The sequence below is a fragment of the Micrasema longulum genome, unplaced genomic scaffold, assembly GCF_059751315.1.
Source record: "Micrasema longulum isolate JH-2025_06_02 unplaced genomic scaffold, ASM5975131v1 h1tg000130l, whole genome shotgun sequence".
NCBI lineage: Eukaryota > Metazoa > Arthropoda > Insecta > Trichoptera > Brachycentridae > Micrasema > Micrasema longulum.
Genome location: NW_028277336.1, coordinates 323,559 through 393,530, shown reverse-complemented (window position 1 = coordinate 393,530; position 69,972 = coordinate 323,559). Strand labels below are relative to the sequence as shown.

The following is a 69,972-nucleotide window of genomic DNA, read 5'->3' as shown; positions in this document are numbered from 1 at the left end:
TGCTTTCGCCTAAGCAGACATCTTCAGGATTGTTCACAACATTTTCAACTTTCATACTTAGCGTGCTTAGGAGAAAGCGCTCGTTGGTCCAATTAAACAAAGTAAAACTTAACTAAAGAATTTTCTTGATAATTTTATCAAAGTCATTTTTATTTAAAAGGCAATCATTGCCATTGACATTGATAAATAATAATATGACACAAAATTGATACCAATTTGGGTAGAAAAAAAAATCAAATAATTGTTTAAAATATGTATATATATAATGTTCAACATAGAAAATTACAACATAGTATTTCAATTATATATTTATATTAAAGATAATGTTCACCCCCGCAGGGGTGTCCCGGACCGAAGGAAACATTTTACATTCCATGCATACATCATACATTCTAGAGACTATTTTTTGCAAACCCTCCTTGCTGCTTGCTAAAAGAACTGCATCATCAGCGTACAGCTTGCTTCAAAATTTTCCATTTTTGCTTCAATACCCATAAAATCTATTTCTTTCATACAGTTGTCCTTGTATAGATTAAACAACCATAGTGACGTTACAAATTGCTGTTTAACATTTTAGAGATCGAAAACCATGATATGAATGCCCCCATTAACTTTTATATCCGCTTAGCGATAAAGATGATACCCCGTGCACAAGTTTATTGTTTACTCCATACTTTAACAACATGCACAAAAATTTTTGATCCACAATATACTCATTCACAATAAAGCAATCATGTTTTTCAACAAATAAGCCCAAGCTTTTACTTGTATTATTTTGTACCAAAATGTAGCACTAAACTTACCATTCTTGCTATATATTTTTTTGAAATGTATTATTTTAGAATATTGATGTTTTTGTAGATTCCTAGGTTAAGTTCTAATTTATTTAATTTGACCAATGAGTGCTTTCGCCTAAGCAGACATCTTCAGGATTGTTCACAACATTTTCAACTTTCATACTTAGCGTATTTTGTAAATTTTTATGTACAAAAATGTAGCACTAAATAAGTTTAGCTTTAATGGTAAGCCATTCTTGCTATATAGTTTTTTTAAATGTATTATTTTAGAATATTGATGTTTTTGTAGATTCCTAGGTTAAGTTCAAATTTATTTAATTTGACCAATGAGCGCTTTCGCCTAAGCAGACATCTTCAGGATTGTTCACAACATTTTCAACTTTCATACTTAGCGTGCTTAGGAGAAAGCGCTCGTTGGTCCAATTAAACAAAGTAAAACTTAACTAAAGAATTTTCTTGATAATTTTATCAAAGTCATTTTTATTTAAAAGGCAATCATTGCCATTGACATTGATAAATAATAATATGACACAAAATTGATACCAATTTGGGTAGAAAAAAAATCAAATAATTGTTTAAAATATGTATATATATAATGTTCAACATAGAAAATTACAAACATAGTATTTCAATTATATATTTATATTAAAGATAATGTTCACCCCCGCAGGGGTGTCCCGGACCGAAGGAAACATTTTACATTCCATGCATACATCATACATTCTAGAGACTATTTTTTGCAAACCCTCCTTGCTGCTTGCTAAAAGAACTGCATCATCTGCGTACAGCTTGCTTCAAAATTTTCCATTTTTGCTTCAATACCCATAAAATCTATTTCTTTCATACAGTTGTCCTTGTATAGATTAAACAACCATAGTGACGTTACAAATTGCTGTTTAACATTTTTAGAGATCGAAAACTATGATATGAATGCCCCCATTAACTTTTATATCAGCTTAGCGATAAAGATGATACCCCGTGCACAAGTTTATTGTTTACTCCATACTTTAACAACATGCACAAAAATTTTTGATCCACAATATACTCATTCACAATAAAGCAATCATATTTTTCAACAAATAAGCCCAAGCTTTTACTTGTATTATTTTGTACTAAAATGTAGCACTAAACTTACCATTCTTGCTATATATTTTTTTGAAATGTATTATTTTAGAATATTGATGTTTTTGTAGATTCCTAGGTTGAGTTCTAATTTATTTAATTTGACCAATGAGCGCTTTCGCCTAAGCAGACATCTTCAGGACTAATAAATTGTTTACAACATTTTCAACTTTCATACTTAGCCTGATTAGGGGAAAGCGCTCGTTGATCAAATTAAACAAAGTAAAACTTAACTAAAGATTTTTTTGATAATTTTATCAAAATTATTTTTACTAAAAAGGCAATCATTGCCATTGAAAAATAATAAATGACACAAAATTAATATCCATTTGGGGAAAATAAAAAACAAAACAATGTTTAAAATATGCATTTATAATGTTTAACACGGAAAATTACAAACATAGTACTTAAATTTTCAATTTTAAATTAGTTTTGTCGCTGTACGCTGATGATACAGTTCTTTTAACAAGCAGCAAGGAGGGTTTGCAAGAAATAGTCTCTAGAAACTAGAATGTATGATGTATGCATGGAATGTAAAATGTTTCCTTCGGCCCAAGGACACCCCTGCGTAGATGAACATTATCTTTAATGTAAAAAATGAATATGAAAATTATAAAATAATAAATAAATAAGCTAAGTATATTGTCTTTTTTCAAAATAATGAATACTTACGGTAAATTATTTTGATTTAGTAGACGAATCTAATTTGAAATTGCATACATGATATTGCAGTATGAATGGAGTGTGAATTAGTGACAAACAGAAGGATATAAACAGTGATAGTATTTGAAAGGGGTAGTAAGGTATACATACCGAGTGCATAATAAATGTGAACGACATTACCTTTGAGCACATAGAAGAATTTGTGTATCCAGGGAGCATTTTTTTAAGAGATGGAAGAATAAAAAAAGATGTTGAATGCAGAATGGATACGGGAAACAATGTAAATGGCAAACTTAGCATAGTAACTTTATTGTTTTTATTTTGAAAGGAATAACCCGCTACCAAAGTCTCTATTTTAGAGATTTGACAGCAGATAGGAAAGATATGATGTGGAAGGAAGTTATACAGAGAGTAATGCATCACAGCACCCAAGCTAATTGAGAAAAATCTTTGTTGGATTTTTTCTTGCAATTGGTGGGAATCGAACCTGCGATGCCAGTTTCACAGTTGGCTGTCTAACCAACTGAGCTACAGCACGTACAAATACAAATATATTAATCTAAGCTTGACTGGCAGTGCATAACTGAGTTTTAGTTCCGACAATTATATATAGAGGTGAATTATGAAACTGACAGAGGAAAGAATTCAATGTATGAAAGCCAAGTAAATGCGGTCAAAATACGATATTTAGCTTAGGTAAATGCATGGGAAATCAATTATGAATAAATCTAGTCTTACGATACGGCGAATAGTAAAACGGAAATAAAAATATTTTTTAAGAATGAAGGGTAACGTAGGAGAAGACGACCAAGAATGTTACGCAGTACATAAAGTGGTCACTTAAACCAGCCGATGACATATCGTAAGCCATGTTAATGCCTGGAATTTCGTAGATCTCATCTTAAATGATTTTTATTTATATTGTAATATGTTAATTACAATAGAATTCCATAAAGAATTGACAATATTGCAATACATAACCTATTCAGTACGGAGCATCAATTTCGCTAATTATGCATATCAATTTGTCATTTTTGACAGTTGTTTATTGCACATTTTAAAACCAAGATGGCGGCGAAGATTGGTCTTTTGCCGCCATCTTGATTTTAGTACCCGGCCTTTGTAGAGGTGGTTTTGGTACTAGACACGTCAGTACAAACCGATGTACTTACATCAAAACTCGATGGTGGGGGGATCAGTCGCGTATCTTCGTAATCGGCCGGGAGACTTTATCTTCAACTATGACGTCATAATGAAGCATAACGACATTTTTTTTAAAAGACATGATCCAAGATCTTAGTGATTGTTTAAATCTAGAAAGATTTACAACAAAAAAGTCCAGATCTTGTCTCGAGTTTACAATGCGACACAATCGGGACATTGGTGCATGCAAGCCATAGTTTGTGCTGTGCAACCGGCGGCGGCGAATCGGAATATTGAATGCTACTTGTTCCAGTAACGATGTTACATCAATTAAGCCATTTAGTAAATTAAACATAAATATGAAGTCAAATGTTATTTCTAAGTTTCTGAGACTAGAGACTAGAGACAAATGAGTATATTTGCATTAACATTTAAAGTATATTCTTCGGTTACCTATAATTGAACATGTTTAGAAGAAAAAATTGTATGCATATTCTGCTTTTTATACAGAAAACTTAATTTTACTTTGTAGATGAAATTGAAGATAAATGTTAACTTTCCATTGTTATCAGGGCCCTGAGAGATTGCACTTCGACAGCATTCAACCTACTTAAATTCCTATTTTCCTGATTCTGTACATTCAGGTCGGTACCAGAACTGAATAAACCTTTATATATGTTATTAATTATTGGAACAGACAATATTAATGCCTCAAATTTACATTTTAATCGCCATTCAAATATTCATTTTCTTATTTCCCTGTACGCATAAATTAAAAAAATTATATTTAGGTTTTCTTCGCATTAAAGTTAACACAGATTCCAACACAAGCGAAACCCAAGCTTCGACTTTTTCCCAACAGGTGGGCGTTTGTAAAATTTATTATGGAAGGCCACGGTATTTATTGTCTGTCATAAATTTACACGTGGTACTCTGGTCTCGGTAAGCACTCTGGCGGAATGACGAAACACAACATTATTATTTTTTATCATCACGTGCGAACGCACCGTTAAGTTTAAAGGAAATTCCAACATGGCCGCCGATAGAGGCTGAAAGTGAAACGTATTTTATTGATCTAGAAAACGAGATCTCGTGAAGAGATTTTAGTTTTAAGTCATTCATTCGTCTTATCTTAACAAGTCCATTGTACCACTAAACTCTAAAAAGACTGCGCTAAAGTATACCTATGCAAAAGGTGCTGTGACGTCGTGTTACAAAGCAAAAGACGAAACATTTTGAAATACGGGTACTTATTTAAAAACAAAAATTTAACACATATACACTGAAACCTATTTTTAAATGGGGTATACGTTCTACGCAGTACAGTGAAAAAGAAAACCTTTAAAATAGTATGCTAAAATAATAACAAGGGTGGATAGTTTCCTTGGGTAAAAATCATTCAGGATTTAAAAAAGGGCTCGAACCCCGGATCTCAAGGATGCTAAGCTAACGCGCCAGCCCTAGACAAGAAGGCAGACTTATCTTTTTTTAGGAGAATTTAGACCTCAGAGTAGTCACCGAATCAAAAACACTCGTCGAGAATTCTGGTTTTATTTCACACACAGAACCGTATTCTTCATCCGCTTGGACACGGAGTATAAATATTATAATATACAATCACAATAAGTTAGATTAAAAGCTCGAATTGCAACGCATACCACAAGGAAATAAATATATAATTAAAAATAATCACTCAATTGTGAGTATACTTCTTTTTGGGAGATATTTGGTGTCTTTGACCAAATTGCCACAAAATGGTTTCGCATTACGCGGTCTCTAAAACTTCAATATTTAGTTACAGGAATGCAGGCTCAACTTTTAGCATTAAAAAAATATATATTCCGCAACATAACCAAACGGGTTGAGTAAAGGGCATAAGAACAAAACCAAGTACACGTACAGAAGTATAATATACTGTAAATTTAATATGATACGAAACCCTTACCGCATGATTTAAAATCGAGCACTTTAACCACTTCTCTGCAAGAGTTGATGATTACATTTGTTATTCAACAATAATATCAAAATACTACTAGGTGTTTCTTAACTACTACTACTACTACTACCATCACGCCATTTCTCCGTAGGGGTAGGCAGAGAGAATGGACCGCCACACACGTCTATCCTGGCATACAATCATAGCCTCTTCCACATTCATACATCTTGTCATACATGAATTCAAAAAACAGAATTTTGGAAAAAAACTGATCGGAACCAGCATGAACACGATCACAATACTAGAGAAAAGAACAAAATTAGACTTCCATTTAGGAAAAAGGCAAAGTCACAAAATTCAATTTTATTTAAAGCAATTAAAAAGTATTACGAAATGGAAAAAAATATTTATGAAGAAAAAAACATATCAAAATTTAAAATAATGGTCAAGACATATGTGATAAACAATTTATAAATTAAATATATTTGCAATGTTATTATTAGAACACACATAACAATATGTATGATATGTGTGCCCTACTTTAAGATTTAAATAAAAATAAAAAAATAAAAAAATCCATGCCCTTCGGTTCTGTCTGCTTTTGACATGACCAGACTTTGGTTTATCTGATCATGCCACGTCTTCCTCGGTCGTCCTCGTCTAACGTTGCCGTTCATTTTTGCCATTTATACTTGTTTTACCATTCTCTCGTCGTCCATTCGTTCTACGTGACCGAACCATCTCAGAGACCCTTTCTTAATCTTATCAATTATACTTGTCTCAGATTTACACTCTCGCCTGATTTCATCATTCGTAACCCTGTCATACATTGATTTCCCACACATTCGCCTAAGAGATCGCATTTCAACCGCGTTCACTCGGCTTTCATCCTTCCTCTGCCAGTTCCATGTTTCATTTCCATACATAATTGTTGGGACTAAAACTCCGTTGTGCACTGCCAGTTTAGCTTCGATTGACATATTTTTATTAGAAATTACTGTGCTTAGTGCTCCGTTCATTTTGTTGCCCGCATTTACTCTCCTTTCAACATCTTTTTGTTTCTTTAAATAAAATCACACTGAAGCGATAATAATGACACAAGTACAAAATTGACGTTTTTTAGCAAACGCGGTTTTCCCTTTCGTCATACAAACGTTTTCCCGTATTTTCTCCCAGTAGCTCAATCATAAATGACTATCGACGTGCTAATAAGTGACGTGATAACAATTCACCATGGTTGTTTATCGTATTCGCGATTACAATGGAACATCCGTGAACACCTTATATTAAATGTCAAAATATTTACGTTTCGCGACGTATAATCCTGCTGCGCAATCACATATTTGAATTTCACCGGTGTAAATATGGAAAATATTTCAAAACTGCTATTTTTATTTATTTATTTATTATTTATCATGCTATTTATTGCATTTAGCCGGCGATTGGTAAGCCAAATGTCAAGAAAAGCAGTCGCCATAGTAATTGTAATTTATTTGTTACTAAATGTTATTAAATATCTGTATATAACCACTTACCGACTTTGATGTCTACAGGTTTCGAGACGTACTCGTCTCTTCGTCAGGACACCATTTAAACCAACATGCAAATCAACATGCAAAACCCACTATACACCTTCACCATGGTTGTTGCACCAAAATATAAAACCAATACGACATGCATTTTAATAAGCACATGCACTGATTAGGACAAACATGCACTGATTAAATTATGAAAATATTCTCTTGTTTGAGAATTAATTTAAAAAGTAGAGGGGATGGAGGGAGGGGATAAGCTTAATAGGTTTTATAGGGTGACCATTACAGTGGAACATCGTATAAAGGACTATATTGTTCTTATTAAAATGCATGTCGTGTTGCTTTTATATTTTTGTGCAACAACTATGGTGAAGGTGTATAGTGGGTTTTGCATGTTGGTTTGCATGTTGGTTGATTTGGTGTCCCCACGAAGAGACGGGTACGTCTCGAAACCGGTAGACATAGAAAAGTCGATAAGTGGTTATATTCAAATATTTAATAACATTTACTAAAATGTTTGACCACAAAGTTAATGCTTTAAATATTAATAATATTTGTCACTTTTTTGTATTAGATACTCCTTACTTTTTTGCAAACGCAATATATTGTATTTTTTTTTATAGTAAACGCCGATTTTTCGCCAATGAACTGTATTTATTTACGAGGAAAACAAACCAACACAAGCATTGACTTAGATAATACATACGCGTTGACTTATGACTGCGATAACTTAAGTATGTTCATTATTGTTCATTGTGATCGCTCAAATGCTTAGCATGTTTTTAAGCACGTCGATAGTTATTTGTGATTAAGCTACTGGATTATGGTCTATTACTCTATAACAATAATTTTAACACACTATAGATATTTTCCATGTGCGTGCCTCTTTTGTTTTGCTTTTTAGATACATTGTTTGTTATGGAAGCTAGGACCATCCAAAAACCCAAAGAAGGTACCGGTTTTATCTGCCATCTTCGGACGCATGGTATACAAATTTGCTAAATAATTTTGGAAAACGGAAAACAGTTCTGATACTCTTTCTAAAAAAACTTTAAAAAGGTCCAGTTCGATGCGGAAACGGAACAGCAAAACGTCGATTTTTACCATTTTATTTATGAAAAATCAGTTCGTCATGCAGTTGTCTTTTTTGCACTGTATCGGGGAGGCATCTGTAAGAGAGTGACATAAATACCATGTTAAAATGCAAAATTCTTGCCAACCGCATATCCTCTTAAATATGCAGAAATACTCCTAAATATATTTTCTTATTACCAAAATAATTAACGATACAATTTTTTAAAAATATTTATGTGGCTTTAAAATAACAAAAAAATCAATGTTTTATTTTTCGTTTATTTATATGTTTGATCAATTTACATTTGTTTGCATATTCACCCTTTTTGAGCTGCGCCCGTGTTAAGACATAAAAACTTACAAGGAGAAAAATATATTAACTTAAAATAAAAAATAATTACAAAATATACCATTAAGATACTATAGCAATATTAAGAATATCAATCAATCCATATAATTGATAAAATAAAATAAAATATTTTTAAAATATATATGTATATATAAATTATACTTAGTTACAAACATAATCCAATGTACAAAATATAGTTTTTTTTTCTTCGAAGGTTTGTTGATGACTATTAAAAGGCCGGCTATTAATTAACTATTTATTTATTATTATAAAGAAACATATCCTTTCTCTTCCTTGGTATCTCCTCCTTTCATCGTTCCTCTTTTTTCCTTTTTCCTGTTGAGTAAAAGTTTTGATTTAAGGTAATTTATAAACAAATAAATTTATTTCTATTTTTACCTTTTTGTACTTTATTTTCTATTGAATATGTTCTGTAACTTGAAATTATAAAAATAAATTTGTACACTGGCGGGCAATAAGCCCGCCAATGGAGAAATAACATTATGTACAAAAAGTTAAATAAATACCCCTCCTGATCCCAGCACATAAAAATAATATAGAAGATTAATAAAAGGAGAAAAATCCACTTTTATGAAATATAAACCTTGTACATAATACGCAAGGTAAATAATAAATGCAACTCGCAAGGCAATTATGCCGAAATTCAGTGGTGAACTATAGCGAAAAATCCAAGCTAGAGAAAAATCACAGAAGATTTTTGTATTCTCACCGGGAACGAGCCCGGAGCCGCTCTTGCGTGAGCCAGACGCCTTAGCCATTGCGCCGCAGAGGCCTCCAATTGTCTGTAAAGCGAATTTCGTGTCACCGTGTAGTTAAGCAACATTCTCTAGCAGAACCCAGAACCTTCCGGTACATCTTGGAGGAATCTAGTGGCAAGTACTCGCTCGCATGAGTATGATTGTATGAAATAGTTATGCAGTACCTGCCCAACTAGTTATACGGCTCGTTACATAAGTTCACCTACCTGCCGTACTTTCACGTCGGCATACAACTTACAACATCAAATATAATTATTTTTCTGCAGATTCCTGCGTTACATACACATTACATATTATGACTTAATAGGCGTGCGCGTATTTTTTGCATTAATTCATTTCAAATACATTATAAAATCGACGACATTAAAATAAAGCAAAATTTTTAATTAAACAATTTAAAAAATCATAAAACCTGTATGTTTTAAATGAAAACCAGTGTATTGATAGTTTTGCGGTTAGGCCTTCCAGTTTCGTCGCAAATTTGAGTCTTGAGGCTAAGGACCTGGACTCATCACCACGGCGCGGCGTCGTACCGTGATACGGCACGACGTCGCACTATGGAAAATAAAGGTCGGTTTCGGATCAAAAGTCAACAACTCTTTTATTTTTAGAGATATATATAAAAAAATATAAAAAGAGGCTTCTAATGAAATAAAAATTTTTACGACATTTTTTTTTCGTAGAATAAAATATTAAAAATACTATTGAAAACATAAAAAAATGGTTTCATTTGATTATAATACGAGTATGTATAAAAACTAATTATTATTAAGTTAGGAAGAAAAGAAACCGAAACCTTAATTAACTACATTGCAAGGTAAATTATATTATTATCAATATATATTATCCACGACAATTTAAACACTAAACAATACAATGACAAGAAGGATAATATATATATATAAGTATGTATGTGTATGTAAGGGTGTTTATGTATATGTGTGTGTATATATGTATGAATATGTATGTGGGTATGTGTATATGTATGTGTACAAGTGTACATATATTTATGTATATATGCATGCATGTATATGTGTGTATGTGCGTGTATGTATGCGTGTATGTGTATGAATGTTTATAAGGGTGAATAACAAACTAATTCGAAAATATGTTTCATAAATAGTCTACATTTGAAACCGTCATAGATTGTGGTTTTTGGTTTTCTGACTTTTATCACATTTTTCACAATAACTTCATGATAGGCAAATTTTGGCAGCCATTTTTTATGAATACCTGTTTTAAGTATATTTCTTTACATATTTAGAAAATTATTCTTGAGATTTCGTGTTTTTTAAATTTTGCATTTAATTTTATTTTTTACAAGATTCAAGTCACACAATTCACAAAATCGAATAAAATTCTGAAAAAAGTATGACTAAATACCCGACTGTAATGCAACAATTGATTAGTATAAATGACAAATAAACCAAAAACTGCGCAAAAAAATAGCTTCTTAACTAAAGTTATTAATTCTGTAAATGATTGTGTGACTCTGCAACGTAATTTAGATAAAATGTTCCAGTGGTGCTCCACCAATAAACTACAATTAAATATCAAAAAATGCCACATAATAGATTTTTTAGAATAAAAAACCCAATTTTATTCGATTATTTGATGGGTTATATGCAATTAGGCTCAACTTCTGTGGTGCGCGCGTTTTAGATCAAAAATTATCCTTTATTAGGCACATAAATAATATTACTAGTAAATCTCTAAAAAGTTACGTGTGACTAAGGAATTAAAAAATATAGGCACTTTGAAGTTGATGTATACTTCATTAGTTAGAAGCCAGTTAGAGTATAACTCTACAATATGGACTCCTTACTACAACTATCACCAAAATTCTCTTGAAAGAGTCCAAAAAAATTCTTACGGTATAAAACTTTTAAACTTATAGAATCGGTCATGAATTTTTAAATTACGATTTTTTACTAAAAACATTAAATTTGTTAAAACTTAACGATAGAAGAAAAATTATAGACCTTTTAAATTTATTCAAAATTGTAAATTCAATATGGGATTGCCCTGAACTATTACATATTTCTCATAAACTTCAGGGTGCCTGGAAGAATGACTAGACAGGTGCCACCGTTTTGTAGCAACAATTCACGGACAGTGTATACTTGGAATGCCGTATTAAACAGACTTCATGAACTCGGCAATAGTTATTCCCACGTATCTGATATATTTAGTGTAGGGTATTGTTTCTGTAGAACAAACCTTTTGAACTTTTTTAAAGATGGTGAATGGTAATTATATTTATTTATTCATGCATTTCATAATATATATATATATATATATATATATATATATACAGTTTTTTGTTCACTTTGCCTAGCTGTGTGAAACAGTACTTATGATTTTCTTGTGGTTTTACTGTAGAATGTTTTGTTATTTTAACTTTCTACTGAATATGCTGTATAATTTTTAGGTTATTTTTTTAAATATAAATCTTGTATAATTTTTAGTTTATTTTTTTTATATAAATCTTGGGTATAAGGAAATTCCTATTTTTAAAAAATAAAAAATATATTAAGCCAAATATGTTAATATTATAAATGTTTGTAAAAGGCGGATTTGCCGTTTATGTTAATAAAATAAAATAAATAAAAAAAATAACATAATAAAGTCATTTTGACCAATTTATGACTTAAGCCCTTTTCCCGCGCACGGAAGAAATCACATCATTGCATAATGTTAATGAAATATTTTGTTAAAATTAATATAAAACGTACGAACCAACTATCCCTAAATCACCAATCACAGATCACAACAGCCTAACTAAAATAACATCAGAAAAGTCTTCTTAAATCAACAACTAGTTGAGGGTAAAGTCGGCTAACAACCAGCAGCCACCGTGCTCTAGGAAGAGCTAAGGGAAAATATGTGCAGCTTTAGCATACATTCGGGAAATGCCGTACCTATCCAGCTTCAGTCTAATTAAAAAATGGCAGATTCGACCTGACGAGTGAATTTTTTGCTTTGGATTCTTAGTGTTGCCTACGCTGGCACTGAGATGATGAACAAAATTGAGGCCTTCGAACTATGGTTGCGCATGCAAAAATGCTATGAATGTACGAATCTCATGGACTAATCGTGTCTCCGATGAAGCGGTTTTAAGCATTTGAATAAAGAGAGGGAGTTACTGACCACTGTCAAAAGAAGAAACGCTTTCAGAGAAACACATATTTCGCAATAAGAAGAATGTCCTTCTCCAATTCCAATTCTCTCATTTATTTATTAACGGACATTGTCCATGTATACAATTTATAGGGTTTAAATATTACAATAAAAGAATAGTTTAAAACATTAAAAAATAAAAGAAGCATTGACAAACATAAGGGACATCAAGACAAGATCTGGACTATTTGTTTAGTGCTCGTTTAAATCGTTGTAAACTTAAACCAAAAAAGTCTAGATCTTTTCTTGAGTTAACAATACGACAAAGACGGAAAATATTGAAGAAGAAGAGATAGAGTGCAGGCGGTGTGGGACGTAAAGAGGCATCATGGCTCAGAAATCTAAGACAGTGGTTCTGTGTGCCAGATGCAGCAGCACTGATTAGACTGGCCCAGGATTTAGACGAGTTCAGAATGATGGTCGCCAACCTGCGGTAGGAGTGGCAAAGGAAGAAGAATGAAACCTGGAAAATGTATATGTGCGTCTTATTATTATTTTTGAGGCTATTTTTAACGAGTTGCAAATAACTCGCCATTATAAAATGGGAATTTATTTTTTGGTTAAGTGTGACCACAACCCGGTTCTTATTTTATTTTCCAGGAATAAATTTGTTCAGGCCTTCGAGCTTAGACACTTGACTCACGCACGGAAAACAAACATCTAATGTGATTTTCTCAAGCCTGGGTGTTTTGTGCAATAATTAACCAGTGTAATTGGAACTCTTGGCTTGTGGTACAAAAAAAGAATTCTTCCTACAAATATTTTAGTGTTTTTTGTATATAATGGTCAATTTCACACCGGTTGCGAGGTTGTCCAAATCCACGCGACATCGAGACGGTAAAATTAGGTTAGAATGATTTTCACTATCACTACCATCATCATCATTCCCCTTTCTGCACCAAGTGGTGCATAGGGCACTGTGTTATTAAACCAAATGCAGCTCATTTTATGAACAGTTCTGGTTCTATTTCACAAACAGAACTGTATTCTTCATCCATTATTTTTACTTATTTTGACTACTTTAAGGTAAAAATCCTAGATTTTTAAATTACCATCAATTGATCATAGTTTTTTTTATCGTTCTGTGTAGATTTTACGATCGTCGGAATTTGCTGGATATATAATTCTCAAAATAACAAATTAATTTTCAAAATGCGCAGTTCACAAGAGTTTTCAATATCAGATTGATCCTACGAATTTTCGAGACGTTGCCGAATTTTGCGCAAAAGCCCAAAAACAATTATGAAAAACAGCGAAACAATGCGATTTCATGTTCTGTTTCGGCAACATTGCAACAACAAGCGATGTTTAATGAGACCACCATTGTATATTTGTATGGCTATGCTAAATACATTGCCAAGAATCCATTGAGATTTTTCGTTTGATCTGTTTTAAATTGCAGTCATTAAAAAAACATGTAATTGCTTTGTTTAAAGTAAGTAAATTTTAATTGGTATCTACCAGGTTCCCATAGAATATAGATGACTTTTTTGTAGTACCTAATACCCACATACTTGCTTAAAATATTTATGTTTTTTGTAAATTAATTGATAAAACTAATGATTTTGATCAATATCAATACAATTCCATGGTTAAGTTTGAACTTTTTATTTACGATAAACTTTCATTTTGACAAACGAGTGCTTTTGCCTAAGTTGGCATCTTCAGGACTAGCGAATTGTGCAGAATGCAATAAATAAAGATGGATACACTTTAGATCAACAGAACTGAATTATTGTACATTTTGGTAACTTCTTACATCGTTTCGAGGTTAGTTTTATTTGTTATTTTTCTAATAAAAATCTAATATTATGGGAAATCTTTTAAGCAGTATTTAATCTACAAAGAATGCTTTATTAAAACATATACATCAAATCAAAATAAGCAGAAAGCATGTTGCACTTACACGAATAATTTTTTTGGCGAAATTCAACAGCTAATACAGAAAACACACATTGAATGTTACATCTACAAAGGCCTTTAATAGGGAAATATCACATACTACGAATACCGATAAAAATATATGAAATGGATTTAAAATAATTAATTGTATTTTTAAAATCAATATGGATATTGTAGAAAAACGTTTTCATATATAAATGTAAAAAGGAAATTTAATAAAAATCCGAAGCTAGAAAACCGCGACTGTTTGGCCTTGGTTGTTGTGACATCAAGATTCGTGTAATGTTCTACACAATTTTTTGTTTTTTGAATGACCGTTTTTGCGGGAATTCTAAATTCTAAAATTCTAAAATTTAAAAATATTTTTTATGCTACTAATAATAAGCAAAAAAAAATTTTTTTTACTAGTAATTTTTATTCTTTTTTTAGTAAATAAGATTTTGGTATTACCAGTAAGAAAAATTAATTGCATTTAGGTGTGCATAAAGTTTTAATGACAAAAGGTTTTTTTTTCAGATTCATGATGCATTTTCATGGAAACACTCACCTTTTCACCTTTGTATTAATAAATAAATTATTTTGTTAAATATCAATAAAATTCCTTGGTTAAGTTTTGTTATAATTATTTTTGTCTGAAGGACCCGTTTACAAAGTGTTACGGGGTAAATTTATTTTTGTATTAAAATTACATGTTACTACTCTTTGGAAAAATGTACGGAATATGTAACGCATGTCATAATTTAATTAAATTAGACTGACTGCGCGACTAAGGCCATTGGAAGATTCAATATCATTTTACCCATTGATAACTGCTCCCAAACTGAAGATTTTTTACAAATCAAAGACAAATAGAATGAATGCTTAGATTTGTTTACATAATATCAAGGGCACACGGTAAAATTATTTATTCTTATATGAAAACAAAACACTTGTAATCAGCTCACTTTTGTCAAGTACATAATATATGATGCAATGAGCCCATTTTTGTGCGATGTTTCTAGCCGTGACCCTAAATTTTTTATACAATTTATGAGGCAAGGAGCCTGACTTCGTTAGTTTTAAAAGTATTATCCTATTGTGCTTATCTAGGGGAAAAAATGGCATTTGAACCGGGTTGTGTTCCCGTGGCTAGTGTTGCGGACTCACAGATCAGAGGTCCGAGGTTCGAACCCCGCTCTACCACAGCTTGATTCCCATTTTCTAAAAGTAAGTTATTTACAACTTGTTAAAAAGTGGCCACAAAAATTGATATTTAAATAAATCATTAGAACGTAAATATTTAATAAAATTATTTTTTTTAATCTCAAAAATTTTAAAAATGCAATACCCCGTTTTTCCGTGTGCAATGATATATTTTTAATTTTCGTTCTTTTCATTTAGATATTTATTTTATTACATAATTAAACATACTTAAAAACATACAATTTGTACTACCCATATTTATTTATTTCTTTTATTTTATTCACATAAACGCCTGGACGGCTTTTCCAAGTATGGTACATAGAGAAAAAGATACAAAGAAAAAAAATACAGCATTCGGTAAATTCGAATACGTATACATATACCTAGTAAAAAAAAATATATTTAAAAAAAAAAAAAAAAATATATAAATGTTAATAAATAATAAAATATACACGTTTTTGTTGTAGAAAAGAAAATTAAAAACATTTTTTTGAAAATGCTTAAATCTGTAAAAAATCTGTTAATCTGTAAAAAAGACCAAAGCAAAGCTTGTATTCAAAAAACTAAACTGAAGTAACTAGGTATGAAAAATAAATAATTATTTAAAAATGAATTTTTTGAAGATGATAAGATACCCAAAACGCATGTCGCAATACAAATTAAAAATTAAACTTAGGGTTACAAAAAAAAGAGAAAAATAAATCTTAACACATTAGTTCTAAAATAATTTTATATGAAAAGTAATTGGACACTCTAAATCTAATGTTTAAAGAAAAGTTAACGTGAGAATTTATCTCCACCAAAAAATAATTACATTTTTTCGCTTTTTCTTAAAATAAAGGCAATACATTTATTTATTTTTGACCATTACATATAGAATGTCCAATTACTGTAGCTTGTCCAATTACTGTGGCACCGACCCTGTTTTAATTTGCGGAGCACTTTAAACTGCTTGTAAATAAGTAGGTATAACTTAAATAACTGTGTTATTGCAATAAATAAATAATTTATAGAAGAATAAATCAATGAAATGACACTTATAATTCCGAAAGGTGTTTTTGTAAACCTAATTTAGGCGAATATGTTACAAAGTTACCTTGAAAATTGATATTATGCTAAGCTACCTACATAATTTAAATAATATGTAGGTATGTAAGAAATTAGCACAGTTGTTATTGTTTTGCAAAGCAGATTTTCCTAAAATAAAAATAACCAATAAATATATTGTTATAACAATTATTGGTACTCGTATAACACATTATTATCAAATGCAGGAAGTCGTCGGCGCATTTCCTCAAAACACACAAAACAATTTTAAAATTGTTTCAGCCCAAGACATAATATAAACATCCTGACATTAATGAATTTTATTCGAAAAATAATTTATTCGATGCCTCCTTCCGCATTGTTGCGATTTTGTGGCACTGCTGTTAGCTGAGTGTGAAGTTTTTACGGAAGAGACGATGTTTACTTCCGGAAGTAACGGTCCGCCATTTTGCCGGGCATTGAACGTGCAATACGGACGCATCGAATGATTTTATAATTCGCCCATTTAACGGTCATGACATATTTTTACTATGGCCACTGAGGATATTCAAATCGAAGCGATGCATCGTGTATGAATAGATAAACGATATGTTTAATATTTTTAATTTAAAAACATTTTCACTTTGTGGCATGTATTACATTTTACAGTTTTTGTTGTTTAAACCACTTTTATATTATAAAATTACTTAATGTACTTAAGCTCGAACAAAAAAATAAAAAACGACTAATAAATTAACACTTTTTTAAACATATAGTATTAGAAATCAAACACTTATTCGAGTCTACTAAACACTTTATTTAATTTTTACAAATATAAAAACAAAAATTTCGTGACAATTGTTTCGCCTTGCCATTACCTATTAAAAACTTAGCCTTGCCCTTAACTATTGGTTTTTCCCTTAAATATGATTAATGTACATGCTATAGCTCATAAGACTATTTTTATTTTCTACTTAAGTACCTTTAATTATATAACTATATAAGGACATTCAATCCATCTAATCTTCACATTTGTTTGAAAATGCCCTAACAAGGCGAAAGAATTGCCACGAAATTTTTGTTATTATATTTTTATATATTTGTAAAAATAAAATAAAGTGTTCAGTAGACTCAAATCAGTGTTTGATTTCTAATATTATAAGTTTAAATATGGAGTTCTACAAAATAAACACCAAATCAATCAATAAACACTTTTTGTTTATAAATTTGTATAAATACGAGTATATATGTATTTATATATATACATATAGGTATATAACTAATATAAATGTACCATAATTTAATATGTATGATTTTTATTTAGAAACTTCACTGGTCTGTCTTTAAACCATATCTTTATTATGTTTTTTAATCATTGTTGACTGTATGTTTCTGTAAAATTAAATAAATATATTGATGCGGCTCGACTCACTCGACTGCGGAATTATCTCCCATCCATTATCAGAGATATCTACAGTATCTCTGTTTAAATCACGTCTGAAGAAACATCTCCTTTCTCTTCCTTAATCTATCCTTCTTTCCTCTTACTTCTTTATTCCTATTTTCCCATTAAGTACAAGTATTAATTTAAGGTAATGTATATACAAATACTGTTATTTCCATTTTTGCACATCTATACTTTTTTCTATTGAATGCGTTTTAAAGCTTAAATTATATAAATACAACTTTTATTTTATTGATTGGGCCGAAGAAATTGGCATTTGGCAATAAGCTCGACAATGAACAGTTTATACTATTGATTGATTAAGATAAAATTATCATAAAAGCTTTTTGGTTAAGTTTCACTTTAAATTATAATTTATAACTGTTTATTTTGAAATTATTTAGACTAAGCGATAGGAGAGTTATTACTGATTTATTAAATTAATATAAAATAATCTATTCTATGTTTGACACCCCTGCAATTTTAGCAGTAATTTATTTTTAATGTACCGAAAAGGACAACTCGGCAAACCTACCAATACTGTGGCAACAATACTTAGACATCATATGGTAAAAATGCAGTCATCAATAGACTTCACTCTCTAGGCAATGAGTACCAAGACGTTGGTGACTCATTGCGCGTGAAGTTTGGTACATATAGAACGGCTCTTCTCCTTTATTTCATGAGTAGGAGAAGCTAGTAGGTACCTAATAGTTCTAGATAACTTTTTTTTAAACCATTTACTATTGTTGAAAATTGTTTTTAATTCTTTATTAGTGTTTTTTTCTTTTTTGTTTACAAAGTATTAACCTTAAAAGTAAGTACAAAATATTTCTCTTTACCATTTATTTTACATCATTTTGAATTTTTATACATAAATATATACTATTTACCTAGTATTAGTTTTAAATAATAATACATACATTTTTTTTATCGTATAGTGTTTTCAAAATTGTTTTCTTAGTTTTTTTTTTTAATAATACGAAATTATAATTTTTTATCAATAATTTTGTACGTAATAATTTTTTTATAAAGTTGATCTTTTTTAGACTTTCTTAATTAGTAAATTGATAATATTGTTTTAAATTAGGTTATTTTATAGGTTCATACAGTAGACACTCTTTATAAAATAAATTATATTATACAAATTTATAAAATAGAAAAAATAAAGTCACTCAGATACCAACATTATATTAAAATTCCTAAATTTCACACAGTTCAAGGTCAAAATAGCTTTGTCTTCAAAGGTGTAAAAAATTATAATAATCTTCCCAATTAACTAATAACTATAAAATATAATATATCAATAAATAAATTTAAAGTAAATCTATAGAAATTTTTTGAAAACATGTAAAAACTACATTAAATTTTGATTAGTATGAATGTATTATTGTTTTATGTTTTTTCTTTATATATCCTATGTTTTTATTTTTTCTCATGTACTCGTATTTAAAATTATATAAACTCTTATAATAAACAACTACAACAGTGTAAGTCACTTTCCAAGCACAAGAGTTAGTCTCTTTTTGGAGAGTTACAGTTACATTTACTAGATGTGTAAAAGTAGATATGTATAGAATTTTTAAAAAACATATACCTTTTATGAAATTTTTTAATTAAAAAAAATAATTTAAAAATTGCTTTGTTTTACTTATAATTATACTTACGCGTATGTATATTTAACTGTATTTGTAACTAATATGCAAAAGGCACTAAGTGCTGTTTATTTCAATGAAATAAAAAATAAAATTGTATCAAGTCGATACTTACATTAATATTAATAAAAATTATAATATGTTCCGCCCAGCTCTCTCTTTGTTCCTCTACCTGTTATGTTATGTAGAAACCAGTTTTATTTTAGCGAAATTTCTAGAACCCACGTATTAATTTGGCAATCGTACGAGATCAACTTTTCGCTACCAGAATGTAAAGAAGATGAGAAAATTGCCAAAGTTGAAACGAGTTTGGGATTTGCATATTACTTTTTCAGAGAGGAATCCTCCTTGGCGAGAATGGGTGCGTAAAATAATACATGAATACAACACAATAATTTATATTATTTTTTTAAGGAAATAAATGCTCGACGCAAGAGAGAAAATTACCTGTCCTGGGCCGCGATTATGAACGGCTATCTTCATCGGTATATACTTAAACGGTGTAAACTAATATCGATATTTATGTACGAAAGTGTGTATATTTGTATGAAAATTCAAAGTATCTTTGTCGGTAACCGGTAATTGAACATTTTTAGAAAAAAAATTGTACCCTGGGCCCGTATTCCAATGGGAAGTTAATATTTATCTTCAATTTTATCTACAAAGTAAAATTGAGTTTTCTGTATGAAAAATAGAATATGCCAATATTTTTTTTTCTTAACATGTTTAATTACAGGTTACCGACGAAGAAACTTTGAATTTTCATACAAATATGCACATTTTCGCATATAAATATCGATGTTAGTTTATACCGTCTGTATGTAGCAATGTAGATAGCGTTCATAATCGAGGCCCTGTGCCGTGATTACAATGGGAAGCAAAGGACGTCATACCTTCAGATTACGGCATAGATGAAGATATATTCTCCAGAGCGATTACGAAGATACAATACTGACCCCCACCTTCAAGTTTTGAGGTAAGTACATCGGTATGTACCGACGGGTCTAGGACCTCACGGTACACATATCTACTCATTAAAAGTGTCCAAAATTTTGTTCCGCCGAGAAGTGTTTGCTTTAATTACAATTTATTAATTTTTTAATCGTTCTGATGGGGCCAACTTTTTTGGCATTCTTTTACAGCATAACATTTCGAATGCTTCAATTATCTTTGTGGTAGCTTGTGTGAGTGTCCAGCTTTCGATGACACGTCGTAGATAAGTACTGAAAAGATACAGCATCACACGATTCGCATACGCAGAAAGAGGTTAAAGTCTCTATTATTAAAGAGGTCACGCATTAAAAAAAAACAGTTCCGTGCCATCTTCATTAAAACATTATTCCCCTGAGAGTGATGCCACTGAGCAGTGAGACAGAATCCCAAATATTTATATTAATGCACTCTTCTGTTTCCTTCGTTCTCATTTTTAAAGGCATATTTGTCACTTGTTCAGTTTTGTTGAAAACCAATCCTACTTAGTCTTAGACACATTTATTTTGAGTCCTCTCGTGTAACGTATGAAATTGTTTATAAAGTATGTTATTAAAAACAATTCGTTCGTGTTTTCATAATTCGTTACGCCAATATCAAGGATGCTTAACTTGTAATCAACGAAAAGGTATCTGGTTCGATGTGTCGACTGCTCTGCTATATCGATTAAGGTTTAAATCGACTCCAGCAAGGTCGACCACGGCACTGATTTAATATCGATTTAAGAAAATAATTAAAACTGATCAGCTGCGTTAATCGACATTTTTAATAGTACATCGTTAAAGACAAAATGTTTACCATTAAATAAATCACTTTGTACTAAAAAAAAAACTTTGATCAAAAAAACAGTTTGAAAAAAAAAAAATATCCTTGTAAAATGGCTGCATAGTGCAGAGCCAATTCTACCATACAAAATAAAATTATCTAATAAATTTTATATTTGAAGCACTTATGGTTGTCTCAGCATATCCCGCCATCGCTCGATTAAGGGTGAATGGATCCACCCTGCAGTGGCTTGGAGAAGCGCGCTGTTGGAGCTTTTCAGGTGTTCCCATAGGCTCCAGGCTCTTTGGCGAAATAGGAGCAAAGGTGTTCACCCGTCCAGCTGTAAACATTTCGGAGGCACTGCAGTACCTATGCAATCCAAATAATTGCTTGTATGCGTTATTATATGTGACCCTTCCATGCTGCTTGCGTATAATTGTTGCATAGTTCCGCTGTATTATTGGACGTCAAATACGATGTAAAGATGATTTTCTTCACTTCGTCACTACACTGAAAGAAGCGTCTTGCTAGCATAGAGGCCCTGACATTGATGGCTCTTCTCTGTCTCTCTATGTCTTGAATCATCAGTCAGTATGTGTATTGCTTACAGATATTTATATTTTATTCCAAAAACAAAGCCGTTTCATATTTAATATTAATACATTGATTTTTAAACATAAAAAGGACCAATTTAGTTTTTATCAAAGAAGTACCTATATAGGTAATGTAAATGTTAAATGTGACAAAAAATTTGAAAGTGAAAAAATAATCTAACGTTTTCTATGGATTAATAATAAACAAAATACTGAATACACATACCGTGTCATCTATACAAATACATACATGAACACATATTATGTACATATAAAAACATACGTACCCGCATTCACATGCATAAAATATATAAAACAAACATATACACTCTACACTCTTATATACGGTACATATACATATACGGTACATTTACATATATCCAAATATCACAATAAACACATCATCATCAATTCCCTATTTGCGCCCAGTAGAGCATAGGACACTAAATTGGCACATCAAACGCAGTGTATTTCAATAATCTGCAACACGAGTAAACGGTGATCAGTCTTACGCTCCACGTGCCAGTCCAGGAAAGTGAAATATTGCAGTGAACAACATTTTAAATAATTATTTCACATTGACCCTACCAGGAATCGAACCCAAGTATGGTTGGCGAAACCACTACACTACGAGGTAGAATTATTTCGATATCCGTTTTCAGAATCTTTACCTGAAAAAAGCCATCAAGTAAACGTCTGTCTAGGTTTCTGGTTTTATTTCACACCCAGAATTGTATTTTCCATTCGCCTGGATACAGACTATGATAAACATAAAACAAAACTATTTTTAAGCTTGACGATAAATGCGATACCATAAAAAAACTTTGATTCATGCTGAATCTATTACCTACCGGAAAAAATTATCCCGCATCAATACAATTAATTACAACCTTAATGAACTAAACGGTTTTATTCAACTGACCATGGTATCAAGTGATTAGTATAGTTTTATAGAACTGACCATGAACGAAAAGGGAATAGAGTTTTAGACTACAAATAGTTCTAACTAAAGATTTACTTCTAACACGACCTTCTGAGACTTTATGATGAGATCACGTTTTTAAATCACAGCACAGCTTCTAAAAAACACGTAAAATACAAGACTTTGATTTAAAATGCATTAAAAAATCCTTGGTAAAAATCTTCTCATAAAAATCCGGCTGAATAGGATTGATCAACGTCAAGAAGTAGTGGGTAGCTTGGGCAATAAATTCATCGTCTTCATCTTTTAATAAATCCTAAGATCTGAGTTAGAGAAAACTAGTTGTTCCTCCATCTCATTGTTGGTCTTCCAGACGGACATTGTTTAGATGGGATTTCATTGGCTGAAGTGAACGCAAGTCTGTCACTGCTCATCCTATCAACAATATCCCTCCAGTATCTTCGTCTGGATCTGCTGCATCGCACAATATCCTTAATTCCATATATATTCATTACAGTACTACGTATTCAGTCTCGGGGCGTTTTTCCACTAATAGACCTTTATATCTTCATTTCAGAAGATGTTTCTTCAGGCGTTATTCAAACAGAGATTTAGTAACATCTTTGATAGTATATGGGAGATGATTTCACAGCCGTGCCGCATGGACAATTACGAGTATATGAGTAAGAAAAGATAGAGGAATTGTGGCTGGGTATTAAGAGGGTGCTTTGAGAATTGGAATGAAGAGGTCAACCATGAACTGGTAAGCGTTGAAACTTTTCACGGAGTGTTATATAGGTGCGCTAGGACTATGAAGTACAGTGGACAGGAGTGAGAGAGAGTGATAGTCTCTCCACTATCTAATTTTAAGACATTTCAGTTGCCTACGATAATCAGAAATGTGGTCATATTTCCTTAGACCAAAAATATACTTAATGCATGTATTCTGAAGTCGTTCGAGTTTATCGAGTTGCATTTCAAATGAGCTCCTGCAAGAAGCAAAACTAACGACTCTAGCTATACAAGTTAAGAATCAATTTATAAAAGGAGCATATGCAGCGGTGTGTCATTCTCTAAATCAAGACTATAAATTTTTATTGGATTCGTTCGAAGATTGGTGTCAAAAAACATGCAACAGAAGAGGCAAAAACAAAATAACAGATAAGAAAAATGCGTATGGAGCATCAAAAAGAAAATTAGAATAATGAAACATCTACTTATATGTTAAGTAAATTATAGAGCAGGTCGTTCTGTGGTGGAAGTAATTGACAATAACATGCTTACAAAAATAACATTTAAGAAAACAAACAAATAATGGTATACACAACATTTGTGTGAACTTCAGAAACGGAGATATGACGCATAAAAAATTGCTTAAATAATCCAATCAGATGATGAATGGGAAATATGAAAGAATTAGGAAACATAATGCGTCTGAATTTAATAACTTGTAATATAGTAACTGAATTTTTTTTGGATATATGAATTATATTGTAAGTTATAACTAGTTGTTAAAGTTTCTTTTTACAACTATCTTATTAAAAATATTACATTGCAGCTTAAATAATTAATAGTCTAGTCTAGCGTCATCAGTGTAATCTAGAATGGATAGTAGTAACTATAAAAAAAACAGTACGTGAAAAAAACATGTTAGAGGATGAGATCTGAAAAAACTGCTTATAAAGACCAAAACACGGTTAAAGATCATAAAACATGGAATTTTAATTGGATACTTTGATTTTTATGCGAATAATAAATACGTAGCCTACGGTTGTAGGTAAGGCACGCAAGAGAACTGCACACATGACCAAGATGGCGGTTTGTATGCAAGTTGGCCGCTGTTATTAGGCAAATTGACAGTGGAAGTATTCGGTAAAAAACTTGCTAATACTAAACAATGCATATTATATTATTATGTGACCGTGGAGCTAAAACAGTCGAGAGTAATACAGAATACGCAGGCCCGAATGAGGAATTCACAAACGTACAAAATTGCATAAAAATAAAGAGTATTAATTTTTCTAGAGGGTGTTATGAATAATTTATACTGTTTTTATTTTGGAAAGCCAAAAGACATTTACAAAAAAAAGATACATTTTATAAATGTATATACATATACGTACTATAACCGACATACATAATAAGGGACAACAAATATTGACAAAAGACAAAAAGCAGTACTTCTGATACCAAAGACAAAAACAAATTACGGACAAAGACACTACAATTTTCAGGCACTTAGACTTTGCATTTTTTTAAGTATGGAGATTCAGGTAACCAAATTAATAAAAATGCTTTTCAAGCTACCCTTCCAGAACGATAGGAGGAGGTTTTTATCAATTATCGGAGGTTTTTATCAATCTAAAAGTTTATTATTATCCATTACTATCGTAAATTATATCAGTTTAGTTTATATAGGACGGCCCTTCACCTGTATTTCATGGATACGAGAAGCTAGTACCTAATAGTTCTAGGTAACATTTTTTTTATCGTTTAGTATTCTTCAAAACTGTTAAAATTTCTTTATTAATGTTTTTTTTTCTTTTCTTTTCTTTTCTTGAATTATTTAAAAGTACAAAATATTTCTCTTATCATTTTTTTTTATCAGTATGTATTTATATGTATATTTATATTAGTTACCTAAGTAGTAGTTTTAAATAATAATACATGTAATTTAAAAAAAAAATCTTCGTTTAGTGTTATTAAAAATTGTTTTAATTTTTTTAATATGTGTTGCTTTCTTACTTTTTTTTTCTTTTTTTACAGGTTCAAAATATTTCTATGACCAAATATTTCATTTTTAAAGTATTTTTATAACTAGTAATATAATTTTTAAACTGTGTAACTTTTTCTTTTTTGACTCACTAAGTGCCGTTTATTTCAATAAAATAGAATATAAAAAAATTGCAATTTCAATGCCAATGATGCCATTGTCCAATACTTCCCGATACGGTACTGTTTCGTGGAAGCAATTTCATTAATTTGTTTCAACGGAGCCTTGAGAGGTTTGATGAGGTGATGAACGAATGGCGCGGAAGAGGGAGGGGGTGTTAAGGTAAGGAGGTCGTTGAATGAAATATTTTATAATGTTTTGAGTATGTCTAAATGCTTGCAGACTGGCTGGATTTCCTCCCTAGGGAGTTACTTAGATCTAAATTTTTTGCAACAGAGGAAAAACATTTTTAAGAAGAGAATATGGAAGTCTAGGCATTTACAGGGCTTATAACCTGTCATTGGCTGGTTTAAGTGGCCACTTTACACCCTGTGTATCCACATTTCTTCAACTCTTCCACATGTTGACTTTTGTGAAGTAAAAGAGCTGAAACCTTTATCACGCGAGTGAGATTCGTCCGGCTGAACCAATTCACCTGCTAGGCAACGCCTGAAAACAATTTTCCAATTTTTAAACGTCTTCTTTTACCAGTTAGTTAATTCAACAATGTTTTGAGTATGTCCAAAGGCTTGCAGACTGGCTGGATTTATTCCATATTCTCAAAAATATTTTTCCCTCTCTGTTGCAATAAATTTAGAAATATTTTACGATCTAAATGGTAACAGGTTGGCTGATATTCACACCAGAATACGTGGACAATGCATTATTATTTATTTATTAATTTCAAATTACATTTATTAATTTCAACGGCTTACGCCTTTAACACACTATAAAATAATATTGAAAAACAATTATAATAAAACAAAACTCCTGAACACACTATAAAAAATATAGATACATGAAATAAAATGTTTTTGGTATGGTATTTTGCATGATTTTTTATATTTTTTTTATGGGTGCTTTTACATTGCAATATTTCATATATCCTGGGCCGCGATTATGAACGGCTCTTTTCATAGGTATATACTGAGACGGTATTTTTTTATTACTTTTGCGTACATTTATATAAACTATAATAAAATAATGAACACTAATAAGTAAAACGATAATAAAACAGTTACTAAAAATTTTTCTCTTATGACGTCTCTTCTTCTTCACGTGTCATTTCGGGTCCCCCCGACGCTGACGATCACTTGGGAGAAAGCTTCTCTATCCTGAGCAGTGCGAAACAGCTCCTCCACAGTTCTAATCCTGGTCCATGCTCGGATGTTTCGAAGCCAGGAAAGCTGTTTTCTTCCAACCCCTCTACGTCCCTCGATCTTCCCCTTCGTGACAAGCTGAAGTATGGCATATTTATCACCTCTCAACACATGGCCAAAATATGCAATCTTACGGAGCTTAACAGCGGTGAATAGTTCTCTATTAGTATTGGCTCTACGCAATACTTCATTGCTGGTTATCATATCGGTCCAAGATATTCTTAGCATTTTTCGGTGGATCCACATTTCAAATGCTTCAAGGCGGTTTATAATATTAACTTTTAGTCTCTAAATAATAATAAATAAAACTATAATAATAGGTATAAACTAATATCGATATTTATGTACGAATGAGCGTATATTTGTATAAAAATTCAAAGTATCGTCATCGGTCACCGGTAATTGAACATGTTTAGAAAAAAAAAATGCAAACATATTCTATTTCTCATCCAGAAAACTTAATTTTACTTTGTAGATAAAATTGAAGATAAATTTTTACTTCCCATCAGAATACGTATCCTGGACTGGAACGTCAAATGCCCTGTAAATTAACTATCGCCTTCCAAGCGTAGGTCTTAGAAAATACCCGGGGCAAAAGTTAGAGGGCAAGCGCTCTCACACCCTCAGGATGCAGCTTCCTTTGTAATGCAAAGCATCGTATTAACAATACATCATCTGCACGTCTGTACCTACATAAAAGAAAAAATGACACACTTAGTATATCGCTAAATCATGAAATCAGTAAGTACACCATGAGAGATACTCAATTTTGAGAGTAATGTAAATCGTATTCCAGTTTTTGTAGGAATTCCCAATAAATAAAACTGTATAAAGAGGCAATTTAATTCGTAACATTTAAGAATGTTTTTCACAGAGAATCGATTCGCAATGAGGTTATATAAAAAACGCATTTGTGAAATTCCATCAGCACGATCGTTCCCTGCTGGTTATCGTTCTTGCGAATAATTAACATTAACACTGTGAATTTATAATTAATCCATTTTAGCAACATCGACTGCTAACGACACTTGCTAATTAAAATTATTATATTACGTGAGTAGTCACTATTTATATGATGAAATATTAAAAGAAAACTTAGTAACTGAGATAAAGAGATGCTCATATTACATTTCTACGATGCTAGGTGAAACTTGTGTAACATATTACAGCAGAGATGAAGAACATTTGAGAGAAGGTAATATAGAAGTCTAAGCATCTACAGGGCTTATGACCTGTCAATGGCTGGTTTAAGTGGCCACTTTACACACTGTGTAACATTCACCATTCTGCCCATATTCGAACATCTATATTCCTTCAATTCTTTCATCTGTTGATGTTTGATGTTGAAGTGGCCACTTAAACCAGCCATTGACAGGTCATAAGCCCTGTAGATGCCTGGACTTTTATATTACTTTATCTTAAATGTTCTTCATCTCTGTTGTAATATGTTAATATAAACATCTCCCCAGGGAGTTGAATCCAGTCCTTGTCTACAAAAATTTGGACAAACTAAAAGTATTGTTGTATAACATACGTTGTAAATCATTTTCTGATTCTGCCACTGTAGTTGCATCGTCTGCGTAGGCATGTGATGTTAACGACCTTATCTCCATTAGTCCTAGATTTACTACTTCCTCCGTCCTTGATCAAAACATTTTGGGTTAATATTGTTGTAATTTATATAGTTATTGAGATGTAACACTAACTCGTTGTCCTGAATATGTGCTTTTAAAATAAATGTAAATATTATTAAAGTCTTATATTATTAAAGTCTCGAAGATGTCGCGAAAGCGATGAAACTGGTCACTGGATATTCCAAATTTGTGGATTAAAGTATCAATCGTCTTTTATTTATATTATACCTCGAATTCACTCATTAGACGCACCTGTAGAAATTATAACGGACTCAGTATTGATGTAGACATTTTTAACTGCACGTTGCATTTGTACAGAAAATTTCTTCATGGGGTCGATTATTTGGGATAGTTGCTGTATGTGCATCTTGAGTGGTTTATGCTATGCATATGTGCCGCATGTAATGTATATGTTTGTGTATGTTTTATATGTGCGTTCATGTGTGTGCGTGGATGGCTCGGAGTGTACATTCGGTATTTTTATTTATTTTAATTTATTACCTCCATGGAAAACGCAAATGTCAACAATTATCTTTTTTTCACTTAAAATTCTTATTTATTTTTTATTTTTTGTCACATTTAATGTTTATATCTTTTTAATTTATGAAAACTTAATTGGTCTTTTTATGTTAAAAAATTGTTTTTAATACTGATTTTGTATGACTGTATGTTTTCTAAATAAAATAAAATAAAATAAAAAAAATTAAAAAAAAATTAAAAAAATAAAATAATAACTTTACACACTGTGTAACATTCACCATTCTGCCCATATTTGAACATCCACATTTCCTCAACTCTTCCATCTGTTGACTTTTGTGAAGTAAAAGAGCTGAAACCTTTATCACGTGGGTGAGATTCATCCGGCTGAACCAAATCACCTACTAGGCAGGTGGAAGAGTTGAGGAAATGTGAATGTGGGCTCAACAGATGGAAGAGTTGAGGAAATGTGGATGTTCAAACATGGGCAGAATGGTGAATGTTACACAGTGTGTAAAGTGGCCACTTAAACCAGCCAATGACAGGTCATAAGCCCTGTAAATGCCTAGACTTCCATATTCCCTTCTCAAAAACTTTTTCCCTCTCTGTTGAAATAAATTTAAATATGAACAACTCCCTAGGGAGGAAATCCAGCCAGTCAAACATTGAAGAGAAACAGACCTCATAAATTAGCCAACTTGTAGGATAAAATTTATTGTACTAAAGAAAACATTATAAAATTTTACCGACAAAGCTATTTCGCATGCTAATGAAATGACACAAGAATAGCATGAAATGCCATCACAACTTCAGTCTGCACTCTCTTCCTACCGCGGCAATAGCTAAAATAGTTCCCCGGCCGCTAGTTGGCAACCACGAAAGTGAAATGAAAGTATTATAGCGTCGTGAAGTGGAATGCTGAATGCGAGAAATCGTATATAAATAAATAATCAATCTCCCACAATTCAGGTCAAAACAAATAATAATAAACGTTCGATTATTCGCTTCTAACAACCGCATTTTTGCACCGAGCATATTAGAAATACCGCAAAAATATTATCGTTTAAATCATATTTTTATAGCACATACAATACCCATTCAAATTAAATCAATTTCAATGGTAGGATAGACGAGAGATGGATGAAAGAAATTCAGAACATTTCTCAGGCATCCAGATGTTTACTTACTGAGATGGATATGTTTGTCAGCCTCGTGGTGTAATGGTCGGCGTGTTTGCCTACCATGCAAGAGGTCTCGGGTTCGATTCCCGACATGGTTGATATGAAATATTTATTTAAAAGGGTGTTTTTACACTAGAATATTTCATAGTCTCTGGACTGGTACCTGAAGCATAAGACTGATCATCTTACCTTCATGTAATAAAAATTGAAAAAATATCAATGTACGCTGCAATTGGTGAACTAATGCAGTGCCCTATGCACCATTATGTGCGGAAAGAGAATGAGGAGGAGGAGGATGGATATGTTCTCATCATCACTATGGCTGCATCATCTGCATGGCATGTGATGTTAATGAATGTTTTCTCCCTTAGTGGATTCACTACTTTTTTTTATTCTGAAAAGCGTTTTTTTAAATATATTTATTCTGCTTGTGAAAGAAAAGGTTTTTGGCGTATATATTGTTGTGGTATATTTAGTTATAAAGGTGCTAAACTTCCTTTGTTTCTTTGTTGTTCTCAATATGTGTTAATTTTTAATGTTAATATTATTTATGTCCCGAATTGAGTTGTTGTAACTCCTGGGAATGTAATCCACCGTATTATACTTGTAAAATACTTTTTGTTATATGATTAATAAATGAAATTTAAAAAAACATAAATAATTATGGTAAAGAGGATAGGCGGTGACTGAGAATTTTTAAGGATAGGTATTTGAACATTGTTTTAATGTCACTATCTCGCAAATGCTTCCCCGATATTGTGCGAAAAAGACGACTGCACGTAGGACTGATTATGCCTAGCTAAACCATAGTTATCATATTTATATGCCGTACGTCCGAAGATGGCAGATAAAACTGGGCACTTATATTGTATTTTGGATGGTCCTAGCTCCCATAAGAAACAATTTATCAGAAAAGCAAAATGATAGAGACACGCTTCGGTAACTATCTACAGTGTGTAAAAAAAAACACCGCTCTAAAGTCCGTTCATTATTACAAGAATTTCCAAATAAACAAACCAGCCGCGTGATATCCGACGAAGAATATCCTATTTCGCACGTATCATCTTAATTTAAACGACACGGTAAAATTATAGTGGATTGACATTTATTAGATTCGTTTGTACCTATTGAAATTTGATAATATTTATATTTTTCGTTTTTTTTATAAAACTCCATAGTTAATGATTTTAATCAAAGTATAAATAAAATAGGTTCGGTTAATAAATAAAAAAATATATATATTAGCATTCTTATAATTTACCCAAATATTTCCTTTTTCGTGATCATTTTCAACGAGTTGTAAATAACTAACTATTAGAAAATGGAAATCAAGTTGGGGTAGAGTGGGGTTTGAACCTCTGATCCGTGAGTCCGCAACACTAGCCACGGGACCACAACTCGATTCAAATAATACAGTAAAACTTAACATAAGATATTTTTATATTTTTTATTAATATCCCTACAGAGATGAGGTAGAATTTTTTCAAATTCAGGATTATGGATATTCGAGCTTTTACAGGGCTTATGACCTGTCATTGGCTGGGTTAAGTGGCCACTTTACGTATTTACAACATTCCCCATTCCGCTTATTAGCGAATATCGACACAGGTAACATTTTTTTGATTTTTGTATATATGTTATTAAATGAGAAACCTGTGTCGATATTCGCTAATAAGCGGAATGGGGAATGTTGTAAATACGTAAAGTGGCCACTTAACCCAGCCAATGACAGGTCATAAGCCCTGTAAACGCTCGAATATCCATAATCCTGAATTTGAAAAAATTCTACCTCATCTCTGTAGGGATATTAATAAAAAATATATACCTACTCCCCCTTGGGAGAAATCCAGATTTGTGTAAAATACACGTACCAAAAATAATGTTAGATATTTTTATGATGATTTTAGCGAAATCATTATTTAAATTTAGTAGTCTCAAGTAAAAATCCTGCAAAAGAAAATTGACCGGAGATTAGTCGGTTTCATGGTGTACTGCCTTCGTCAGGCATTAAATAAATAATTGTATAACAATAAATATCGATCCACCGTATTGCATTTTATCGTGTGTAGATTTTTGCCGTGGTGTGAAATGGGCCAATCATGCGATATCACGCAGTGGGCTCGTGGACAGCGGTCCAGTCTCCGTGAATGTACGGTAGTGCCATAATCCGGGGAGAAAATGCAGGAGTATATATGTATGGTGTGAAGAAGAGGGAACTTGAGTTGAGGTTCTTCTGAGACATACGCAACACGTGTCCGAGCCAGGTACACCGCCGCAACCCTCAAAACACTCGCTATAGGAGACTGCTTCTGTTATCGGACTTCAAGGCTAGCTTGGAAGTCGAACTACCTTACACCTAATATTTGTACCTCAAAGCTGAAATGCTGGAAGTCACATTTGGTAAATTGTTCAGGAGAGCGGTTTGAAGTTATAAAACTATTTTAAATGTTTCTCTCGAAGTAAAAAACAATTTATTGCTGTTTTTTTGGATTTATAAGCTTTTGATGAAAATATTTAAGAAAAAAACATTTAAAGTGTGGACTATCAAATAACTATAGGACTTTGTTATTTTATATTTTTTGTTCTAACCGCCCGGCCCGCGCCCCAATTCCTACACGGACTTAAGTATAAAAAGTAATGTAGAATATTGAATGAAAAACAATGTATTTATAAAACTTTCTTTGAGCAAAACATTAAGCTACGTGCGATTAATTAAAACATTAATTATTTATGAAAATAACGGCTAAATATATATTTAATGACATGATATTAGTAGCATTTAAACAGTAATTGAAAGTAAACAGTATGTGCAAAAAAGCTAATTAAAATAATGAAATTAACGGCAAAAAAATACACAATGGTTAAGTATAGTTAGTTAGTTATGACAATAAGACTTAATATTGAGCAAAATCCCTCGCTGTGTCAAAGGTGGTTTGTTATAAAAATTGTGGAATTTATTCGGTAAATGGGTTGAAACTATAACGAGTTTAAGGGAAGAATCTAATTGAGATCCACAAAAAACGAATGCTGATGTTTACATTCAAATTCAAACTTTTTTTATATGCAAAAAAAGAACATCTTCATAATTTTTGAGTAAGTATACGCATTCTCGTCGAGTGCAACCCTGGTAAGTCGATGAATAAAAAAATAATGCTCCTAACTTTTTTTTGAAGATTAGATTGAAGATTTTAATATCTACGAACACGCGCAGCGCAAAGATCTACATTGCGCTGAAAACCGCACGTAAAGCCATTTAGAGGGAGTTCAGTGACATCACACGTACAGAAGAATTATAAATATAAAGATTGGTATTATTAAAAGCATGGGTAGGTTAAGCAGGTGAATGATTAAATTTATATTTTTTTTAAATAAGTTGGACGTATGATTTGTTCAGAGTCCTGGTTACGATTTTTAAGTTCTAGATCGGACCTTAAAGGTCAAACCGCACTAGAGCGTTGCTGCGTGCGCAAAATTTTCTACGGAGTGCTGCGGGTGTAGTACTGTGTGTTTAATCCAAAACAGTGAAAATAATATTTCGCATTGCTGCGACGCGCCGTGCAGTGCAGTGACGCTCTAGTGCGGTTACACTACAGCTGCGCTACACTGTTTTCGAATTTCTAAATTTCAAATTTCGACGCGTAGCACCGCTGTAGTGCTGTTTGGTCTTAGGGCTGTAGTCTAATAATAAAAAAATGGTAAGATTTTTCCATTTAAGAACGCTGTTATTTAAAAATCGCGCAGTAAATAATAAAGTAAATGAGCTTTTCGATAAAAACAATGTTTTTTTAAAGTTATTTCGGAAAAAATATATTCTTAAAGATTTAAATAAATAAAACATAAATAAAAGTTATAAAGATCGATATTTGTCGCAACAGAAAGGGGAAAACACTTAGAAATAATTCAACCAGATGAATCTCACCCACATCAATAAAGGTTTCAGCTCTTTTATTTCACGAAAGACCAGAGATGGAAGAGGTAGAGGAGAGAGAAGAAATGTGGATATTTAAACACAGGCAGAATGGTGAATGTTACACAGTGTGTAAAGTGGCCACTTAAACGTCATAAGCCCTGTAAACTTACATATTCCTTGTCTACATCTGCCTAGACTTACATATTATTACCCTCTCAAAAATGTTTTCCCCTTTCTGTTGCAACAAATTTACGTACTTATTTCCTTAAAAAATATTCAAGTAGATACTAATTATTTAGAAAAATTAATACCTATATCAAAATATGGTATTTAATACCCATGTACAAATCGAGACATCATTATTAGTTCCATTTCCAGAGACAAAACGTTTTCTATTATTTACGGCATTCCCCTATTTTAAAAATCGGTTCTTTTCTACAATTTTTTGAATCACGGATTTACTCCATGCATTTTTATTTCTCCTCCATGCATTGCCATTGTGAATTTCCTTAAAAATAATAATAAGTATCCTTATTAAAGTGTGTGCTACAATGCTCAATGATACCGTCGCTATTCCGATACATAAGACACTAATAAAGCTTTACATATCCCTCAAATATGCAGAAACACACGCATTATAAAGCGCTAATTAAATTACTATAAAAAATGTGATAATTCTGTAATAATAAAATTAATGCATTTTCTTACCTTCAATATTTTTTAATTATAATAACTTGAACACCTCCATCAGCGAATTCACGAAAATTTTCACTTTTACAACAAAAACTGTTATTTAAAGAGAAAAAATCTGTTTTAAACGATATAATCAACGGACAACTTTTACGAATAATATTGTCTGAAAACTTAGTTTCCGAATGATAAAATTTAAGACGCGCTTTGAAATGTCTCAAAAACTGCACAATCCACACACAACACAACCCGATATGTTATTAAACACTTATTTAATATGTTAATGAATCTGTTTTAGTGAATTATGTAATGTTTTAGTCGATTTGAAACACAAACAGTCGTTTTGAATCACTCATCTGTCATTCATATTTGCTGTATGCACCCGCGATAACTTCACTCCGTTCGCAAATGCACGACGCGTAGAGCAACGACAGAGGTCGCTCAGAAACTGTGGAATAGATGAATATTCTGTGGGCGGTTGAAAGAATGGTATTCTTGAAGCGATTGACTTTCCTACCTTTTTGTGAGGCCTTGTCCACACCGCGTACGATTCTACCTATCGTTGGCGAGTTAAGCAATCTACACAGGTAGAAAAGACCACTCCATTCCTACTCGATACCTGTAAAATACCTCGATTTTCTTGTGCGTTCTTCGGTTATCGGCAGTTATTGCGCCGAAGGGGATAAGACATGAATCACGCGAATAGCATTTTGAGACGGAGCCGATGTGCTTGGCAAAACGAGCGTTGAAAAACAGTAAACATGTTTTTTTTTTTGCTTTTAGTTTATATTCTGGCGAACTTCGGACATCCTAGATTGGTCGAACCTGCCGAAGACACGAGCCATTAGGACGAATATGTTAATGCGCGGACAAGATACAGAACTTTAGAATAGTGCTAATATACCTAGGTGATTGTATGCAAACGAAGGGAATTAATGGAAAAGCGACAAGCATTATTATGAATAGTTTTCATTTAATTTCCTTTTAACTAGATATAACTTACTTAGACCGGTTATTGCATATAATGCCGAATGCCGGTTATGACCAAAAGAGATGAAAATAAGTTATTAGTATTCGAAAGAAAAATATTAAAGAAGATAGCTTTGACGCAGGAAACTAAAATAGAGTGTGGAGGAAACAGTTTAATCTTGAATGAGAGGCACTGTATGGGAAACCCAATATTGTACAATTCATAAAAATATGGAGACTACAATGGTGAGGCCATGTCCGCAGAATGAATGATAATCATACCTCGTACCCCCAATTAAATGTTAAATATCAATCCGTAAGACAGACGAAGCAGAGGCAGACCAAAATTAAGATAGATAGATGGTTGGATGATGTAGAAAGTGATGCAAGAGTATTTATTTGGTATAAGTATTTGGTCAGTTCGTCTTGTAGAAGATCTCTTCCTCGTTTATCCTTTACTGTTTCTTTTAATACAAGTTTCGCGAAACATTTTAATTACAGTTAAATATAACAGTAGGTGCCTATTAAAAATTTAACTAATATGAAAAAACTCGAGTTGATTTATTTTGGAAACGACGCGAAAACTATTGATAATATGAATGTTTTTTGTAGATATTTCTTGATAAAAGTCCATAGATAATGATTTTAATAAATAAAAAAACATTTTCAATAGCACCAAAACAATTCAATGCATTTCATGAGGACAATATGATAGAGATTAATTATTTGAATTTCTTTCGATTTAAATTTTTATTGAAATTATGGATAAAAAAGACAGATTGAAACAGCTTCTTTTTTTAATGAATAGAATATACTTTTTATTATATTTTTCTCATTTTTAGCAGCAAAAAAATGTATTAAATATTAGCACTTATTCTTTAACTTTTTGATACTATCGTATTCTTCCAGTAGATTTTATTTCAATTAAAATAAAATAAAATTAAAAATAATATATATACCCACACACAGGCCTTGCCTTGTGGGATTTTTTGTTTGTGTTAATGTTTTGTTTTTTTTTTGTATTTATAACTTATTGTAAAAAAAAAAACTTTTTTTAAATGCTATAAAATAAATAAAAATAAAGATCAATAAATTTTGTGCACGATTTTTATTATTATTTTGAATCTTGAAGTAGGGCACACACAGTTCTTACTTTTCTTGGTGAATATTACAGTGTGTAAAGTGGCCACTTAAACCAGCCAATGACAGGTCATAAGCCCTGTCGATGCCTAGACGTCTATATTATATTCTGTAAAATGTTCTTCATCTCTGTTGTAATATGTTAATATAAACAGCTCCCCAGGAAGTTGAATCCAGTCCTTGACTACAAAAATTTGGACAAACTCAAAATATTGTTGAAATATTATATACCTATATTTTATTAGCTACTTTGAATTCGAATTTACACTTGTTTCAGTTTTTTTAAATATTTCTTTATAGGCATTTTTTGTTATATTGTAAGTTTGTTTAAATTTTCTTGGTTTGATAAAAATAATATGCTTCTGTAATAGTAATGTGTGGTTCAGTAATTTTGCTGTAAATAATTTTGCATTTTCAATTCAATTCAATTTTATTTATTCATATATATGTAATAAATAAAAATAAGGGAAAATTAGGTATATATAAAATAACACATAAGTTTACATATTATCCAGATAATAATATGTTAAAAAGGTAAGAGAATCTTGTAACGAAAAACTCCCTCAGAGACGTGAAAAATGTCAATGTCCAAAGTAATATTATTTAACATAGAGATAGCCCTTCCAACAGGCATAACAATGGCAGGTTGGTCCTGTATATTGGAATGTGAAACAGTCTATGCTGACGCTGTCTAAAGTAATTATCCTGAACAACATTTTCATGGTTGTCAATACCGCGCAACAATCGAAAGAAGTGCGTAGTTAAATACACATTCCTTCTGGTCTTCCAACTGCTGTAACCGAGCATACCCTGGAGGAACTCAGCGGGATAAAGCCTGAATCCTTATCAACAAATCTAATTCTTCCCGAAATTGATTTTTTTTTGCAATCTTTTTCGATGCCATCTTAGTATTTGATGAAATGTAAGATTCAAATCCATCATTACACCCAAATATTTAATATCACTAACTTCATTCGGTTTTTATTATCTATTACAATGTAAATATCATCGTCATAAAATGAAGGTATTTTGCTAACTAAATCTGTTACAATTTTTGTTTCCCACTCTGTTACCCATGAGTTCTTTCCCCACCTTTTTAATAATAAATATTGCTTAATCGCAATTCGGTCCAATAACAAACTTTCCTAACATAAAAATGAACTGTTTCGCAAACCAGTCGTAATTATATTAATGCTATGAATGTATTTCTGAAGTTTTGTATTTCTTTTATAACTCCGGGTGTGACGTCTCAAGTTCTCTTCCGCATCGTCTCGGTCAGTTCTGCCGATTGGTCCGTTGACTTACCGGAACCGAAAATCTTCCCAACTCTCTTATTATTGGTCGATTCATATGAACTAGTGACGTCGTCCAAAGTAGTTCGTTTTTATTCAAATATTTATTATTACATTTTTCATACATTTTTAAGAACTTTTGCCGTACAACTTAATGCTTTCGCGCGTAAGAAAAATATGTATGTCCAATTTCCCGTAGGGCTGGCCGTACGAAAAAAGCGCTTAAAGACGTGTGCCTCTATACGCGCTTTACGCGTCAAAGTCAAGTATTCCGAAAGATTTCACACTTTCAGAGACATCTGTTAGAAGTTTGATTAAAGACTGTTTAGGTAGGACACGAGGGCCCCGATTACAATGGAAAGTTAACAGAGTTATCTTCGACTGTCTATAAAGAAAAACCGATATTTGTTTACGAAAATGAGTATATTTGCATGTTTAGAATAAAAAATTGTATGCATATTCTGCTTTTCATATGAAAACTTAATTTTACTTTGTAGATAAAACTGAAGTTAACTTCCTATTGTAATTTCTTCCATCTCCGACAGATCAAATCCGTGCGGAGAAATATTCCTATAGCTGCAACTAAAGCTCTTGTAAATGCTTATGTCGTTTCGCGTCTAGATTACTGTAATGGAATATACGCAAATCTCCCAAAATATCGAACTAATAAATTTCAATCTATTTTCAATGCAGCAGCAAGGCTTATTACGGGAGTAAAAAAATATTCTCACATCTCACAACATCTTCGAGATTTGCACTGGTTAAAAAGCCCAGAGAGAATAAAATACAAGCTGTGCTGGACAGTATTTAAATCCCTTCATGAAATGGCTTCAAAATACCTATCGGACCTTGTATTAGGGAAAATACATGTCAAAGAAAATCTACTCTTAGGTCAGCATTTGTTTCAGGAAGAGGAAAACTTGTCGAAATCCGGCGCTCCTCAAACACTAGATTTGGAGATCGTGCTTTTGCCGCCGCCGGCCCCTCTGCCTGGAACCAATTGCCTTCAAACTTACGAATCATCGACAGTCCCAGTCAGTTCAGATCCCAACTAAAATCCCACTTCTTTAAACTATCATACCCTCAATAATAAATCTGGAAATATAATATATTACTTAAGTTTAGTTAAAAAATAAGTTTATAAATATATACAATTGTAAAGCGCCCTTGAGGTGATATTTTACAAAAATGGCGCTATATAAATCAGCCAAATATTATTATTATTATTATTAATCGGGGTCCAGTTCACAACATGCTAAGGATTTGAGCGATCACAACGAACAATAATGAACATGCTTAAGTTATCGCAGTCATAAGTCAACGCGTGTGTAATCTCTAAGTCAACGCGCGTGTCGGTTTGGTTTTTGTTTTCCTCGTAAATAAATACAGTTCACTGGCGAAAAATCGGCGCTTACTATACAAAATAATACAATATATTGCATTTGCAAAATAGTAAGGAGTATCTAATACAAAAAATGAAAATGAAATTACAATTACGGCGACTGCTTTTCTTGATATTTGGGTGGCCAACCGCTGGCTAAATGCAATAAATAGCATGGTAAATAATAAATAAATAAATTATTGTAGCAGTTTTGGAATATTTTTCATATTTACACCGGTGAAATTCAAATATGTGATCGCGCAACAGCATTATACGTCGAGATACGTAAATATGTTGACATTTAACATTAGGTGTTCACGGATGTTGCATTGCGATCGCGAATACGATAAACAACCATGGCGAGAAATTGTTATCACGTCGCTTATTAGCACATCGATAGTTATTTCTGATTGAGCTACAGGAATTATGAAAATTATCGACACGACAGCGCCAGCGGTTCCAATGAAAATTTCTAAAAATTGTCTTAAATTTCGCGGCTTGCTGGGAACTGCCATAACAATGCCTAGCAGCACATAAAAGGTTAAAAATGTAACCGCAAGACTTGTATTTTTTTCATATGCAATCAATATAATGGGGTCGAGTTGGGGAATAAGAATATAAAATAAACTCAACATATTAAAACAGAGACGACGAACATTATAGAGAAGTCAATATGGAAGTCTAGGTATTTACAGGGCTTATGACATGTCGTTGGCTGATTTAGGTGGCCACTTTGCACACTGTCTAACATTCACAATTTCGCTTATGTTCGAACATCCATATTTTTTCAATTCATCCATCTGTTGAATTCTTTCGTTCGGCTAGCATGATGCCAAGTTACAAATTAGGTTTATGCTATGTTTTTGTCTTGAATAGAATGATACTGGGAATAGAGTGAATTTATCCACTTTGATTTTCTTTGAGCTTGATAGGTTTGAATCTTTTTTCTGATGATAAATGTCTAAATCAGAGTGTCTCTGATCTCAGGGTGATTTTTTAAAATACTAAGCAAAAATCTCCGAGTCAAAGGTTAATCCGTTAATAAATAATTTCCTACCAACCTTAGGTAACCTGAGGTTAGGAAATGATCGTCTGATAACTACTGTCTCTTTTCAAAAAGTTATATGTGTTTTGCTAAGTGATCTAATTAAATTACATCTCTTTCTCTTAAAATAATGTTTTGTATATTTGTTTCAGGGTACTCGATATTTTGTCGTTTTCGGAGATCCTGATGGCAAAAATATTTCATATAAAATTGTCTAATATACCTAAATAAGTAGGGTTTTTTTCTTATGTGTGAAGGTTTTTAAAAATTATTTTACTCATTAATATGGATACATAAAATGATACATGTTGTTTTTTCTATTGCAATCTACTTTATATATTTAGTTGATATTATAACTGTAACTTGGCTAGTGTTGCGAACCCACGGATTAGAGGTCCGCAAAGCGCCCTGTTATTCTATATAAAAACTAAAATATGTTATACGCAACTACTATGGGGAGCAGGATATCAAAATGGCATAAACAGACTACAAAGACAACAAAATAAAATATTAAAGTTAGTATATGACCTTCCCTATTTAACTGCAACTAGAGAACTTTTTAAACAAACTAAGCAATTAAATATAACTGAACTCTTTCAACTAGAATCATTAAAATTTATCCATAAATTAGCCACTAATGTAATTGTAGACGAAGAACTAAAACTTGTAAAAAATTGTAGTCAACATGGACATAATACGAGAATATCAGACAAATACCATATACAACTTTCTAAAACAAGACAAGGACAATCAAGACTAATGAACCAGGGACTGAAATTATACAATAAACTACCAGACAAAACTAAACAAAAGACTCGATTGTAAAAAATATTATTTTGAACAACAGAGTGTGAATGAAAAATATATTATTTTATATAAAATGAATGTTATAATCCGTAAGGGTTTATAAATAAATTTTCAAATACAAAAATATAAAAGAAATCACCATTGACCGTACTTATAGAAAACGGACAGTGCTAAAAACCCAAGGTAAGCCTGAAAATATATTCACTTAAAGTTTTTTTTTTAATATGTACTCGGGAGCCATTTTTAGAGATACGCTAAATGAACTAACAAACGGCATTAGCATAAATGGACAAATTACAAACAATATCCGATACGCGGATGATACTGTCCTTCTAGCAGATAGTATGGAAAGCCTGCAACTATTATTGGACAAAGTTCACACGGCAATTTCGAATAAAGGGCTAGAGATGAATATTTCCAAGACTAAATGTATGGTTATTCGGAAAAAGCCTCAAACTTTCCCAATGACTTTAAAACTTGGAGCGCAGGTTATTGACCAAGTTCATCAATATAAATATTTAGGATGCTGGCTGAATGATAAATGGGATCACTCGCAAGAGATCAAAGTCAGAATAGAGATGGCGCGAGACTGCTTTATCAGGATGCGTGACCTTCTTTGCAGTAGAGACTTTAATTTAGACCTCCGAATGCACATTGCTCGATGTTACGTCTTCTCGGTACTTTTTTACGACGTCGAAACCCAAAATACTTCAAAAAGATCGAAGCCTTTGAAATGTGGTGCTACAGGAGGATATTAAAAATCTCCCGGGTGGATAGAGTCCGAAACGATGATGTTCTCCGACAGATGGAAAAAGATAAAGAGGTACTGAAGACCATAAAGAAAAGAAAACTTGAGTACTTTAGGCATGTGATGAGAGGCGAAAAATATAAAATTTTACAAGTCATTCTACAGGGAAGGATTGAAGGAAGACGCAGTGCAGGTAGATTGCGCAATTCTTGCATTGCAGTACTTAGTCCGTGTTCAGGGCAGCTGCCAATAAAGTAAGAATCGCAACGATGATTTCCTACAACCTCCATCGGGGAGAGGAACCATAAGAAGAAGAAGAAGAAGAAAAGTTTATTTAAACTATATTTGGGAAAGTTACGGTTACGTAGATTGATTTTTCAAAATGAATTAGGAAAATGAGGTCCATGACTTTCAACTTTGTGTTTGTTTGTGAAGCCATTTTGCATGCGTTTTGTTTTGATGTTTAGAATGTCACGCGGTGGGTATTTAGGGTTATACGCCACAGTCAGTTGGGGTTTTTTGCTAACGTGCTTTTATTTATTTGATAATGCCTCGACAGTACAAAACGAAACATCTCCGAGCACAGTCGACGGTGCAAGCACTGCAGAAAGCCGTAGAAGATATTATGCAGATAAACGGCTTGATTCGCGAGATCCCTAGACGCTTCAACGTACCTGGGGTGCAATTATGAATCTTCACTATCCCCTAGAAAGTGGTTAATTTGGGTATATTTATTTTTTCCATGTTGCTAATTTTTGCTTTAAATATGGCCACATTGATGATTAAACGTCAAAAAATATGAACACGTGAAATCAAACATGATGATTTTCATTTAAAACATTATTGCGACGTTAAGCATTACCCAAAACACTTAATTAGGTTGAATTGACCAAACCGTATTAGTTTTACTTCGGTTTTGAAGCAGTTTTATACACCATTTGACATTTAATCATCAGTGTGGCCATTATATGAAGCAAAGTGTCGTCGCATTAATTTTTTAAATTAATCACCTTCTAAGGGGATAGAAAAGATCCAGAGTCCACCCCTGGAGGCACTTTAATGCGCCGCATAAATGATATTAATTTAGAGAAGATTTCTCTTGGTCGCAAATGCTGTTTGGGATAAGAAAATGTGTGCAATAAACTATTTTGAGAAGTGTGCGCCTTCATTTTTATTTGTGCCATAATGCCCCACTGGTGGGGTAATTTCGCATTTCGACTGTGATTTATTTCTTCTATTCTAAAAGTTATTTGAAATTTGTTTTTACTTTTAATGGTTAGTCGTGATTAATTAATAAACAAAATATTTTCAGGTAATCAACTTTTGATAATATTCCCCTTTCCACACGAAAAATCCCATTTCTTTTTTTTGTTGCCATACTACTCCGACTTCCTGTAATCCAAAAATCTGTACGACTGTTTCTCTTGCCCCGTTGCCCGTTATAATTTTATTTTTTGGACCGAGTTATTTTGAAACCGCGCAAAATGAGTATCTAGTGTACTTCAGTACTTACGGTTTTAGTTGCATTTTTTTCTCAGACTCCTAGGCTAGTTGATATTCCGAAAACACGACGTGAACATCAGTACCAACGAGGGGCGAATGATAATTAGTAATGCCGGGTTAGATTATTAAGATATACTAATTTACACACTATCCACGTGTCTGAACTCGATAACGCCAGAAATGCGAGCCGGTTGACCTCTATCAATAGGAAACAAATCCTACTCACAACATGCTTAGTGTGCATATGTGACCACATCGTCAGACCCACGCAAACTTTGCAAATCTGCAAAATTTCAACATTAGATTTAGAGTGTTCAATGTTCAGGGGTACAATTATTGAGTCTTCTTTATCCCCTAGGCCCTAGAGCATCCCCTTCTCTATCCCCGTTTCCCTTTCGTGCTGCTGCGGATATCCTAACCAATCTTCTGAACACATCCTGTGGTCTTGTCCCCTTTCCTTTCTCTATGATTACCGAATGGAGCTTCTCGCTATTATCCGTGGCCCTGTTATAGGTCCTGTCGGATATACAGATCTGGTGGCAAAAGAATTTCGAGGCTTTTAAAAAGTTTTGTTATCATTTCAGCGAATTAGTCAAGTCCAATCAATTTATTCCAGTCAGTGAAGAATTCACTTCCCTCTTTTCTCAATCCAATGAAGTACATATTATGTACTTCTGGATTACTTTCTTTCAGCACAAAGATGCTAAGGCCACCAGATTTCAGAGAGCTCCTTCGGGCAGCTTTTCTCGTTTGACAACGAGCAAATTTTTCGTGTATGTGGGCACCGCCAAGGAGACTTAGGTCCTCAGATGCGGTGTGCGGTATGTGGTGGGCAATCTGTATCCCCTGCATGGTCGGTAAACTCATTAGTCAAAAGAGCCCAAGATCAGCGGTGCGAGAATCAAGATTTCTTTGAATTTGCGAGCCAATTTTTTTTTTTTAAAGGAATAACCCGCTAAGCCTCTATTTTGAGGCTTTTCAGCAGGTGGGATAGAGGGGATATGGAAGGAGGCAATGAAAAATACACCACAACACCAAGACCAATTGACAAAAAATCTTTCTTGGATTTTTTTCTTGCAACTGGCGGGAATCGAACCCGTGACGCCAGTTTCACAGATAGCTGTCTAACCAACTGCGCTACGGCGCCTTCGTATAAAAAGTTTTCCTCAGAGCCAACGGACATTATTATGTGGTGGAAGACTTGCGTATTCTCTCTATTTCAACTAAAAATTCTATGAATTGGCAATAAATGACCAATTGTGTTGACAATCTTAAGTACTGTAGAGGGTATTATTATTATACTCTAATTGATAGTAGATATTTGTTGGTTCATGTTAAACATATGATTGAATGGATTGAATGGATTTAAAGGATTTAACGGATTTAACGGATTTAACGGATTTAACGGATTTAACGGATTTAACGGATTTAACGGATTTAACGGATTTAACGGATTTAACGGATTTAACGGATTTAACGGATTTAACGGATTTAACGGATTTAACGGATTTAACGGATTTAACGGATTTAACCTAAAGGAATAAATCAATAAAATAATTTAAGTTACTTACAATTTTCGGTTTATTACACACGAAAATACAAAGATTACGCAAATAATATTTTAGAGTAAATTTGAATAATGGTGCAGACAGAGAAGGGCGAGGGACGTGTTACGCGCCCTTATATAGATCCATTGGGCACTGTGGCCATAGACATATATATGGCCACACTGATGATGAAACGTCAAAAAATATGAACACGTGAAATCAAACATGACGATTTTTATTTAGAACATTATTGCGACCTTAAGCATTACCCAAACCACTTGATTATGTTGAATTGACCGAGCCGTATTAGTTTTATTTCCGTTTTTGTAGCAGGTTTATACACCATTTGACATTTAATCATCAGTGTGGCCATTATATGAAGCAAAGTTTCATCGCATTAAAAAAAATAACTTCAAATTAATCCCTCTCTAGGAGGTAGAGAAGATCCAGAATACCACCACTGGGGTGGTATTCCAAACGCTCTAGCGGCCGTAGAAAACACTTCTATCTCGCGTATTTTGTATGTCAATACACGAGATGAAAGTATTTTCTGGATGAATATATTAAATTAAGTTTTCCAAAACGAAAGCCATTTTCAGGAAAGGCGTACCATTGCAGGAGACTGCTGCTAGACATTGCATATATGTATTTAAATATAGTACTATTTTTTTTTGTTATAAATCATATAACAAAGTATTTTGCAAGTATAATACGTTGAATTACATTCCCAGGAGTTACAATAACTCAATTCGGGACATAAATAATATTAGCATTTAGAAAATAACACATATTGAGAACAACAAAGAAACAAAGCAAGTTTAGCACCTTTATAACCAAATATACAACAATATATACGTCTAAAACCTTTTCTTACACAAGCAGAATAAATACATATAAAAAAACGCTTTTAAGAATAAAAAAAGTAGTGAATCTACTAAGGAAGATAAGGTCATTAACATCACATGCCATGCAGATGATGCTGCCATAGTGATGATGAGAACATATTCATCTCAGTTAGTAAACATTTGGATGCCTAAGAAATGTCGTATGGTACAATGAACACATGATTATTGGAAACATAATTCGGATATACAAAACGTGTGTCAGACCAAATCATGGTGTATACAACAGAGGCGAGGAAAAAAAAAAAAAAAAAAAAAAAAAATACGAAAAACGAAGTAGAAAAGTATTAAAGGTGTTGTCCAGATTTTTATTAAAATGTATGTTTTTGTATCATTTTGCATTTGTAGTATTATTTGACAATATGCAAGCTACCACTTTCTATTATGTTATACCCCAACTCAAGACAACGTTCTTGGCGTCATAAAATTGGGGGTACGTTTTTTTGTAATATGTATCTTTGAATGAATAAATAAAATAAAAGAATACAAAAAGAAACTTATGTTTAAATGTTGCCTTATTTTATTTTCTTATAAAAAACCTTTGCTTTTTTATTAATAACCTAAATATTAAATGTTTGGCAACTTGGGCCCGATTATAATGGGAAGTTGGGAAGGAAACAGAATTATCATCATTTGTCTATAAAATAAAATCGAAATTTCTCTGCTATAATATGTATATTAAATGCATTACAACAGAGGTGAAGAACATTTTAAAGTAAGGAATATGGAAGTCTAGTCATTTACAGAGCTTATGACCTGTCATTGGCTGGTTTAAGTGGCCGCCTTACACGCTGTGTAACATTCACAATTCTGCAATGTTTTAATGTATGTATTCTCAATATTCTATTCTTGCTCAGCAAAAAACGAAAACATTGTTAAGAAGGGAATATGGAAGTCTAGGCATTTACTGGACTTATGACCTGTCATTGGCTGGTTTAAGTTGCCACTTTACACACTGTGTATCATTCACCATTCTGTCCATGTTTGAACATTCATATTTCCTCAACTCTTCCATCTGTTGACTTTTGTGAAGTAAAAGAGCTGAAACCTTATCACGCGGGTGAGATTCATCCGGCTGAACCAAATCACCTACTAGGCAACGCCTGAAAACATTTTTCCAATTTTGATACTTCTTCTTTTACCAGGTAGTTAATTCATAAATATGAATAACTCCCTAGGGAGGAAACCCAGCCAGCCTGCAAGCATTTGGACATACTCAAACATTGTTCCATTATTTTTTTTAAGTCTTTCGCAATCTAGTAACTCCTTCAATGGAGATTTCTAAGTTCGCTTCAAATACCCTAATTTGTCAGATTTTTTATTTAAATCATTTTTAATTACATGTTACCGACGAAGATACTTCAAATTTTTATACACATTTTTGCTCAAATAAACCCTGTTAACTCCTCATTGTAATACGGGCCCTGTTAGTTGAATCTACATTTGGACATACCTACCTATTCAAAATATTGTAAACAAGGTTACCTGTTCTCGTAGCATACACATATTGAATTCAATTTTATGTTAATAGTTGAACTTTCAAGGCAATATAACAATAAAATGTTATTTTCTTTGTACAAAATAATATGCAATCTTCTTCGAGTTAATAATTTGATGTTTTACGATACTATACGGTAAACGCTCCACAAGGTCACATAACCTAGAAACTAAATGCCCACATACTTCATTTGGACATCTCTTGATCATGGGAGTTAAAGAATATTTTAAATCTGTTATTATGAAATATAATTATGGTATTCTGAGATACAGTCTGAATGTGTATGGAAATTATTGCAATACATTTTACAATTCAAAATTATCGTAAGTTTTATCTGTCAATGCTCGTAAATAAAAAATTGATAAATAGGTGCCCAGATTTACACGGCCACTATTATAAATATGCAAAGTCGTTTTTAAGTGACCCCATGTAGGTTGGATCGGTCCGTTCAGGAACCTGGGCCCCGATCACAATGGGAAGATATAGGTAACTCGGCCTAAGTTGCGGCCAATGTGGCAACAACAACAACTCCTCGGTGCGAAGTAGACTCGAGAGTGGCTCGATGATTTGGGGGCCACATGAACTGAAGTAATCTCTATGGTAGAGTAAATCCAATTAAAGTTTCTGAGATATCTCTACACGAGAGAGTGCGGGTATTATCCTCGGCTCTACCCGACCGAGTTTCTCCAGGGTATGCTTGGCTACGACAGTTTAGAGTCTAGAAAGAATGTGTATTTGACTACACATTGTTATCGATTATTGCGCGGTATGATCGATAATTATGAGATTATGATGAGCATTGGTTTGCATGTTCCTGATAATTACCTAATACAGCGTCAGCATAGATTGTTTCATATTCCGATACACAGGACCAACCTGCTTATGCTTATGCCTGTTGGAGGGGCTACCGCTATGCTGAACAACATCGCTCTGGATATTGATCTGTTCCATGTATCCGAAGGGGTTTTCCGGAGCAGGATTCTCCTACTACTTTGACATGAGTCTCTTTTATGTATTTTTTTCTTTTTTATAATATGAATTTAAATAAATGAATTGAATTGAAAAAAAATAATTGAAATACCCACACAGATGTATAGGTTATATACAGATGTTACTTTTCTGTCTTAATAATTTATTTATTTGATGGACTTATGCAGTCAATTCTAACGATGGTAAATACAATTTCTTATAATAAATACAGGTACTAATAAAATAAAATACAACTAAATAAAATTAAAGCGAGGAAAAAAAAATACTACCTCAAGACAAGAACCGGTCTATCTTAGTGATTTTTTAAATCTATGAAGACTTGCACCAAAAAGTCCAGATCTTGTCTCGAGTTTACAATACGACACAATCGGGACATGGGTGCATGCAAGCCATAGTTTGTGCTGTGTTGATCGAGGAACAGAACATTATTATTTCGCAATCGGCGGATCGGAACATCGAATGCCACTTGTTCCAGTAACGATGGTACATCAATTAAGCCATTCAGTAAATTAAACATAAATATGAAGTCAATGTTATTTCTACGTTTTTGAAGACTTGAGATTTTTAACATAATATTATATTCTAAAATAAATATACAACAACAATGTTTCTTACCACTCTTCTTTTTACTTTTTCTAGAGCTTTTATCATAATGAATAACCAAAAAGTAAGTGCTTGAAATAAATTTCAAAAGGTGTTTTTTTGCAAATACATACTTACTATTTATTCTTATTTAAAAAACGTTATTTTATTTATTTATTTATTAACGGACATTGTCCATGTATAGATTTTATAGGGTTTAAAAATTACAATAAAATAATAGTTTAAAACACTTTTGAAAAAAGAAAAGAAGCATTGACAAACATAAGGGACATCGAGACAAGATCTGGACTATTGTAAACTTAAACCAAAAAGTCTAGATCTTGTCTCGAGTTAACAATACGACAAAAACGGGTCGTTGGAGAATTAAGGCCATAGTTTGTTCTATGCTGATCGATGAACAGCTCTTCATTGTTTCTCAACTTACGAGTTGGAATATTGAATTTTACTTGTCCCAGTAATGATGGAACATCGATTATACCATTTAGTATGCCGAACATATATGGAGTCAATATTAGTTCTACGTTTTTGTAGACTAGAAATATTTAACATTGACTCTATATCAGCGTAAGAATAATTACCTCTCTCTTGTCCGAGCATCCACGCCACTTTTCGAAGCGAGCGATGTTGGACTGATTGAATGTGATTTATGCGATTGACATAGGATGGAGACCAGACCACGGATGCATATTCTAGAAGATGGCGAACAGTTGAGCAATAAAAAGTTTTGATTGTACGGACATTAGTAAAATCAGAGGATATTCTGTTAATGAAGCTAAGTAATTTCAGTGATTTATTTTATGTCCAACTAGTGGTATAGCAGTGGCGAATGGTGATTTTATTTACAGGTAAGCTATAAAAAATGTATATATATTTGTACCTACATAGGAGGTACATAATATAATGTAAGTAATATATACTATAAATTGATATTTTTTGTGGTTCTGTGTGATACAACAACTCTCGTCCATGAAATCAACTCAAACTATGTAATTTCGTGATATATTATATTATATAGGGTGTTCACTAAACCCTATCAGAACTACGGGACGAAAACCTGACTTGGGAGGACGCACAGGAGCTTGTAGCTGACAGAGATACTTGGAGGCTCTTTGTGGAGACCAAATGCTCCAACTAGGGAGCGAACTGAAATGATGATTAAATTACGATAAATACGTATTTGTACAAATTAACTCATTTTACCGCAATTTAATTCAAGTAAATTTCAATAATTTACATTTTTCAATTTATTCGAAAATGCATTTTATTAGTATTGACGTGTAATTGATGAAAAATATTTTTTTGAAATATTTCAGTAGTTTTAAATATTGGTTTTCGTTTTCTGTTAAGTAAATAAAAAATACATAAATAAAATAATTTGTATTATATCAACACAGGTGCTGCCTTTTAAATAAACGCCTATGAAATTCCCACGGATAAGAAATATTGATTTGAAAAAATGAAATATTTTTTATTTCCTTTTATTAAAAAAAGTAATTAATACTATAAAAAAAAAATACCATAGTATCTTTTACAGAATACTTTATTTTTTCTTTCTCATGTTATACAAAATTATTACAACTGTCCATTATTTAGTTTAGGAGCAAAAATTCTTTAACATTCTCTTGTATACCCACAAACAGTTCTTGCCTTTGTGGGATTTTTTTGTTTACTATTAATATGTACTTCATTGATATGTAATTATGCTTTATTTTTTTTAATACTCTGTTTTATTATCATGTTTATTGCAAAAAACAAAAGAAAAATGAATAAAAAAATAATTTTAAAAAAAGCGCATCTTGTTATGAGCGTAGTACGAGTATTGAAAAAAAAATCGATGTATTTATTGATCCCCCCATCTCTAAAGCGGGGGTTCCTTCAACTACCCGGCGCGACCGCGACTATTTGCTAATAAGTGACAGGTCCTGTTTGTTTACTCATAATAATTGTTTTAAAGCGGAAGCGATATTATATCCGAGATCTTTGTTCTTTCAGTTTTAACATTTCAAGTCTATTCATAAATTACCTAGGTACTGTATGTTTTGCACATTAAGTACAAAGCTTACAGGGTAACAATCGTTACAGTTTTGATATGAACGAATATTTTTATCATGACCAGTCCTAGTAGATCCGTGTCAAGTGTATAATTATCGAAATCATAATAAAGCATATTAATAAGGAATTATTAAATAAGCGTGTAAGTTATGAGTGAAATTATAAAATAGACGTGGAGTATAAATTATCGTAAAATCTTATAACCTATAAACAGTGTGACAGAACAGTGAAATATTTTTTTGTTGATCGGAACGCATTGTGACGTTGATAATGTTTTGATGAAATAATGTGGATAAAATTATGTTTCAGCATTAAGACGTGTCAGTGAAGGCGTTTTAGAACGATATCTGACGTGCATATAATTTTGGAAAGGGCACATCAAACATTAAAAAATCTCGACTTTCATATTTTGTTCTGTAAATTTTTCTCAATATCTGCCATAAATTTATTGGTTAAAATTCCAAATGTTAATATTTTAATTGAATAGTGTGGATAAACTACGGAAACGTAAAATATTAGTCGATCATAAGCCAAGTTTCTCAGTGCTCGGACTGAGGCGGGGGAGGGGGGCGCGGCGTACCAGACACCGGACATCAGACTCCCCCCTCCCCACTCCTCGTTTCTCCCCTGCAGAAGTAAGCAACCATTTGATTTTTAAAAATTTTATTCGTTCTGATAAATTAATTAAATGTGCCAATATGTCTTCTTGGTCATACTGATCATCGTGGTTTCGGATGTGACAGGGTTTGGTGAACTCCTGTATAGATATATCATCCATTACTTTAATATATAATTTATTAAAAAATAAATAAAAAATACCACTATGAATTCAGTCCATGTTAGGTACTCAATTTAAATGTCGATTGGGCGAATTGTTCTAGTAATAATAGTGCTAAAAACGGCCGCGTGGAGCGCTTTATGTCCTTCAATATGACGCATAAAAGTAATTATGGTCATATGTCAAAAGTACCATCAGAAAAGTAGTCCTTAAGAAACAATGTTTGAAATACTGTTCAAATCAAGAATCTTCAAATAATTTGTGTAATCTGCAAGTTTAATCTAGGAGAAAAAACCCGCACTGGGGTTAATACATTCAAAATATAGTATACTTATTTGTATGGAAAAATAAGCTGGAATAATCGGCTTGTTTCTTGGCTCACCGCAGGCGCTGGGCGCGCTTTATTAAAATTTATATTTTTTTAGGATAAAAATACAAACGGTGGAAATGATTTAAAATAGATGTTAATTATTTATTTGTTTTTCCTTAAATAAAGTTACAATAAAACATTATGTTAGTCAAATATGATGGTAAGCTGCGCATAATCGCTTCTATACACGGTTTGCCCCTGTGGTATAGTGGTTTGCGCGTTTGACTACCGTGCATGAAGCTAATATTAAATATTTATTGAAAGTGACTTTTAAGTGTTTTTGTTGGCAATGTTTCGTGTTCATGGATTTTTTCAAATGTATTCTTAATAATAATATACTTTCTGTGTTTTTATAAATGTGAATAATATTATAAAAGCAACAGTAATTACTAAGACCCCGACGATTTATTGCAATGCGGTTTTTTCCAGTGCAAATATATTGGACATTTATAATAATGTCTATTTTTCATAAAGTTTACTGCACTAAAAAAAAGAAGACTAATGGCAACTTATTTCGATGACGTAAAAGATTTATTTACCATAAACATATTCTAATAATTCCGTCAGCACTTCAACAAAGCGATTACTGTCAGACGAAAATTACCAGAGGGTTAATATGGAGGTAATATTGGACGAAAATTTATAATTATCAAAAATAATTGTATGTTCACGATGTTGATTTGATAGTGCATTTGTCGTTTGTACAGTCCATGTATTTTGATATTTTTTGCGAACAAAAGTAAATTTAAAAACGCATTTTAAGGTACTTATCTTTATATATACAGGGTGTTCTTTAAACCCTGTCACATCCTAAACCACGATGATCAGTATGGGCAAGAAGACATATTAGCATATTTAGAACAAAGAAAAAAATTAAAAATAAATATGAAAAAAAAATATAAAAAAATAGGATATATAAAGAAAAAACATAAAACAATAATACATTCACACTAATTAAAATTTAATGTTATTTTTACACGTGTTCAAAAATTTTCTTTAGATTAACTTTAAATTTATTTATTGATATATTATTTTTAATAGTTTTTAGTTCATTGGGAAGATTATTATAATTTTTTACACCTTTGAAGACAAAGCTATTTTGACCATGACTTGTATGGAATTTAGATATTAAAATCTTCAATTTAATTTTTTAAAAAGAAGTAAGGAGCATAAACGTTTTATTCGTCGATCTACCAGGGTTGCATTCGAGGAGAATGAACTTACAAAAAAATGTAAAGATGTTGTTTTTTTTGTTTATAAAAAGTTTGTTTTTGTATGTTTACAAACAGCATTTGTTTTTTGTGGATCTCAATCAGATTCTTACCTTAAATTCTTTATAGTTTCTATCCATTTATTTCTTTTTACTGGATTTTTGGTAATACTAAAATTATATAAAATTCAATACATTTTTAAAAATCGTATTCCTACATAAGTCCACTCTTCTGTTGGTGAGAAGACCGGAGTTTTACGTTTGCAAAAAGAATGCCATATTTGAAAATATATTATTTTATGTTTTGGAATTCAACCATAAAAAAGTACCTAGGTACCTACTTATTAATAAAAGTATTTTTCCAAGCTAATAGCAGGCAATTCAACGTTCGGGCAGGACAACGTCTGTCGGGTCTGCTAGTTTAATATAATAATACAATATGCAATGCTACATTGGCTCATTTAAATATGCTTATGTTTGTGTTAATCAATTTGACGTACCAAGTATCGCAAGTTTTGAATTTCCGCGGAAATTTTTGAGTAATGACAAGTTTTGACTTGCTATACTTGGTACGTCACATAGGCGTTCCATTGACACAAACATAAGCATATTAAAACGAGCCAATGTAGCATTGCATATTGTAATATTATATTAAATAAGTACCATAAAATGCGTTTTTTAATTTATTTTTATTCGCAAAAGATATCAAAATTCATGGACTGTACAAAAGACAAATGAACTATTAAATCAACATCTTATAAATGTTAATTTTTTAAACGCTTTCATTTTTACGAGAACCTTTAAGATAAGAGTCACTTTTCATTTTTCTTCGTAACAAAAAACAAATAGCCATTATCATAATATTTTTCCCACGAAGGCATAACTACGGTTCAAACAATGGACATTTTACTGCTTACCACAAATGTACTGTAAACATTTTTATTTCTGGTACATGAGGGAAATGGAAGCTTCCAGCATGTTGGGAAACCTCCATTACCGCGGACGGTTGTTTGAGAAGTTACGTCTCAAACTAAGAAAGTTACCGGGAAATGGGTAACTTTTACATATTTTACGCTATTTAGCATGTTACTTGTAAACATACAATAGATACTAAATTATAAATTAGCGCACAAGTGATCAAAACAGTCATAAAATACCTACTTTTTGGTCTTAAAAAACATAAGGAGTTATTTAATGCAATTTATTTATTAATTTTATAAATTTATTGCATAAATAAGCATGCATATTTAATACCATGGAATACATATAAAACTAGTGAATTAGAAAATGAATACGGCGCGTCCTCTGGCTTATTTTTTTGCCTCGCTTATAATGTACAAGGCTTATATTAACTGCAAAAGCTATGTTCCTTCTAATTACAGGCAAACGTCGTTTTGCGCTGGTTCGATTTACGCTGATTTACAATTACGCCGGTTGGTGCCGGCGTGGGATTCCCCGGTTCGGCCGACACCAGACGACAGTAAGCGCCGCGATTCTATTAGCAGACACACTTTTACACGTTGTTTTATTCTATTACCGTGTACGCGAGTAGCCTATTGTGTGTGTGAAAGTGTTTCCGTTCGTTTGTTTTTAAGAAAAATAAAAATGTATGATTATATTTTTAAATTTATTAATATTAAAATTAAAAATATGTTCAAATGTTTGTAGTTTATGCTATGATTCTAAAAAAAAGGAAGCAACAATCAAAGCAAATAAAATTGGATGTTTTTTTTCAAAAAAGTGTGAAAATTTAATTCAGTGCGTAATATTACGCATAATTTAGTATCATTTTTCGGTTCGACTATTTATGCAAATCATTGCTTGCTACAGGATTATCGCCATACTCTCCTAATTATGAGGCACTGGCCATTGATATGCAATGCCAAAGATCTCATTGACATATTCATATTATATTTTTTTTAAATGTTTTCTTTGTATTTGTGTTTTTTCTTTACTTTGTTTACGTTTTGTAAATACATTTCTCTGAGTGTATGCAATTTCAATAATATCTAATTTTTTTCCTAACATTTTTGATTATTATTTATTAATAAATTATGAATATAAGAAAATAAATTATTGGAAAATGAGAACATATGGAAGGAGTTGGTCGATTAAAAATAGGTGGTGCTCGCCACCCTATTATTTTCATTATTATTCTGGATAACTTTTATAGCGCCATTTTCATGAAAATCGCCTCAAGAGCGCTGTACAATAAACATCCCAACACGTTTTGAAGCTACAGAGCGCATAGGCTGTTGGGTTTCAGTTCCGCGTCTTGCAGCTACAGAGCGCCCGGGTGGTTTTAGCCCCCATTTACATTTTACAAATAGAGTGACAGACGTAGTTTTTAAGAAAAAATAAATGTTTACAGATCGATTCTAGATTACAACTTATCATGCCGCTACAGAACGCATGTATAGTTAGAAATCTGGACCCTAATAATAGTTGAAGTTTATATTAAAATATATTTAGTTAATTCAACAATGTTTTGAGTATGTCCAAATGCTTGCAGACTGGCTGAATTTTCTTCCCAGGGAGATGTTCATATTTAAATTTGACAAATTTTTAACCTTATGTTTTAATTTGGTTTTTTTATTAATATTTTTCAATTTCCTTTGATTTGGATATTGAAAAAATTGATTTTTTTATATCGCGTGGTAATTAAAATAATAAAGAGTTTTTTTTTGTAAATAATGTTAATTGTACATTGGCGGGCTTAATGCCAAATGTCAATTTCTTCCAACCAACCAATAAAATAATTGTTTTATTTTTATAATTCAAGTTACAGAACACGTATTCTTGGCACATATATATACTTTATATTTGTATAATAATGATTTTTAATTTCTTACATTTCATTAGCTAGGCATTTATAATTAAGTAGTTTTTCTTTTTTATGTTATTGTTTTATTAGTATAGGACTACTTACGCTCTAAAGATAAAAAAATCTCCATCTTAGAACAGGCTGTGCCATGTTAGATGGAGATTATCATAAACAGAGAACACTCCGTTTTCATTTTACATTAATTGGTTTTATATAGATTCTTATTTTTTTGCAATAAATTTATAAATAAATTAAAATAAAATAATAAAATATTCAATAGAAAATTAAGATTAAAAACCTAAAGATATATAAAAATAAAAATAAAAATCTATCTAAAAATCGATTTAAGGTAATTTAAAAGTTTATAAATTACCTTAAATCAAAACTATTACTCAATTGGAAAAGGGAAAAAAGAGGAAAAAGGAAAGGAGGAGAGATTAAGGAAGAGAAAGGAGATGTTTCTTCAGACGTGATTTAAATTGTATGTACCTACAATACCTTTAGGTCGTTATGGGAAGATTACCATACCTATTTATTGTTTACGTGTGTTCAAATTGCCTTTGGTTAACCTAAAAGCCTAGAAACTCGAGAATGAGTTCGACAAACAATAGGATATAAACTACAAACCAATATTGACACTCGTGCATATTAAATTAACACGCGTGCCAAACTATTACAAAGTAAAAATACAACTTTGTAAATGGCCCATTGCACATGTATAGTGCCAATCCGGCGTATACAGGTGTTCTTTAAACCCTGTCACATCCGAAACCACGATGATCAGTATGAGCAAGCAGACATATTGGTACATTAAAATAAACTTTTAGAACGAATAAAATTTAAAAAAATAATATATATAAAAAAACAAATGGTTGCTTACTTCTGCAGGGGAGAAGCGGGGGGGGGCGCTGAGCGCGGTTGGCTGTGTATCAGACTCCCCCTTTCCCTCCTCGTTTCATCCCTGCAGAAGTAAGCAACCATTTGTTTTTTCAATATTTTTTTAAAATAATTTTATTCGTTCTAAAAATTTATTTTAATTTGCCAATATGTCTTCTTGCTCATACTGATCATCGTGGTTTTGGATGTGACAGGGTTTAGAGAACACCTGTATATTTGTTCTAAAATAAAATTAATTTATATACAATCCACCTGGCCCAGTAAAATAAGGCTGAGTGGATTTGTTTTTTATTTCCTTTTTTTCGTTTTATTTTTTCTGTTTCTGCTCGCGAGTGAATTTTTTTTGTTAGTGGCTTTATTATTATTATTATGGATAACTTATATAGCGCCATTTTCGTAATAAAATACCTTAAGGGCGCTTTACATAGTGATTCTATAGATTAATAAATTTATTGAAGCTTTTAAATTTGTAATTTAATAAAAACAATTTATTTTGTTACCATATGCCAAGGATTTATTCAAATGATTTAGAGAACAAGTGGATTTTAAGCTTTTTCCGAAGCATCACTTCACCCTCACAGCCTCGCACCTCTGCTGAGAGAGTATTCCAGGCCATAGGGCCTGCGACCGCAAATGCGCGTTCACTGAATTTAGTGCGCTGTTTGCGTAGAGGTATAATAACTTTTTCTCTCGCCGTAGACGTAGCTGATCTATGTACATAAGCGTAAGACGCCTGACAGCTGGTTCATCTGGAATGCATAGTTCCCTTAGATATACCGGAGCAGAGTTGTGCAGTGATTTATACATAAGGCAACAGAGTTTGTATTACACCCTCTGTGGAAAACGTAGCCAGTGTAATTCCCGAAGTAGTGGAGTGATATGACTGAACTTAGAGATTCTGAAAATAAGTCTCGCTGCAGCATTTAATACGGGCTGTAGGCGAGTTTAGTTATTTCTAATCTTTTTAGATTGTTTATACAAAAACCACCTTTATTCCGGAGCGAATGAATGATGAAAGAACGGTTAAAAGATTTATGATGCGAATGTGTCTGGTTGTAGAAGTCGAGGAAGGCCGAGAAAGACATGGCATGATCAAGTACAACAAATTCTTGAAAGTGGTCATGTGAAAAGTCGGAATAATCGACGTGCGTGCATGAGAAGATGTATGAATGTGAAGGAAGCAAAGGAAGTGTGCCAGTACAGAGTGGTGTGGCGTTCTATTCTCTCTGCCTACCCCTCCGGGGAAATGGCGTGATGGTTAGTTAGTTAGTTAGTTAGTTAAAATTTCACACCCATTTCGTTCGACGCATAACTTAAAAGTCAAAGCGATTAATACAAATATATAAACAAATAATGTAAAATGTCATACCACAAAGTAAAAAATGTTTTTGGCATTTTATTTCACAATATTCCGTCCATACACTATTATTATTTGTTATAGACGGAGATTACATATAATTTAAAGACAGGCAGATATCTCGCATACTGTTATTTGTCTGCGTTCTTCTTTTTCCAAAAAAGCATTCTTTCAATTTTTTTACTGTTTGACTAAAATGGAATGGACAACTAGGCTTGGTAATTTATTCAAGTCTGAAACTACCCTAGCTGTGGGAGAAATAGTTGAAAAAAGAGGGAGGGGATAACTGTTTAACTCACGCCCCTCCCTTCACCCTCTCCCTCTTTTTTCAACTATTTCTCCCACAATATAAAATATTTTCATAGCCTAGGAGAGTTGTAACAGAGGAGTGTTGAAACAATGGCGATATCGAGAAATCTTTGATCGATAGCGAACTGGCAACTTCACGCATTTATTGTTTTTTTGACGCGCCACTTGATGGAGTCGGCAACAGCAGTCTACAGGGAGTGGTTGTGTGTATACGACATCTGAACGGAAAAAAATATACCAAAAGTAAGATTTTGGCCAGTATTTTGATAGCCTGTTTTTCGATAGGTATTACGTGAAGTACTGACGTGTTATTATTTCCAATATGCACTAACTATCTAAGTTTCAAAGCGTAATATTGTTTTTTTATAGCTCGCCTCTAGTTTTGAGGTTAAAAGCCATTATTTTGAACAAGGCCTGCTTTTTTGGGCCTAGGAGAGTTGAAACAGCTTGTTTCAACTCTCCTAGGCCCTTCTAGGTACATATCTAAATAAGACAAAAGATACAACATTTTTGATAAAGGATTATGGCAGTTTAGGAATTTTTGAACTTGTGACCTCTCTCACTTTACACACTGCGTAATACTGTCCATTCTTCCTACAAAGTACAATTACATATCAGAACATCAATTTTGTTAATACCTATCTACGATATTCGTTCTCTCAACAGATTATTCAACTCGGGATGTATAATTGTAAAATCAAAGTTAAATAAATAACGTTCCGTGAGATGACGAAACGCAAAACAGCAAGGTGAAATCTACACCTGTGCTCTGCGTTGTTCTTGGCGAACTAGGCAAGTATCTACCTATCAAAGTTCATGTACTTGCCTACTTTTATTTATTTGAGATACCAACAACTACTACTAATAATACACCGCCAGTAAGCGCCCCTGTGAAAAGAAAACTAACACATCAACGAAACTCTTAAAACCTAGCTGATGTCAGTTTGTCCCTTTTGTTTACGACGCAATAATCGTGTCGTTTCACAGTTATGATCGCGTATCTGCATGTATTCTGTATTATAATAATCGCCCCTAGGCGAATTCCGCGATTGGATAGTGCCCATGTCTGATTGGTCCGGCCATTTGTAATAGTTTAAAATCTTTTCTGATTTCGAAAACGTTTTTATTGCCGTTCTCGATTTGTTAATTTCCACTATCGATGTTTTGTCATTTAAATAACTATCGATTTCCTCGGGTACATCCCTATGCTCCTGAACTATGACATGTCGCTGTGATACTGGATAGTGCCCACGTCGTTTCCCCGTAAGGACAGGCAGAGAAGATGAAACGCCATATCACTATGTCTTCATACAGATTTCGCTTCCTTTATATTCCTACATCTTCATGCACGCGCGCCGATTATCCCGACTTTTGACTGTCTTTCGCAATTTCTGCGTCCATCAACAATCGCATCGTAAACCTTCTAGGCTTTTCTTTTGCTGTTCATGCGCTAATACACCTTCTAATATTAAAAATTATAATGTATTGTTTACTTAACAATTATTTGAAAAGTTTTATGTAGGGAAATTTCATTTGAAATAAATTTGTACAAGGGTGGATGTAATGACATCTATCGAATAAAATAAAATAAAATATAACTTCACACAAAGAACATTTACCTAAGGTTGTTTACAATTTCATAGATGTCGTCAGAGTCATTAAATTACTCCATCGAATAATTTTACTGTTTTGGCTTTTTTATTTTAATAAAAATATTTTTGAACTATGGAAGGAAGAATTTATGAAGGATGATTAAATTCTCTCGATGAAATTAAAATTGAACTGCTGTAAAACTACTCTTATTCTTCGTCAAACAGCGATTTTGTTTTGTCTACATTATTTATTTTATGAGTATTAATTTTGACCGTTCCTTCACATGTCAGGATGGCCGAGCGGTCTAAGGCGCCAGACTCAAGGTACACCTTACCCGCTAAACGCGGGGCGAGCTCTTCTGGTCCTCTCTGAGGGCGTGGGTTCGAATCCCACTTCTGACACATCTTTTTGAGAAATTCTACTAAATTTCATATTTGTATTATTTTGGACAAAACGTGCACTTTTTGTTAATATTGTTTTCTACTGTATGAATGGAACGGTGATCTGTATAAAAAAACAGTACCAAAATGCTTCAATGGAACGTGTAATAGAAAAAAACTAAAAATCCACTTGTTCATTCATTTCAATAAATCATACAAATTCTATTTATTTATTTAACTTTTTGTACAAAATGTTAATTGTATATTGGCGGGCTTATTTCCAAATGGCAATTTATTCCAACCAATCAATTTATTCAGTAAGTACTGCATAAGAGTAGAGTGCGCTTGAGAGAGAAATAGGGGCTAGATTGAAATTTATTTATTTATTGTGAACATACGCACATGTAACAAAAAAGAAACGTAATAACAGCTAGCTAGTAGCTAGGTAGTAGGGACACGAAACAAAGAACTCCTGTAAATTGTAAAACAGTGCAATAATAAAAAGATAACGCGCTAGCTAAAAATATATATGCATAATTCGTTGTTGTTAAAAAAATCTTTAAGATATTAATTATAATATATTTTTTAGTAAATATATTATTGAAAACATTATAATATTTACAATGATACGACAAAGCTGCTTCTTTTATTTATTGGTTTTATTATTTGGGATGTGTGATGTCACCATGGCTGTTCAACGTGTATATCGATAACTGCATATAAGAACTGAAAAGAATGGGAGCAAAAATGGGTGATTTAAATGTCAATTGTCTTTTGTATGCTGACGATGCTGTACTTCTTGCTAACAACAAAGAGGAACTGCAATTCTTGGTAACAAAGGTCAACGATGTATGCAAGAGAAGCGATTTGCCGATGAATGTCGATAAATCGAATGTGATGGTTTTTGAAAGAAATGAAAGTACGACTAAATGTGAAATCACTGTGAATGGAGTTTTACTAAAATAAGTAGAGGAATTTGTGTATCTGGGAAGTATGTTCACTAGGGATGGGATGACTGAGAAATATATTGAAAGGAGGGTGAGTGCCGGGAACAGAGTAAACGGTGCACTTAAATCGATCTTGGCAAATAAATGTTTGTCACAAGAGGCAAAATTGTCAGTTCACAACGGAGTCCTGGTCCCGTCCCTGATGTAAGGGAGCGAATATGGACTTGGAAAAACAGGGATGAAAGTAGGCTCAATGCTGTCGAAATGCGATCTCTCAGGCGAATGTGTGGTAAAACTATGTACGATAGATGCACAAATGTTGAGATCCGTACATTATGTAAGGCTGAGACAAGCATTATCGACAAAATCAAGAAAGGAACTCTGCGCTGGTTTGGACATGCAGAACGAATGGACAGCGAAAGAACGGCTAAGAATATTTACAATGCGAATGTTGATGGATGCAGATATAGAGGAAGACCGAGAAAGACATGGCATGACCAAATCCAACAAATACTTAAAGATGGACATGTCAAAAGTCGGAATAATCGGCGCGCGTGCATGAGAAGATGTATGAATGTAGGGGAAGCGAGAAATGCAAAGATAGTGTTGTGGCGTTCTATCCTCTCTGCCTACACTTACGGGGAAAGGGCGTGATGGTTTGTTGTTGTTGTTGTTATTATTTCGGTGAATTCATGTAATGTATAAAATAAATTTTTATTATTTACGGGAATATTTTTGACAAAAATACATTTTATGATGCTATTCCATTGTGCAATGCGACGTTATCATCGACTATGCATACATACATATGATCTAATTATAATTTATACTGTATTTTTGCCTCAACGTGCATAAGCCTTCGTGGCGCAATCGGCTAGCGCGTTCGGCTGTTAACCGAAAGGTTGGTGGTTCGAGTCCACCCGGGGGCGATTATTTTTGAAGTTTTAAATCAAATCTTAAAAATATTTTTTTTCATTATAAGTTCCATAGAAGTATGTTTGTAAATTATATTTACGAAAAAAAAATATCACCATAAGGTTAAGCTGTTATAATAAAAATATATTAATTTATTTTAACGCCTTGCAGGCTTTCAAATATTTTGCATATATAAATATAAAGACAGGCATGTATTTTGTTAGATTGTAATTGTTGTAACTTTCTGTTACCAAAGTTAAATTTTATTGTAGAAATATGATACTGGAGCATAGTAATGTTTGGTGCTCACTGAGATTATTTATTATACTCGAAAATTGACTAAAATTTTATACTTTTTTTATCTAATATGAATTAAAAATAATTTGAAATAGAAATTTCGGGCGGAAATTCGCATCTCGTAATAATATTCCAAGAAGACCAAAAAGGACACGAAGCCGGTAATGTATTATATTAAACCTACACAACAAAGAATAAAGAATTCTTAATTCTATGCTACACAATGAATGACATGTGGGAAGTCAAATGACAGAAGGGACCATCTGTAATTTTTTCTGTTTTTTAGTTTCCAAAAGTTTTAATAAATATTTCAGTAAATCCGCATAGTAAAAAAAACAAAAAGCGTAATTTAAAATGGTTATTTATAATAGAAAAGTAACACTAAAATATTTTAGTTTTTGAAGTCTTGAAATGAAGTCGTATTTCAGCTCTCCTGAACATTTTTGAAAATTACAGTAAATAGCAATACAACGGGCCGAGGTACTCAGATCGAGAATTGCAACCGCAAAATAAGATTTTTTTAAAAATTTGAATTGAAAAAATATTATTATATTTCTAAGGAATTTTTGTAATCAGTTATTTTTTGTTTTGTACGGCATTATGTGAAAAGGACCTTAATTATATTGTTATGGTATTTGTTACAATCAGTGTAAAGTTTCCGCAAACCAAGTTTTGTAAAATTTCCATTGAAAATAAACGTAAAAATGTAATTTTTCAATAAAAAATAAAATAAAAGCGCCATCTATGAATAATACGTTTCATATTTTCGTTAAGAATCACCTTAAGCTTAAAACAAAACCAAAAATTTGGTACGCTTTTATTCAAAAAGGGCTTCTGTGTAAAATAATGACATACTGGTAAACGTCTCGTCGTTTTACGCCGGGGTTCTGTTCCGAGAGACACCGGCGTAAAAGTTAATTGATTATTAGGTCGGCGTTACTAGTTTGAAAAACTGTAAATGGCCAGTAACGTCTAATTTATTGAGATGAGTCGAATCAATTGGCACATTAACATTAAAAAAGAAGAACGTTTACTTAATTACTAAATAAAAAGGGCGTTTCTAGCTAGAAACGTCTTTTTCTTGTATTTTTTTTTACTTAAAAGAAGATGAAAATGTTAATTTTTAAATATATAACGTAAACATTATTAAAATTAATATACGTATTCCGTTAGGGCAAACCATAATACATACTGTTGCATAATAATATACTTAATTTTTGTAGTATTTTTCACACAGCGAATTTTTTAATCTCCGAGTTACAAAATATTTATTTTCTCCGTTTTTGTTTTATTTAGAAATGTCCTTCTTTCTTATGACGGCAGTGTGCTCGTACACCAGTACACCACTCCAAGCAGTTAATTCGGATTTTACTTTATTCCGTCTGAATATACACCTATACAGGACCATAAAAAAAAGATGAGTGAATCCAACACAAAATATATTTCTAAGAGCCGGTTACTTCCATCTCCGACAAATCAAATCCGTACGGAGAAATATTCATATAGATGCAACTAAAGCTCTTGTGAATATGTAAATGCCTATACAAAAAATCACTGAACTACCTCATTGCCAAACCTATTACTTTGCTCGACGTACGTACTTAATTATTATTTTTATTATTATTTTTATTACCATTTTTAATTGCTAGAATTTCATGCATGGTCCGTGCGCTTTGTAGCTGCAAGACGTTTGAAATATTAGCATCCATATTATGTAAATGTACTAACTAAATAAAATCTAATATAGACATCAACTATAGTCTTTAAAACAAAGCTTGATTAGAATGACAGCTGTCAAACTAATTTCATTAGTGATGGGAAATTACTGATCACTGATCAAATCGATTTTATCAGTTATTTCATGCAATCGTGAAACTCTGTTTCCGGAAATTGATATAAAAAACGCAAAAACAAGCCTATTATAGTGTGTTTAACACAATTATTTACCAAAAAATGAGACTTTTTTCATGTACAACATCAAATGAATTATTTTTTTATTCGATCAATTTACATTGATCAATTTGTCCCATCTCCAACGTTTTTGCGAAATGATGTAACCTTGTAAGAACGTCGTTAATAATTAGGTTTATTTTCGTTTTTTTTAGTTTTAAAGCTGATTTTATATTTCAATGTTTCAAGCATTGTATTAAAAAAATAAATTAACACGCCAGATACAAATGATTTTTCGTGTGTGAATATAAATAACTTCTTTGGCGTTACTACAAAGTTATGTCGTCACTTTTTCTGACAACTGTCATTCTAATCATGTTACAGTTTAAAGATTATAGGTACACAATAAACAGGGTCTAGATTTCTAACTGTTCATAAGCTCCATACTTGCTGGATTATGCTGTAATCTAGAATCTCTGACAGGTCATAAGCCCTGTAAAAGCCTAGACTTCCATATTCCCTTCTTTAAGGTATTCCCCATGCCTGTTGTAATGTCTTAATCTATCTGTGAACGTTTTTATTTTGTTAAAACATGTCTTGGTCACGTGAATTGTAAAATGTAAGTGTCGGCTAGATTTCTAACCTTCCGTGCACTCTGTAGCTGCAAGAGGTGTTGGGATGTTTACTGTGCAGCGTTCGTACGGTGATTTTCACGAAAATGGCGTTATAAAAGTTATCCAGATTAATAATCATAATTACATATACTTTTGTATACCTTACTGTTTGCCCCACCTCGCATTAAATTTGTAAATACACTAATCATCGAATTATAACATCTGAATTCTATGAAAACAAAAATAATTATGTTTCAGAGATTAATTTTAAGAAAATATTTATTTTACATCAACAAAAATAAGAAAGTCTTTTCTGAAGCATTTAGTTTATATATTTAAATTTTTCCCCTTCTCTCATCTGGGGATATAGCTCAGTGGTAGAGCATTCGACTGCAGATCGAGAGGTCCCCGGTTCAAACCCGGGTGTCCCCTAACAATTTTTTTTTCTTTCCACTTTTTTATTTTGATTTAAATTATTTTTTCAGAACAATATTTTTAGAGAGAATATATGTTTTAAGAGGTAGAAAATAATATACATTAGAAACGACTGTTTTAACGAATGTACAATAATGTATCATTTTATTGTATTTAGAAATTTAAAAAAATATGTACATATCAATAATATATATTTCTTTAATTTCGAAGTACCTACGTATCCTTCGTTGCCAAATAATATTGTATAATAATAATTATGATTTTCTCTCAATTATCTCCTTTGTCTTAGATTACAATAACTCAATTAAGTATTTAGTTAAAAAGTAATCAATAAATATTGTGTTTGGTAAAATAAAATCTGATTTTTTTAGAATGGCAAAACATTATATTAGCAATTTGATATATGTTTTTATATAAACATTTTCTCAATCTCGTACGACGGGGATGTAGCTCAGTGGTAGAGCGTTCGCTTTGCATGTGAAAGGCCCCGGGTTCGATCCCCGGCATCTCCAAATATTTTTGCATTTTTATTTTTAAATTTGGATGATGAAATTTTAAAAATTATTATCAACTTGCTTTTAATCACGGTTTCACTCGCTTTCTATTAGGGAGAAAATAGTTCATTGATAAGTTTTTTCGTTTTACAAATAAGAAGTTTCCGGATGGAATGATATATTTTTTCGGGATAAAAGTCGATTGCCAGGTCTCCATCTATCCCTATGCAAATAGACGATCTGCAAGTCCATATGAATTATTTTTTACCAAGAATTCATTTTTCTACCAAGAATTTTCCAGAGGGAGCGATATTTTATTTCAGTATAAAAAGTATCTCAATACAAAAACGCGCTTTAGCATTGCATTTATAATATTATTAGTATGAATATGGACGGATTACCAATAAAAAAAATCGTAACAAGTAACCTTTCCTTATCAATAATATCCTGACTTTTTGGAATAATTTTATTAGGTTTTTTTAAAGCTTACTATTAGGAATGTTCCTCTGAAGTTTCGGGGCCTGGCTCTGAAAAATCGTGTATATTATTGATATGTATTTGCATCAAGGAAAAACGGAACCTTCAACTCTAGAACGATCGTTTTTTGAGTGAGACTACCGGAAGTATAACTAAAATGTTTTTCCCTACCATTTTTCATGCCTATGATTTCAGAAAAATGCTGAATGCTGGCTACGAGCTCACCCAGATGCTTACAGGTCATGGTGGGTTCATGAGCTACCTGCATCGCTTCAAGCTCTCCGAGATCGACAGCTGCCCATGCGACGATGAAACTCCTCAAGATGTCCCTAACCTGTTGATGCATTGCCCCTTTTTCAGCTTTCAAAGACAACAGCTGGAGGCGCAATGCAGAAGCCTGGGTGAAGGTCTATGCGACATCCCATCGGTGATAGTTAATAAAGAACTCACACGAGAGGTAGTATCATACATGATCAATATGGTGCAGGCAATTGGTAAAATAAACCAAAGTAGGGAACAAAATGCCAAACACTCTTCCAGCGGAACGGAAGGCCTGTTGACTACTGCCAACAGGCCGGCTTCTCCTGAAGAGATTTAAGTGGTTTCCTCTCCACGTGAGCAAATGCTGAGAAGTTCCTGATTAGCCCACATTAGTATATCCCTCCTGATCTCCAAAGTTTAGTTAAATTTAACGATATTTTATTGCAAAAAAATCCACTTTTTTAAATATAAACCTTGTATATTATAAACAAGGTAAATAATAAAGCAACTCCCACATATAAAAAAATAATGAAAAACGTGACTTTTTGCATCGTGAACAAGACATGTTCAGGTATTTCGAATGCCCAAATGACATTGGTTAACCCTTATACTGCTAAACAACGATATATCGTTGTTGTTAATCCCTATCATAAAGTTCTAACTAGACTGATGCTGACGTCATAATCCCCAAAAGGGTAAATGAATTCGGGAACTGCTTGTTGCACTTAACCGTCAGTGGTATAAAACATTTTCAAAACATTAAAATTACTTATTCGACGGGTTATTATTTAGTTTCGTACATATTTCAGCCTACGGAAAATTTTGTACAAAAAATGTTTTCTTACGCGCAGTAAAAATTTGAGCATTAAAGTGTACGGCAAAGTTTCTTGAAAATGAATAAAAAATCATTAAAAATATTTTAATGAAAACGAACAACTTTGAACGACGTCACTTGTTCATATGAATCAATCAATGATAAGAGGGTTGTGTAAGATTTCCGGTTTGCTAATCGTCAATGGACCAATCAACAGAACTAACCGAAAAGAAGCGGAAGAGAACTTGCGACGTCACACGCGGATTAATGTCAGAAATACAAAACTTTAAAAGATCGTAACGCTGATAATACGATACATAAAAATTGAAAAAAAAAGCTTTGTCTATTAACATTTTTTTTTAAAAAAACCACTAAACATCCTCATTATAAATTTACTTATGATGTTTAAATTCGCAGTGCTTTAAAGAAAAGAGAAACGACTAAACACAGGAAACTTCTAGCTAGTCGGGACCTGAAACAGTGACCTTTTTTACAATTCAAAAAAAGTGAAATAAAAAATAAATCAATGTTAATAGTTAGATTTTTAATCACTTGATATGATATTTGAGGAAAATAATTATATTTGGTGTTTTCCCCTCTATTAAACCCGATTCAGTGATTACGAAAATATTGATGTACTTCCGTAATGAATAACTAATTGAATACTTTACCTTTGATATAATAACTCTTATCTAATGAGGTCCTTATATCACCGGAAAACCCCATAATTAAGAATATAAACAAATAAGTAAAGAGCCATAAAACATAAAAATAATTCACCATGGAACCTAATGATTGTCAATTAGGACGTCTGAATATTAAAAAAATCATTTGTTAATTTATTATAATGGGTACCCACAGTAATGGGAAATCAAAATGTTTAAGCTGTTCATTACCTAATGATTATTAATCTACTAACAAAACGTAATTATTACCATACAAACTCTATTTTACAAACTATTCTACAAACAAAACGTAAATGAGGTATATCAGCTCGATATTGATCCAAAAATACTTCAGAAAAAGCTTCTTCGATTTCGTGCTCTTCGTAAGAGTCATATTATAAATTATTATCACTATCACTCAAAAAAATATCGTTATTGTCTTATTCACTTTCGGAATAGGTTGAGCTGCTAAGCCTCCGAGTTTCTCGGCGAGGTACTATTATTTCTTTATCACTTTTACTATCCGTTATCATTTTGAATGATATATTTTGTAAATTTATTCATAATAAAAAGGACGCTTTGCAGAGTTAAATTGTCAGAGTAACAAAGTAAGATTAAAAATATATATAAATGTAAAAAATATGTAATTTACCTCAGCTGTTTTTAATTTCAGTAACTGTTGTCTATCTCGCTCAATCCATTATGCGTGAACCAGCTATTAGTGAAACGGAATATTTTTCTTAAAAGAGATATCAATTTGTGAGACAGTTGTACAAAAAATTATTTTTTTTAAATTAAAATTATATTATAACAACTACCAAGAAATAATATCACTTCTTTGTACATTTACCGGTTACCTTTAAGTTTCAATCTAAATAACTCCCTACAAACATTTGGACATACTCAAAATATTGTTTATAAAAATAA

The 69,972-nt window shown here is 32.3% G+C and overlaps 4 non-coding genes across 4 annotated transcripts; all 4 read left to right on the top strand.

Moving 5' to 3' along the window:
* Positions 1–61,141: 61,141 nt before the first annotated feature.
* Positions 61,142–61,257, top strand: TRNAL-CAA (transfer RNA leucine (anticodon CAA)). The gene is made up of 2 exons: positions 61,142–61,179; positions 61,213–61,257. It is a non-coding gene; the product is annotated as a tRNA-Leu (tRNA).
* A 1,781-nt stretch (positions 61,258–63,038) lies between these two features.
* On the top strand, positions 63,039–63,112 carry TRNAN-GUU (transfer RNA asparagine (anticodon GUU)). The gene has a single exon. It is a non-coding gene; the product is annotated as a tRNA-Asn (tRNA).
* Positions 63,113–66,259: 3,147 nt separating this feature from the next.
* TRNAC-GCA (transfer RNA cysteine (anticodon GCA)) lies at positions 66,260–66,331 on the top strand. Its single transcript has one exon. It is a non-coding gene; the product is annotated as a tRNA-Cys (tRNA).
* A 443-nt stretch (positions 66,332–66,774) lies between these two features.
* On the top strand, positions 66,775–66,846 carry TRNAA-UGC (transfer RNA alanine (anticodon UGC)). Its single transcript has one exon. It is a non-coding gene; the product is annotated as a tRNA-Ala (tRNA).
* Positions 66,847–69,972: the final 3,126 nt, after the last annotated feature.